Source organism: Trachemys scripta, chromosome 2, assembly GCF_013100865.1.
Source record: "Trachemys scripta elegans isolate TJP31775 chromosome 2, CAS_Tse_1.0, whole genome shotgun sequence".
Lineage (NCBI taxonomy): Eukaryota > Metazoa > Chordata > Testudines > Emydidae > Trachemys > Trachemys scripta.
In genome coordinates, this window is record NC_048299.1 from 75,652,140 (window position 1) to 75,713,277 (window position 61,138).

At 45.5% G+C, this 61,138-nt stretch overlaps 1 protein-coding gene across 1 annotated transcript; it reads left to right on the plus strand.

Annotated features, from left to right (window-relative positions):
• Positions 1-35,608: 35,608 nt before the first annotated feature.
• LOC117871711 (collagen alpha-6(VI) chain-like) lies at positions 35,609-60,677 on the plus strand. The gene is made up of 12 exons (XM_034759487.1): positions 35,609-35,701; positions 37,834-38,439; positions 39,029-39,643; positions 42,699-43,259; positions 45,859-46,416; positions 48,658-49,233; positions 52,525-53,091; positions 57,227-57,576; positions 57,680-57,758; positions 58,775-58,920; positions 59,463-59,555; positions 60,669-60,677. The coding sequence occupies exons 1-12, from the start codon at positions 35,635-35,637 to the stop codon at positions 60,675-60,677; spliced, it is 4,227 nt and encodes a 1,408-aa protein (XP_034615378.1). The 5' UTR covers positions 35,609-35,634.
• The last annotated feature ends 461 nt before the right edge of the window (positions 60,678-61,138 follow it).

The window sequence follows — 61,138 nt, forward strand, 5'->3', positions numbered from 1 at the left end:
CTTCGACACAGGGCGATTCTGTCGCGGTACTGCCTCCCTCTTCCCAAGAGGGCTTTAAAGCACATCAAGAGCTGCTTCGGAGGGTGGCAGCCAATCTCGAGCTCTGGGCCGAGGAGCCCTCCAATACCATCTTTAACGTCCTCACCTCCTCGGTACCAGGCCTTGTGGCACTCCCTTTCCATCAGGGAGTCGCCAATATCACCACTGGCCTTTGGCAGACCCTGGCCTCTCTTGTGCCTATTTCCAAGAAGGCTGAGAGGAAGTACTTCGACCCCACGAGGAGTCTTGAGTACCTTTATACCCACCCAGCTCTAAACTCCCTGGTGGTAGAGTCGGTCCACCACCGCGAGCGGAATGGCCAGCCCGCGCCCACGCCAAAGGACAAGACCGCTCATAGACTTGATACCTTTGGAAAAAAGGTGTATTCGTCAGTGAGTTTCCAGCTCAAAGTGGCCAACCATCAGGCGCTTCTGAGCCGTTACGAGTTCAATCTCTGGGGATCCCTCCCCAAGTTTGAGCCCCTCATTCCTGACAAGGATGCGAAGTAGTTCCGGGCGCTGATCGAGGAGGGTGTGACCCCTGCCAAAGCGGCTCTCCAGGCGGCTTCGGATGCGGCGGACACAGCCTGCTTGTTCAATGGCTTCCACGGTCTCCATGCAACGTGCGTCATGGCTCTCGCTTTCGGGACTGTTGTCAGAATCCCAGTCCATAATGCAGGACCTGCCGTTTGATGGCAAGGCCCTTTTCGCAGACCAGACAGACACCCATCTGCATGGGATGAAGGACTCCCACACAACCCTGCAAAGGCTAGGCCTATATGTCCCGCCTGCCCAGGACAAGCCCAGGCCTCAACCCTCTGCTTTGCAAACTAGGGGAAGATATGAACCCCCACCTAAGCGACAGAGGGATCAGAGACGTCGGTCCCAACGCCAATCCCGCTCGGCCCCACGGCTTGGGGCCTCGAAGGCCAAACGGCAGGGAAAACGGCGTTTTTGACTCATTGAGGGGGGTCACCAGGCCTGTTGCCAGTGTACCACACAGTTAATAAAGTTACCTTTTCTAAACCGTTTATCGGACTTCCGACTGCAGTGGTCCCATATCACGTCGTACCAATGGGTCCTCAGCACCATCTCCCAAGGGTACAGGCTACAGTTTGTTTCGACCCCTCCCAACTGTCCCCTGTCTGGGCAGCCAAGCAGGGCCCCGGAGCATGCCCTCCTCCTCGGCCAGGAGGTAGAGCACCTCCTCTCTCTGGGAGCGGTGGAAATGGTACCATGGGAATACCAGGGCAAGGGTTTTTACTCCAGGTATTTCCTCATCCCCAAGGCGAAGGGCGGGCTTCGGCCCATCCTCGACCTGCGGAATCTCAACCAGTTTCTGATGCGTTGCAAATTCTGCATGGTGTCCCTGGCCTCTATTATTCCATCCCTAGACCAGGGGGATTGGTTTACGGCGCTGGACCTCCAGGATGCGTACTTTCACATCCACATTTTCGAGGGTCACAGGCGCTTCCTCCGTTTCCTGGTGGGTCAGGACCACTTCCAATTTACAGTCCTCCCTTTTGGCCTTTCTACTGCCCCCCAGGGTATTTATGAAATGTATGGCGGTGGTGGCACCCACCTCAGGAGGAAAGGGTTGCAGATCTTCCCCTACCTCAATGACTGGCTGCTCAAGGGCTGGTCTCGCGCTCTGGTGCAGCAGCAGACGAGCTTCCTGCTAGACACCTGCAGGGCCCTAGGCCTACTGGTAAACGAGGAGAAAGCCGTGTTAATTCTGGTTCAGCGCATAAACCTTATAGGGGCACTGTTAGATTCCTGGGTAGCCATTGCCTCCCTCCCACGGGACAGATTCGAGACACTCAAAGCTCTCATCGCCTCGGTCACGGCCTTTCCGGTAACCATGGCACGGGTGTGCCTTCAAATCCTAGGCCACACGGCAGCCTGCACTTATGTGGTGAGACATGCCAAACTTCGGATGTGGCCCCTTCAGCTCTGGCTGGCCTCCCGGTAGTCCCAGGCCAGGGACAGCCTGGACAAGGTGGTCACGGTGCCGCCCAAGGTGGTGGCAGACCTCCAATGGTGGTCCCTCCCGAGCAACATGCTTCAGGGTATTCCCTTCCGAGAGCCCTCTCCCTCACTAGATCTAGTGTCGGACGCCTCGCACCTGGGCTGGGGAGCCCACGTGGGGGATTTCAGGACCCAGGGTAGGTGGTCTCCCAAGGAACTCACCCTGCACATCAATGTCAAGGAGCTCAGGGCCGTACACCTGGCGTGTGTGGCTTTTCGCCAGCAAATTCAAGAGAGGGTGGTAAGAGTCCTTACGGACAACACGACCGCCATGTATTAAGTCAACAAACAGGGGGGCACGCGCTCCCGGGCCTTATGCCAGGAAGCCCAGCTCCTGTGGGAGTTTTGTATAGCCCACAATATACTCCGGTGGGCTTTTTACCTGCCCGGCAAGAGCAACATGCTCGTGGACCACCTGAGCAGGGTATTCTCCCACCAACACGAGTGGTCCCTGCACAAGGAGGTGGCCAGGTGGATCTTCCTACAGTGGGGTACTCCCCAGTTAGACCTGTTCGCCACCGCCCAGAATCGACAGTGTCCTCGATTCTACTCTAGAGCGGGACAGGGCGATGGGGTGCTATCAGATGCGCTCCTGCTCCCATGGTCGGGGCCCCTGTTGTACGCCTTCCCGCCCTTCTCCTTAATAGACAAGGTCCTACAGAAGGTGAAGTCAGACGGGGAGAGGATTATCCTCATAGCCCCGGATTGGGCCCGTCAACATTGGTACGGGTCCCTGCTGCAACTCTTAGCGGACCCTCCTTGCAGGCTGCTGCTACGCCTGGACCTCCTCTCCCAGGAGGAAGGTCGTCTCCTCCATCCCAACCTAGCCACACTCCATCTGACAGCATGGCTGCTTCATGGTTAAATGAGGAGGAGGGGAGGTGTTCTGAGGATGTAAGAAGGGTTCTGCTCGAAAGTAGGAAACCCTCCACGTGGCGAACCTACCTGGCTCAGTGGTATAGGTTCTCTAGGTGGGCGAGGGATAGAGGTTCCTCTCCCTCTTCCGCGTCTATCCAGCTTGTCCTCGATTACCTCCTGTCCCTTCGGACCCAAGGCCTGGTGTCCTCCTTCATCAGGGTGCACTTGGCAGCCATTTCAGCTTCCCATCCCCCTGTGCAGGGCCTGTCTGTTTTCACATCACATGACAGCCCGGTTTCTGAAAAGGATTAGATCGGGCATTCCCTTACACCAGACCCCTGGTCCCACTCTGGGACCTAAACCTGGTACTCTCCAGCCTCACAGGGCCTCCCTTTGAGCCGTTAGCCATGTGGTCGTGGTCCCACCTGTCGTGGAAGGTGGCGTTCTTAGTGGCTATCACCTCAGCCCGCCGGGTCTCCAAGCTCAGGGCCCTGACCTCTGAACCACCGTATATGGTCTTTCATAAGGACAAGGTTCAGCTCCGCCCTCACCCTGCCTCTTTGCCGAAGGTAGTCTCGGCTTTCCACATGGATCAGGATAAGCCCCATTCCTCTAATGGAGAACACCGCCTGCACATGTTAGATGTGTGCAGAGTGCTGGCCTTTTACTTGGACAGAACCAGGCCATTTAGGAAGTCCCCCCAGCTTTTTATTGCTTTGGCCGAGCGCATGAGGGGGCAGCCGGTCTCCACCCAGCGGATCTCCCACTGGATCACTTTGTGCATTCGCACCTGCTATTACCTGGCAGGGGTTCCACCGCCTCCTATTGTGAAGGCCCATTCGACGAGAGCCCAGGCCTCGTCAGCAGCATATGTGGCTCATGTCCCTATTCAGGGCATCTGTCGGGCTGCTAAGTGGTCCTCCGTCCACACTTTTTCAATCGCACTATGCGATAGTCTCCCAAGCAAGGGATGACGCCGGGTTTGGTAGAGCGGTGCTCCACCCAGGTAACCCTTAAATCTTTACACTTAAACTCCTACCTGCCTCCATCAGGGATAGGTTGGAGTCACCTATAGTGGAATACACATGAGCAATCACTCAAAGAAGAAAGGACAGTTACCTGTTTCGTAACTGGCGTTCTTTGAGATGTGTTGCTCAGGGGTATTCCACGTCCCACCCTCCTTCCCCTCGGTCGGAGTTGTCTGGCAAGAAGGAACTGAGGGTGGGGGGAGCACGCAGCCCCCTTTATGGCGTGATATACAGGCGCCACTCCAGGGGTCACAGCGATGCTCCCCCACTACAGATACTGCTAAGGGAAAAACTTCCGGTACCGGTGCACATGGCAAGCACACACACCTGTAGTGCACCTGAGGAACACATCTCGAAGAACGCCAGTTACCGAACAGGTAACTGTCCCTTTTGTCCTTAAGGGAGTCTGCTGCCTCACACTGGAGCAGAATCCTTGAGGGGACCCGGGACAGGGGGTCCCTCTATGAAGGAAGGGAGCTGCCTGTAATATTTTCTGAATATTATGTGTTTCATCCACTAGTTTTATAGTTCCGATGGTGTTTGCTATATAATTACTTATGGGTAAATTTAGGCATGGGTTAGTTTGCATGTAGACAGGAAAGTGGGCAAACATTGCTGGTAGCTACACATTCACTGATACTTAGAGACAATACATGTGTTGATCCCTTTAAAGATTACCTCTGACTTGCTGGGTTCAACATTCCTGGCATGACACAGAGGAGGGGGAATTCCATTCAAATGCTGAAACAAAGAACTTCAGAGTGGATAAAAACCATGAGCCCCTGAAAATGAGGAGAAAGAGAGGCAGAGACTGCAGGGGTACAGACTGTCCACCCAGTCCCCGAGATTGGAGTGTTTGGATAGGTAGGCCTGCCTACACTTTAGGTAAGACAGAAGCATGCAGACTGTTCTGTTAAATCCTTTTTCTTCTTATGCTGCGTTCCTACAGATAAGATTAAACAATACTTTGTTTTGAAAAGGCTGTTTGGGTCCTGTACCTATTGGGCTTCAGGAAGTGGGCGGGCATAAGCCCGCCCACTGCTAAAGGGTACCCCCCCAGCCAGGAAAAGGGCGGGGCAGGCAAACAAACCGAAGCCGGGGAGGGGCAAAAGGCTACAGAGGGCAAATGGGGTAGGCAGCAAGGGGCAAAACTGGGAGGCCTGTTGCGAAGGGGAAGGGGTCAGTCCAGGGGGGGTAGGTGCGCCCACGAGTGCTTGCGTAAAGTCAATGTGCAGCTGCCTGCCGCTGCAGGCCCAAACGATGTCAATAGGGCACGGCAGGCCAGGAGAGCAGCAGAGTCCCAGAGGGAGGAGCGGAGGCAGATGGTAAATGGGCTGTGGGAGTGGTGGAGGGGGCAACGGTCATGGTGGGGGTTTGAGGGGGAGGGGGACACGGATGGACCAGCGGGCAGGCTCCACACCACACCCCCTGTGTCCCCACAAACACAGTCTAGACCCCCACCACTAGAGCACAGTTCAAAAAATTACTCATCCTGAATGGCCCCCTCCACAGTGGTCTCCAGAGTCCTGTGCACTCCCCCAGCAGCCGATGGTCTACGTAGTCCTCATCTTTCTCCTCCAGGCTTCAGCAGCTCCCCAGGACACACACAAGAGCAGCAGCAGCAGCTCCAGCAACCCTGGCAGCCAGGCAGGAAGGACCCCCCACAGGTGGTAGCAATGATGGTAAAGGTGGGGGGTCTTGGCTTCTCCCTCCAGAGATGGTAGGGAGGGGGAGCTGGCCGGCAAGGCCCCCATGCTCAATAGCAGTGGCAGCAGCAGTCCAGGGAGAGAACACTCTAGCCAGCAGCAGCAACCCAGGGAAGGAAGGGAGAGCTCCAGCCAGCAGGGCAGGTGGAGAGGAGAAGGAAGGAGAGGTCCAGCCAGAGGACACTGAGCACACTCTGTAGCAAAGTAGACACCCACTCCTGCCCTGCAGGGCTTGAAGTCAGCCCTGAAAGAAGCTGGGCTGATTAGGAGAAGCAGCTGCAGCTGGGCCACACTCCAATCAGGCCACAGCTGGCCTGTATAAAAAGGCTGGGAGCCAGGAGCAAACAGTCCCCCTCTGTAGATAGAGGGAGAAGGGTGTGGCTGTTGTAGGATTAGTAGGAACCTAGATTTGGTACAGAGCTGGGGAAGGGCCTGAGGAGCTGAGATCTCTGGCTTGGAAAGCTCCAGGCTGTAGGCCTGCTGACAGGTCTATGAGGTACTGGGTTGCAGGGGACAGCCCATGGACAGGCAGAGGCAGCAGGTCCAGACCCAACCTTGCCTATGATGAGTGGCTTATACTGCAGTCTGCTTCAAGGAGTGGGGCTAGATGGTGACTGGCAGTAGCTTTACACTGAGGTGAGGTGGGGTTAGTGGGTGGGGGTTCCCTGGGGAGGGGAGACCCAAAGAGAAAGAGGTTCTGCCAGGGGGCAGCACTGCAGCTAATAGGGCACCTGAGTCCAGGGAGGGACATGGGGGCCAGTAGCAGTAAGGTGGCTCACTGGCCTGCAGGTGGTGCTCTGGGCTGGATTGAGCTAATTCCCAAGGATGACCAGCAGGAGGCGCCGCAGGGGTGAGTCCAAAGCCTTACAGGTCCCTATTTCACACACTAGTCAGAATTCCCCAAGGGGAGTCTTGCAGGGCAGCAAAATACAGTTGGGCCTGCTGAACAATCAGGATTGGTACACAAGGTGCTGTACTCCGGCACCCGGTCTGAGAAGGGGAGAATCTTGGGATTCCACCCCAGAGAGGCGAAGGCAAGAGGTCTGTCACCTGGCAGGGTTGCACTCAAATACTGAGAGGGGTAGAATGTGCAGATATATCTAAACCGTGACACACTCTTCTAGCAAGAACTTTGGAAACCAATATAATCCTGAGTGATGCCACTTCGCAGCAGCAAATGCTGAATTTAGGTAACATGCAGGAAAAACTCTTTGGAGAAAGTACGTCAAAGTGTCAGTCTTCATCTCAACTGTGCAATAGTCTACAGACATCCATGTCAGGAAATATTCTGGACAATCACATTGGAAAGTCATAAATAGTCAAGTGAAGAAAACAACACGTGTGCACTAACACAGAAATGCCTGATTTTTTTTTCTATGGCCTTTGTCATCATTAAATATAAATATATATTAAATATGTTCCTGCTCTTAACATGAGAGTGATTTTCTAACCTGCTGTTAAATTTGTTCCAGGGCACCAAAGGGCACCATAGCCATGGCAGTATGTAATCATCTCATTTCTAAAACCTAAGTGCATGTTGCATGTAGTTAGTTAACAGTTTCAGTTTTTTCCATTTAAGAAGCATTGACTGTACAGAGTTTTCTAATAGCCATTGAAAGAAAGCTTCCTTCATGTACTTGTTGCAGTAGAACAATTACAGTCCTGTGTGAAATAAATAACCAAGGACTTAGAAAAAAAATTTTAAAACCAGGCAAAAGTTTTGCAAACAATTTAAACATTAAAACTCTTTTCTCAGTTATGTGATTTGGACTAGTTTACAGAACCTCAACAGGGACTTAGGGCTAGACCCTGCCCTCTTATATGGGTGTGCTAGAGTGAGGAAAGAGGGTAAAAGGGGCCTTGACCCAAACACCCACTTTTCCAGGGTAAACAGCAAAGTAACTTGGGAGGAGGGAAATGGAAATTCTCACCTCCCTTTGCATTTCCTTCCTCCCAAGTACTGGCTAGAAAATCGACCTCACACATAGTTTGTTGAAGAGCAGTTTCAGTTGACTCAACTATACAAATTGGACACTAGCAATTTTGGCCATTTACAAATCAGTGAGAAGGTGAAGTGGTGGTGATGCTCCCGCTACCATCACCAACCTCCTTATATCTTTAGCCCAGTGGAAGGCACACATTAGCAGCACTTCATGCAGTCTATGCCCAGAACTGAAGCATGTGAGGCCTCCATTCCTCATGCAGCTGCACCATTGTGGGGTTACAAGGAGGTAAATGAGAAAACCCCTCTCTTGTTCAAAATGACTCCTGTTTAACTGAGTAAAGCTGTTAGGGGGAGCAGAAAGGTGTCGGTTCAGGTTCCCAGGGACATCCAACAGACTATTCCCACCATCAGGGTATTTGTTCCAGTACACTTCTTGGTTAAGAGGTCCCCAAACTAGGATGAACAACATAACCTCCTTCTTGTAAATAGCCAGGGTAAATATCACATACACACTACTTGGTGGCAAGCCAGTGGTTTGTCATCTAGCAGTATGATCCTTGCTTTGCATGTGACAGCACTCTGGTTTACATTCTGGTTAAGTCCCTGCAGTGGTATAAAATATTCAAGGCCCAGGAAAAAAAGGCCTAAGAATGATGTGACCTGTGGCAAGAGCCATGACTCCTAACTCTGGCTACAAAGAAACTGTGTTTACACCTGCGAATGGTTAATCCTCCCAAACAGATACCCTATGCCCCTAAATTTAGATGTGTAAATTAATCTGGGTATACATTAGAGAAATTAGTAGCTGAGAATGCAGAGATGCCTCAGCCCTCACTGCTATGCTTTCTCTTATCTTTTATTTGAACCATCTTGTAAAGAGGCAGAGAGAGAGAGCTGAAGTCCTCCACTGGCCCAGAAGGCAAATGCTTGAACTTAAACAACCAAGGAACCTCCACTGCAATTGCAGAAGGGACCAGACTTTTTGTAGCAGGGAGCCCCCCTTCATTTGATTCTGAACCACCTATCATTAACAGCCTGGATATCCAAAAAAGAAGTGTTCGGCAGGAGTCCTCTGCTGGCCTAACTGAGGCATTTTGGTATCCAGGAGAACTCAACTAGGAAACTTCATTCTTTGATCCGGTCAAAAGGTTAATTTCTGGTATGAGGGGAAACAGCAAGCTCTTCTGAGCAGGCACTGCCTTTATGTTTGTATAAAGCCTAGCACAATGGGGGCTTGGCCTCTAGATGCTACCATAATGCAGAGTTCGGGCAACCTCAGCTATGCTAGATTTTCTCCTGGATGGTGGTTTGGGGTTCTACAATCAGCCTTACCATTGTTCCCTACGCGGGCACCCTGGTCTCCCCATCTGAGTATTATCAGGTGTCAATTCATCAGAAGGGCCATATTAGACATTCCTATGACTGATTTTTCTAACTACCATTATCTCTGAAAGACAGGTTTTGTAATTAGTACCGCTGTATATATATAAGAACCATACTGCTCTGCTTGGGAGGAAAAAAAGTATCCTTTTAGGTCCAGAAATCCTTAGCACTCCTTTGGATGGTTGTGGCTTAAACAGGCATTCCTAATACTCTAAAGCAGGGGTTCTCTACCTTTTTTCATTTGTGGACCCTTAAAATTTGAAATGGAGGTATGGACCCTTTTGGAAATCTTAGGTTAAGAACCACTGCTCTAAAGATGTATCTCAAGCAATGTCAATTGTACCCTGTTCATCTCATGCTATGAGAAATGCCAGGGCCTTATGGCTTTCAAGTTGCTGTAGGCAAGATATTAAAATCCTGTACCAGTTGGCATGTTAGGCATCTGGAAAATATTTATGAAGGAGGCAATACTCCTTCTGCAAGGACCCTAGTGGCATTGTGGGCAAAAGCATATTAGCCTCATCTGAGGAAGATTTTATAAAGTAAACTTTAAAATTCATGCTGGAATAAGAAGGATATTTGAAATATGAAACCTTGGTAAGTTATGTTTGGGGACATATATGTGGGTGTGTCTAAATGCAGAAGTTACACCAGTTTCAAAAAAAACCAAACCTATTTAAAAGCCACTTTAGTTAAACCAATCCCACCCCTGTGTAAATACTCTGAGGTTTAAACCCACAAAAGTTTACCTTTAGTTTAATCCATGCAAAAGTGTGTGTAGAGCAGGCTTGTGCCAATGTGGTCATGTGAACCCAAATTTCGATATTCATCTAACTATGATTAGGACCAGTGAACTTGTAAGCACCTTTCTCTGGAAGTAAGTGAACAATTACAACTCGAGCCAAAGCACTGTAACCAGTTAAATGTTCTGGATTAAAAGAAAATGGTGGAAACATAAACAAGTCACATATTCTTGGATTAAGAGCCACGTCACTAAATAACAGGGCATTAAAGTAAATTATCCCGTTAACTTTAATGAGGCCAGAATGGAGGCACTAGCACTGCATAGTGTCTATGTGTGTGTGGGGGGGGGGGGTAGAACATGTCAGGTTGACTGACCCCTGTGTGTTTTCTGGCCTTTGTTTCAGTATATGGCTCCATAACCCAAGTGTAACAAAAAAAAAAAATAATGACAAAGGAACCCTGCTCATCAAAATGTTACTCTGAGGGTGAAACTCAACCCATGCACAAGACCTAGGCGTCATTTAAGCCCTATTTTGAGTGGTGCATAGATCTCATGAGCTTCCTCTGCACTGGAGTGAATTGCCGATATATTGGGCTGGCTGAAGATGAAAAATAGCCAAGGAGAGTTCACATTTGAATAGGGGAGGTTAGGTCTTACAAGAAAAAAATATCATTACTAAATATTTTGCTATGGAGATCAAACAGATACTGTGGTCAGAAACAAGTGGACTGGCAGCAGTCATGGCTTGTCTATACTGTCTGGTGTGCACTGCTACAAACTGCAAAGTGCTGCGCTGGAACTGTGACACTGCGGGCACAAACTAAAGGGTTCCTAGTTCATGTTAGTTTAGTCCCCTTAAAACTGCAGGGCAGTGAACAGGGAGCTGGTGCCTGACATTCAGGAAACACATTTTCCTTCAACCTGATGGCTCGTGATTATTGCCCCTGTCACACATCCCTTCTCTGTCCCCTGTTGATTCTTTTCCTGCTACCACTTTGATAGCCTTAAAGGGTGTTACACTTAATCAATAAATCAGAGGAGAGCCTCAGATCAAGAAATGAACCAAAACTGGACTTCAAGACTGGCAGTGGTTGCCTGTTTTCAGGATTGAATTTAAGGTGTTAATGGTGGCCTATAAACCACTCAAGGGCTTGAGACCTGGAAGACAGCCTCTCATTATGCCACACAGTCGCAGTTGCACACAGAGGCGACACTTCAGCTGTAGCCCAAGCACTTTAAAGGAGAGACAGCTAGTGATGGAGCAATCTCCTTTCAGAGCTCTCTGCTCTGAAACAGGCTTCACCATTTGGCTTCAAATAGCCCTGAGCTGTTGGCCTTCTGGGCTTGCTGCAAGGTCAGGTGTATTTATTTAAGTGGGGTGCCGCATTCAGTGGGGTTCAATCTGTATAGGGGAGGGGAGTATCTTGGTTTAGGTTTTGAAGGAGATTCAGTTCCATTGGGCTGTCCCTCCTGCCATCGCCATGTGCTCCCAGGAGCCTCCTGCTTGCTGTGCGGGGAGGAGGGGATGAAAGAAGAGGGATGCTAATGTCAAGGTCTCCCCTTCCCCCTGCTCCTTTACTAGGGTTACCATCCGTCCAGGTTTCCCCGGACATGTCCGGCTTTTTCAGCGTTAAATGGCTGGCCGGGGGGGATTTCTAATCAAGTAGAAATGTCCGGGATTTCCCCCTTCCCCTCATGCAGAGTGCGGCTCGGCTGATTGGATGGCGGTGCCTGATTGAAAGCCGCTCGCAGCCACTGGGGCCTCTAGCAGCCAGAGTCCCTCCCCCTCTCCCTCCTCCCCTGCAGAGCAGCACAGAACAGTGTTGGAGTCCACATGGAGCCCGCAGCTCTCCCTCTGCCGGGTGAGCAGGGCAGGCGGGGGGGGTGCAGAGGCTTCAGGGCGAGGAGGAGCAGGGCAGGCAGGGGCATAGAGGCTGCAGGGGCAGGCAGGCAGGGGGCGCAGAGACTGCAGGGCGAGTGGGGAGCAGGGGGCACAGAGGCTGCAGGGGTGGGGGAGGTGCAGAGGCTGCAGGGCAAGGAGGAGCAGGGCAGGCAGGGGCATAGAGGCTGCAGGGGCAGGGGGGTGCAGGGACTGCAGGGCAAGTGGGGAGCAGGGAAGCACTTAGCAACCCCCAACCAAGATCAGAGCAGGAGGGAGGAGGGGGAATGCGGGGTGCTCAGAGGAGGGGGCAGAGTTGGGGCAGGGACTTTGGGGAAGGGGGTGGAGAAGGGGCAGGGCTGGGGGCGGGACCAGGGCCCCGTGGAGTGTCCTCTTTTTTAAATGTTTGAATATGGTAACCCTACCTTTACCCCATCTCCACAGGGCTCAGGATGGAGGGAGCTTGCTGTCTCAACTTGTTGATCTACTTAAAAAGGCAGTGTACTTAGAGTGGGGTCAGCATACTTCAAGGGGAAATGTGCGTCTCTCTCTCTCTCTCTCCCACATGGTGTGTATATCGGTCTCTCTCTGCCATGCTGTCTCCACTCCCTCTATTCGTGCTTCCTTCTAGAGTGTGAGGTCATCTAGTCCAACCCCCTGCTCAAAGCAGGACCAATCCCCAAATAAATCATCCCAACCACATCCTTCGTGTAGTGTGGGGCCTAAAACTGGACACAGTTCTCCAGATGAGGCCTCACCAATGTCACATAGAGGGGAATGATAATGTCCCTCGATCTGCTGGCAATGCTCCTACATATACACCCCAAAATGCCATTAACCTTCTTGGCAACAAGGGCACACTGTTGACACATATCCAGCTTCTCATCCACTGTAACCCCTAGGTCCTTTTCTGCAGAACTGCTGCCTAGCCCTTCGGTCCCTAGTCTGTAGCAGTGCATGGGATTCTTCCGTCCTAAGTGCAGGACTCTGCACCTGTCCTTGTTGAACCTCATCAGATTTCTTTTGGCCCAATCCAATTTGTCTAGGTCCCTCTGTATGCTATCCCTACCCTCCAGCGTATCTACCACTCCTCCCAGTTTAGTGTCTTCTGCAAACTTGCTGAGGTGCAATACACACCATCCTCCAGATCATTAATGCTCTTAAAGATGATGCAAGTTTATGTATCACTCTGATTGGCCATTCGGAGCACATCCTGCCCCCTCTTCTGCTGCCTTCCAAACCCTCTGCACCAGAACCAGTGTGATTCTAGTGTGTGTGGAGATGGGAGGGAAGATGCAGATACCCCATACATGGGATCTGGACCAACTGCATTCTCTCCAGGGGCTAGCGCAGGGGTTTGAGCATTGGCCTGCTAAACCCAGGGTTGTGAATTCAATCCTTGAGGGGGCCATTTAGGGATCTGGGGCAAAAATCTGTCTAGGGATTGATCCTGCTTTGTGCAGGGGGTTGGATTAGATGAGCTCCTGAGGTCCCTTCCAACCCTGATATTCTATGAGGTGCACACACATGCTCTCAGCATGAAGAGATTTTAGGGGTTGGAAGGGGGAAGAGGCAGGCTGGTCTCACATGAAGCAGATACACTGGACATCGCATTGACATAGTGGATAAGCATGGATGCAGCAGGTGCAGGGGCCACTGTAGCTTTCAATCTGCGGCTGGAAATGGGTTCCATACCAATCTACAATTTGGGCGGTCCAGTCCTCCTCCATCTACCCCCACTAGCCTTCCACTCCACTTACTAGACTTTGCACTATGTCCAGGATTTGGGCCTCTGTGCCAACAAGAGTATTCTCATGGAAGAGAAATTAATTGGCACCTGTGAATTACACAGAATGAATCATCTAACTGTCTGAGCACTGCAATCCATGCCTGTGAAAGTAATGTTTACATTATGTTTAAACTTCAATGATGTCCTTACAGAATGCACGCACACACACACACGCTCATAGAATAAAATCTTTGAGGAGCCAGCACCAACTGGCAAATCAGTGTTGCCAGTTTACACCAAATGAGGATTTGACCCCATTCCTCTTATGTTAAAGCGGGTATGCAGAGCAACATGCAGTCAGAAGGAATGGTGGAGGTATTAAATTCTCTTTGCCCACTGAAGAGAGCTTGATAAGTAATGAGACAGTAAATTAATGCCTGAATTCATGGCTGAAGAAGGCAATGTACCCTTTATAGATTTCCTGCATTTATTCTAAAGCATGTTCCAATGTCCTTCTTACACTTGTATATGGAATTTTTCCCTCCCCAGAACTGAAGCTTGGAACTTGGCTGCTGACGTTGTCTGTCATCATTACTGAGATCCACACTTCGGTGACTCAGAACCCAGGTAATTCAGTATCTTTTTTATACACTGTTATATTATGAAAAGAGATTTTGTTATCACCAATTTTCCCTTTAAAAATTCATCAGAAGCTTGAGAGTCTAGAGTTGGAACTCGTATGCATTCATGCCTCTATGTGCTGTAGGCTGAAGTTGAGTTTGGACAATGGCTATAGACACTAGATACTACAGTAATGGGCTCTATAGCAAACCCTAAGATGTGGGGCCAAGTTCAGAAGTGGAGATATAAGTTAGTCGTTGTCAAGGGTGCAGTTCCAAACTGGGGTTTAGTGGTGAAAAATGTAACGAAGAAGGGCCCAGCCCTTCCTCTTGTCACAATCCAATGGCCCCCCTCCCTCAGGGAGTCAGCATTGTATGTTGCTAACACTGGTGCAGGTATTGCAAAGCATTTTGGGAAGGGTCAAAGGTGTGAAGGGGGAGTGAAAGGGTTTTTTTGCGGGTTACAAGAGGCTGAAGAGAGAGAACGGGTTAACTCCACACTTCTGCCCCGAAGATAAGATGCTGGCCCCAGTCCAAGGCCATGGGCTTGACAAGGAGTCTACAGCTGTATTCACATCTTACCCAAACCCCTCCCCCGCCAGCTGTGAGAAGAGGAAAACTAAGTTGAGCAGAGCTGCAGTGAAAACAGTAAGAGCGAATGAGACGGCGAAGGCCCACAGAAGGGAAAACAAATTCTTCAGAGCCGATGTGTTTTGGGCAGCCAAGAAAGCCACAGCGAGCTGATTGGGACTGGTACAAAGAGCACCAGGCACAGAGGGCCATGGACAACAATGCCCCCAAAGGAACCCAGGGCTTAAAACCCTCCCAAGAGCCAAAGCAAGGCAGAGATCAACAGCGAACCTCGGGCGGCCTGGGCCTAAACTCCCATCCACCCTTCCCCCTCTTCTTCTTAAGTTACACCCAGACTTGGCCAACGGTGGATAGAGTGTGTGAGAGTATGAAAGTGGGTTAGGGCTTGGGGCACTAACGCTTTCTTTCTTCCTCTGAGTGACATGGGGAGCACCCAACACTCTCTACTGTTATTTTATTAATGAAGCTTTAAAATTTAGACCTTGGTGTGCTCCTTCATCTCCTCCCTTAAAGATCCTGTGGCCTCAGCTTGATCACCTGATGCCCCAGCCAGATTTCTGTTACCACAGTTTTGGTGGAGAATTGTGGAGGGGGTGGGGAGCCCTGCAGAGCACACCAACTGTTCTGTGCTTGGTAATTCATGTTTGCTCTGTCTGGCACGGTTGGTCTTTCATGTTGAGGATTTTATGATTAAAGATGAACCCCACCCTCAGTCGTAGTATGACTGAGAAATGGAGGGAGGCTTAGCGTTCCTCTCTCCACCCCTGTTGGTGGGCGAAGGGTGGAGGTGGGTCTACCCCCGGTCATAGCAGTACTGGACAACAGGAGGCAGACTTAGAGATTCTCACTCCAAGTGGACAATCCTCGGTGCATATCTCCTCAGTAGTAGTATGACTGAGTAGAAGAGGAGAGCTTTGGGTTTCTCGCTCAGGCCGAGCGGGGCATTTGGGGTGTGGACCCTCGGTGAGAGTGGACCGAGAAATATGGAGAGAGATTTAGCGTCTCTCCCTCCAGCGCAGAAAGGTTGAGCATTGTTAGCCCTGGTGCAGGCATGGGCAACTGAAATCTCAAGTGATTAAAAGACCTTAAGAGTTGTACTAATGAATTGTGACATGTTCAGGAAACAAAAGGGTACAGTTGCGGACTTGGGAGTCCCGCAGTTGTGGGCGATGGCATTACCCATGGGTTCAAGCTTGGACGTACAGGCGTTAGGGAGTGCGGACATGGTAGTCCAGCTGCCCGGTCACCTGGCATCATAGGAGGCAGGGGGACCAGATGCCTGAGCCATGGGAGAGGCAGCAAAGAGAGATGGGACCCTGCTGCCTCTTTCAAAGGGGGGGGGGGGTGAGGACCTCTCCCAGCTGGGAGAGGGCTCTCATCAAGATGGGATACAATCCCTGGGGTTCCGTAGCAGGGCTTCAGAAAAGAGGGCAGACTTGGCAGGATTTGTTAGCTCTGTATGCTGAGTATGAAAAGCTGAAGGGGAAAAAAATCTAGGGGCGGCTGTAGGATTAATTTGGACTGCAGCAGCCAGGTGGTATTAAATATTGTCAGGACAGAAAAAGTAGTTGGGGAGAAGGGAAGAGGTGTGTACCTGACAGCTGGTGGAAATTGAGCAACTGAAAGCACAGATCACTAACCAGGCAGCAACCCCAGCCTATGCCCAGGACAAGTTGCAGGCCTTGAGACAGAACTTCCAGGTGGAAAAAGCAGAAGGCACCCGCCTGGAAGCACTGGCTAAGCAAGTACCGGTCCTTCAGGGACTAATCAAAGACTTGACTATTCATGTTCAGTGTCCTCCGCAACGGCAGCATGCTTGTCATGAAAGAGAGATTGACCAGTTAAAACGTCAGTTGGCCATGCGTTCGGTCCAGGTGGCGAGCCTCACGGAGGATGATTCAGGTGACCCTCATGAGGGCTTTGATTTCTCCCTTTGCGAGGATCCACAAGGATGGGTGGAACCTTGCTGTGCCCCTATAGCTGCCCTCATTAAGACCGAGGAAAGGTCCAGCGGGTGAAGGTCGTATGTACAGCACCCCCAACTACGAGGAGAGCACCCCGTGGGGTGATTAGGAAGAGACAAGGGACCAGGAGGGTTGGTGGCTAGTTGAGGAGCCCATCCTCCTTGCTAAATTGGTAATGAAACAAAGCCTGTGCCCATGGAAAGGGACAAGTCAGCGAAAAAAGCAGGCTCGGGCCCAGCCAAGCATGCAGGCAGCAGACAAAGAAATTGGAAAACAGGTTGGAAGCCCTGAGCGCATAGTGGCAGGAGTAAGGAAAGGGAATGAGACGTTAACTGCAGAGCCTGGAGGGAAATGAAGCAGTTAAATGCTGTAACAGTGTTATAGAAAGAGAATTCTTGGTTTCTTTGCAGCCATTCTGAAGGAAAAAATGGGCCCTTTTCCAAAGGAAAGTCTGTGAATGATCCAAGCAAAGAGACTGTCCAATTGAAGTCATTTGACTATGGACAATTTAGCCAAATTTGCTAAAAGAACAGGGGATTCTATTAAAGTTTAACTGCCCCAAATGTATAAAAGGAATGTAATCTATATACAGCTATGTATAAACAGAGCAGTGTAGAAGCAATGTGCATTTTCCCCAGGACATGGGCAGTGTATATTGTAGAAGGGGTAAAAGAAATGTAAACCTACCATGCTACTTAATTAAAATCCTATGAGGGCTCCAAAGGGAGCCACAATAGGTTGAGTTTTCCTTTTCAAATCACTGTGTGTTTTGGAAGCAGGAGTTAAAAGTAATCAAAAAACTCTGGTAAAAGTTGATTGTGTCCCTTTTAAGACAGTCTGAGCTGCTGATGGCTTTGAATCCAAAAGCAAACCAGAAAGTGTCTGTGTTAATGCAAATGACCTAACTGATAAAGGTAGAAGCCATTGAAACCTGGCCTGCCTATAGATCAAACACAGAAAAATATGGGGGGTAATTCCTCTGCTTTGCCTGCAATCAGCAAGGGTATTTGTAAAAAAATTAAAATAAATCATATATATATATATATATATATATATATATATATAAGCAATTATCTGCCACCGCCAAAGGTTAAGGCACTGAACTGGGACTCAGGCAAACCTCTCTCTGGCTCTGCTACAGACTTTGTGTGCAATGTTGGGCAAGTCATTTATACTAAATTTTTCCAGTATAAGACAATGGGAGGGACAGATGCTTAGCACCTCTGCTCAACTTAGTTTTCCTCTTCTCACAGCTGGCGGGAGAGTCTCAAGTAAAGTCTCATTGAAACACACAATTCTTGCAGTACAGTTTAGTAATTGAAATAAAAGTGTAACAAAGTGCTCGTGTCACACTTCTTACCGACCAGCAAGAAGCCCAACGGAACTGAAGAATGAGACAGAACATGGTTCCTCAAGAACCTGATCCTAAGGCACTTACCACTTTGCAAGACCAGACCTTGAGTGCATCTTCAAGTTTCTGAAAACAATGGAATTCTTGTGTTTTTTCTTGTAGCCCTCTCAGTCACTTGCACACACATCTTACAATTTCTGCACTGAGTAATGCAGGGATCCAACAGTCTCATTTGACATGCAGACTTGCCTTATTCACTGTCCATCCTGTGCAGTGAATGCTGCAAGGATTCTGTAGAAAATATAGCATATGCTCATATAATCAGTACTTTCACTCAATTCAATAAATTCACTAGAAACAACATATCCAACACGATGCACAGAGGCTCACTTTGTAATATAACACCTGTAAAACAGAGCTGATTATATTACAGCGTAAAGTTTCCAAAAGCCAAAACAAAAAAGTTCACTATAATGATTATTGTTTTATCTCAGATATTTACATGGTAATGATTTGCAAACTGGTTAAAACTTCTTAAATAAAAAAAAAGTGTGTTATTTAAAAATAAATAAATTAGTACTGGACTGAATCCTGGGTTCATTGAAGTCAACCTTTGAAATCAAGTCTTTCATTGACTGCACTGGGACCAGGATGTACTGGAAGGAATAATGCTGCAAGAGAAAGGAGGTCAGGCAGCTTGACCCATGTGTTTTTTCTGGCTCTGACTATAGTATTTGGCTCTGTAACCCAAATTTACATAAAATCTCTAATGGTAAAAAAAAAAAAAAAATGTATTCAAAATGTTAGACTGAGTATCATTTCCTTTCTGCATCTCTTCTGGCTATTCAGTTTGCCAGATATATTGGCCAGCTTTAATACACACATGTAGATTTCTCTTATAAGAAAAAAAAAAAAACGACAGTTATGCAAGTCCACTTGGCTCTTAGAATCAGCTTCTTAACACATCTGTCTCCCCACATCATTCCCTACTTCCTTTCTGTTTTACTACATGAAGTTCATGCTTCTTGCCCTCACTCTTAAGGTGTCTCACAGCTCTACCTCTCCCTACCTATCCTGTTCTTTTTCTGGCACCCCACTGCCCATGCAGGTTTGGTCCTGTGGCCCTCGATCATGATAGTGGGGTCAAACCTGAGCAGTGCTGCGACCCCCCATGCATCAGGTCACAATGCCACTCATAGTTCTGGTACTGCTGTCAGAATGGAGGGGCCGCTAGGGCTAAAGCTGAGTGGGCAGTGGGGATGCCATCACTGCATCTTCTTGATGCTACCATGGTGCCAGCTCCTGCACCAAGACTCCCCCCAGGGCCCTGCCCAGCCTCACCATGCTTCCAGCAGCCCATGTGCCCTCTGCTCTGTCCTTAGGACTTGCTCAGTGACAGCCCCAAGACCTGCTACAAGTACAGGGAACTGCAGTGAGAGCCCACGTTGTGGAAGAGGGGCAGTGGGGAGCCCTGGGATGTACCATGTGTAAAACTTCTGGGGATGCCCCAGATTATACAACACTATCATTCACATTAAATTTATAAGAATGACACATAGGGTTTTGGGGCAGAAGAAGTGTCCATGCTATCAGCCACATAAAGAGGAAATTAATAAAATAAAGGAAAAAGCAGAAAGAGGACAATGGGGAGGGGGAACCAAGCAGAGTTGTCACTGAAAAGGAAGATTTGCCAAAGACTCCACAAAATCCACTAGGGATTTCACTGGTGCTATTAATATGATGTGAAGGCACCCAATACTATGGTGAGGCACACCAATAATAGAACCCTAAGGTAAAATAGATTGGAACCAGAAGGGGAGGATTGCAGGGATGGATGCAGATCTGCAATTCTAATGTGTACCCGTATGATATTTGAATGGGTTCAGATTCAAGTTCTGTTTCTGCCTAATCTCTAGTAAAAGGACATGCTTACTTGGGACCAGGCTGTCTATGGCAGCGTTTCTCAAACTTGGAGCAGAAGTGGCGAGATCTGTGAGGTCCTTAGTTCCTGTGAGAGTTCATTCCACTGGCTCAGACCAGCCACTGAGAAAGTTCTGTCTCCTGCACAGATGAGCTTTACCCACAATCCACTTTAGATAAAGTGTGATGAGAGGTAGTTTTGCAGAATGAAAGTTAAATTCTTTCCTCTGTTTTATCTGTGTAGTTCACATTGGTTTCAAATTTGGTGGTTTAGCCTAATTTGCATAAAAACTAAGAAAACATGTGAAAGTACATAAAACATGCACAAACAAGGCAGATGAACAAAATGTCATCCAAAAAACCCTCGAGTCTGTTTAGCCTTATTTATAAAGCAAACTGAGCATTTGTGTTGAGTTGTGCAATTCTTAGCATTAATATAAATGTCGAGATATTTTCTCTAGTTCTAGTAATTGTGGGTGGTCTGAGCTATTGGACCAATGGTGGTCACCATTAAACTCACGCATTCCCATTCCAATCAGTGCAGTTGCATGGGTGTAAATGAGGACAGAATTTGGCCTTGGAGAGTAAAGCTGTAAGACGTATGTAAAACCTGTTGCGAAGTGAGATTTCGGATTCTGTTGTATTAATGGCATCAGAGAGCATCAATTTTCCAAGTTACACAGCTCCACCCAGGTGCTTGATTTACTTTGGAAGCCTAAAAAGACTTATTTAAATATTTTCTTAGGTGCTGTTTGTGTGAACTTCGGAAGCGAGTACCTTTGATAGCTTCACCCCTTCATGCAGAAGGAAGGTAGGGCTGTAAGAGTGTCTCAGAGCTGCTATGTAAGAAGAACCACCTGCATTCTGAAGTGGCTCCAGTGCCCTCTACTATTTGCCTCCCAAACATAAAGAGATCATATCAGCTTTGCTAAATTGTCAAAGTTTGCCAACCCCCAAATAAAAAATGACTAGCTCCGCCTGTTTGATCCAGAAAACTTTAGTGAGGATTTTGCAAGGCTGCAGTTAGTCATCCATATTCTTCATGTCACTGCTGCCTGGTGAGGAGAAAAGGGGAGTCTAACTCCTGACTTTTTGAACTTTTGGGGTTGGCAATACTGATAACACTCACTCAAGTTAGCAACAGTGGATTTCTGCCTTCAGACCAGTGACATTTTGTCCTAATCCAAAATGGCCACCAACTCCAATTGCTATCAGTGGGACTGACTGCCCTCAGCATGGTGACTGCCATTTCCCTACAGCCTTTACACATCAAAGCGATGTTACCCCTATTAAAGATGGCCACCATCTTTGGTGGACTGAAGCCAGGGGACTAAAGCCAGGTTCCCTCAGGGAAGTCATGATGTCTCCTTAGTCACCATGAGGGGACCAGGCAGGGGACAAGAGAACATGAAGGAGCTGGAAATGAGATTGTGGTGGTGGTGGCCATGGGTGAGTGTTAGAAAACTGTACAGGAAACTATGAGGAGTCTGATGGAGCTGCCCTCCACAACCAGTCACTGCTTGAGGCAAGCCCACAGGCTGAGGAGGAGGAGCAAGGAAGCCTGAAGAAGAACTGAGTGACTGCTGCCTTTACTGTTGCTGCTGCTCCCTGGAGCATTTCCAGGTAGTTTCCTGGCTCTTTTAGGGGTCGGTGATGGAGAGCAAAAGTAAGGGAGTGGGGGAGAACAGGAGGCAACAACAGGCAGCAAGGGGAACAAAGGGGAAAATAGGGCTGGGGAGAGGAGGGGCGGCGGGGGGCAAAGGATACTGTTTGTGAGAAGGACATGGATAGAGCAAAGGGGCTCTTTGGTTGTGAATTGTGCTATAACTGATGGATTACAATGGTTCTTAAGTATAAAACCTGTTTTGGGGGGGATGTTCTTTCACTGTTTGAGTCCAAATAAGCCAGTTTTGCAATTTAATTCAGCTAATGAGAAAAGATCCCTAAAAATTAGGTTTTATGGCTAAAAGCCATTATAATCCGTCACTTGCGGCATGATGAGCAAAAAAGCCCAGGTGTGCCACACGTTAGTCATTTGTCATGTATTTTGATGGCTTGTGCCACATATTGGCGGGTTGAGAGGTTTGCCTGCAGCCCTGGCCCTCCCTTTTTTGCATGACAGGGAAAAACTCCAGGAGGAGCTCAGAGATGATAGCAGGGAACAGCCTGTGCTCTGAGGCAGCTCCCAAGAGTGGTTGGCACAGGGCTGCTCCAGGCTGTATTTCTCCCTGAGGCCTCCAAGCAGCCCTTGAGAGAGATGCACTGGATTTACCTCAAAGCAGCAAACAATACTGTTGGGAGAGAACCCTTCCCACACCAACCTCAGTGAGCAGTGAGAGAGCAGCCAGTTCTGAAGGACCAAAAGAATTTCCTGACACAAAATAGAGTTTCATCAAAAGAACATTTTTTGTGGGGAAAAATTTAATTTAAATGACTGTATGGGAAGTTTCTAAACAAAAGGACACTTTCCATGTAATTTTGAATTGAAATTTTTGTTGTATTCAAACATGTGTTGGTTATTATTTGTGTTTTCCCTCTTTGCCCCCTTTTCATTTTTGCCACTGAATGCAAATGGAATGAATAATTTCCAGCATGTGTATTCCCCACTTTTTCCACCCCTTTCTTTAATTCAGTGATTCTCAAACTTTTGTACTGGTGACCCCTTTCACATAGCAAGCCTCTGAGTGTGAACCCCCTTATGAATTAAAAACATGTTTTTATATATTTAACACCATTATAAATGGTGGAGGCTGACGGCTCGCGACCCCCCCCCCCCACATAATAACCTCACAACCCCTAGTTTGAGAACCTCTGTGTATAATTTTTCAAAATTTCTCCCAGCTTTGAAAAAGTTAAGAGTGGCAAGAGGAAAAATAAAACACTGTAAATCTTCCCCTCTGTAACATCTCCAAATGTCCTTACGTTTTAGTGGGAAAAGGAAAAAATTAATAAAGCAAACTAAACCTGTAGACAACATTCATTCGATTGCATTCAGTGGCAAAAAAGAAGAAGGGCTGGAAAAGTGTGTGTGTGGGGTAAACATTTAAAATTTTCATATGAAAAACTAAATCAAAACAAAATTTCTGAAGTGAATCAAAAAAAATTCAATTAGAATCTAAACAAAATTTGATCTGAATCACTTTGAAAATTTCTCACAAAAGATTTAAAATAAAAAGTGTGTTTGAATTCCCCCCCCCCCCGCATGGGAAGAACAGGGGTTTCTACCAGTTCTCGCTCAGTCCCCTTCCATCCAAGTGCTGGTTACCTCTTCACCAGCATCATGCCCCTGCAAAGTGACAATTTCAAGTTATGGCAGCATGATTTGTTATTAAAAAAATAAAATAATCAAAAGAAAAATATCCAGAAGGTCCTACAATCCCATGACAGACTGCCTTAGCAGTAGGCTTGGTAGAATTTGATTTTCATTTTTTTTATATAATTTTGACTGATAGTGTTTATTTTTAAGTATGTTTTTAGGTTTGTTTATTTAAATGTTCACAGTTGCACAAATACAGTAAAAGCTTTGTTATCCAGCGTGTTGGGGGAATAAGGGATGCCAGTTAGTCAAAAATTCCAGTTAACTAAGAGTTATACTTACCAATGGAATACCAATTTTCAAAGAATTAGAATACAATAAAATGAATAAAGTATAAAATAGTATACAGGTACTCACCAATCCAGTAGTAGTATACAGGTAAAGTTTTCTATACAGTAGGTTATCGTATGACACTACATACCACTATGGGCAGCGCAAGGCGTACACCCACATCACTAAAAATACACTTAACACTAAAACTCTACTGAACATAATTTAATCTTTCTTTGGTGATTCAGAAGGCACTTCAGGATCTTTCAGTGCCTCAGGATCATCAACATCAATTATCATTGTAAATGTAGAAGGTGTAGGAGATTGGATTGAATCTGTAATGACCCTATGACACACCCTGGAAGCTGCTCTTTTGAATAAATCCCTGATGTCCGCTTGCTTACTTGTCTTCTGCCACTTTTGCATAAAAGCAGAGTGCAGAATGGGCAATTGCATAACCTCCTGGGTAGTATACTAGTTACTAGATTGAAGATTTGTATTGGGGAGTATCAGAAATGCCGGTTGCTGGTTAATAGAGATTTCTGGTTGTGTGACAAAGTTCCTCCTCTACCTTGGCAGATTTGTTTGCCTCACGGATTCACCATGTGGGTCAGGAAACAGCCCAGAGACCCTCCCCTCTGGTAGAAGCCACAGTCCAGGTCAATTCCTCCTGTGTCTGATCAGGAGTTGGGAGGTTTGGGGGAGAACCCCATCCCACCCTCTACTCTGGGTTCCAGCCCAAGGTCCTGTGGACTGCAGCTGTCTAGAGTGCCTCATGGTACAGCTAAGCAACAGCTACAACTCCCTGGGCTACTTCCCCATGGCCTCCGCCCAACACATTCTTTATCCTCACCACAGGACCTTCCTCCTGGTGTTTGGTGATGCTTGTACTCCTCAGTCTTCCAGCAGTATGTCTTCTCACTCTCAGCTCCTCATGCTTCTTACTTCCAGCTCCTTGCATGCATGCTACAAACTGAAGTGAGGTCCTTTTTAAACTCAGGTGCCCTGATTAGCTAGCGTGTCCTAGTTGATTCTAGCAGTTTCTTAATTGGCTCCAGGTGTCTTAATTATCCTGCCTGTCTTAATTGGTTCTAGCAGGTTCCTGATTACTCTAGTGCAGCCCTTGCTCTGGTCACTCAGGGAACAGAAAACTACTCATCCAGTGACCAGTATATTTGCCCTCTACCAGGCTCCTGTACCCCACTGGTCTGGGTCTGTCACAGTTGATAAAGTGCCAGTTAACAGAGCTTTTCCTGTATATGGCTTTTAAGCATTTTTTTTCAATGTGTATTGATTTAAATTTTCACAAGTGCAGAAAATTAGGGGGGGAGGGTCAGACAGTGGGAGGAGTCAGACAATTATTTAATGACAGTACAGCTTGAAAAAATTAAAGCTTTTTTCAACACCATATGTCAAAATGTATAAGTAAATAACCTTAAGTCAAACTCTAAGAAGTTCTCAAGCAGCATTTTTCTCACTTTGCCTATCTGTGCATTTTGATTATTATCAGTGGAAATATTTTTTGTGGGTTTGTGTGTGTGCGTGCGATAAAATCAATGTTGAACAACTGTTACTGATTTAAAAATCTCCTCTTTCCAAGCCTACTTATCAGCTATGGGCACATTCACTTTCAAACAAATATCTAGTTTTGGCTTTTGTTATCCACTGTTGTCAACTAGTGCGTCATATTCTTCATCATAGATCTCCTCCTCCTCCTCCTCCTAAATTCCAGCTTAGGTTTGGGGCACCAGAAGTATGTTGTAACTGGGCGGTGTAGATTACACTGCTGCTGCCCCTAGTGAACCTGTTTTGTGAATAAATGACTTCAGTCTCCCAGGGCTGCCAATTCCATACCTTTTAATAGCACTAAATTTAAAAAGGCCATGTATGGGATGCAACTGTAAAGTATACTGCATTATCTATCTACCTACCCACTTTTTATATGGCCATTTCCTCACTCTATATGTGGGAAACTTTCTCTTTAAAATTATTATTACTAGAATATACAATAGATCATGACTGCCAGTTTCCAAGGAATTTCTGTGGTCCAGCAGGATGTACTGTTGTTTATATAAGTTAAAAATAAAAGTCGGAAGAAAGCAGGAAAGTGCTTTCCAGCTAATTATCCCTTTGTGAGCAGTCCAAAAAATGAGTGCGTCAGCTGGGGCAGAAAATTCACTTGGTACATCGTTAAGCCTGTTTCAGAGTAGTAGCTGTGTTAGTCTGTATCAGCAAAAACAATGCAGAGTCCTTGTGGCACCTTAGAGACTAACAAATTTATTTGGGCATAAGCTTTCATGGGTAGAGTCCACTTCATCAGATGCATGAAGTGAAAAATACAGGAGCAGATATAAATACATAAAAGGATGGGGGTTGCTTTACCAAGTGTGAGGTCAATCTAACGAGATAAATCAATTAACAGCAGGATACCAAGGGAGGAAAAATAACTTTTGAAGTGGTAAGAGAGTGGCCCATTACAGACAGTTGACAAGAAGGTGTGAGTAACAGTAGGGAGAAATTAGTAATGGGGAAATTAAGTTTAGGTTTTGTAATGACCCAACCACTCCCAGTCTTTATTCAGACCTAATCTGATGGTATCCAGTTTGCAAATTAATTCCAGTTCTGCAGCTTCATGTTGGAGTCTGTTTTTGAAGTTTTTTTTGTTGAAGAATTGCCACTTTTAGGTCTGTTATTGAGTGTTTAGGTCTGTTACTGAGTGACCAGAGACATTGAAGTGTTCTCCTACTGTTTTTTGAATGTTAGGATTCCTGATGTCAGATTTATGTCCATTTATTCTTTTGCGTAGAGACTGTCCGGTTTGGCCAATGTACATGGCAGAGGGGCATTGCTGGCACATGATGGCATATATCACATTGGTAGGTGTGTAAGCCTGTGTTTCTGCATCTTTGCAGCATTACTCCCTAAAGAGGGATGAGGATCACCTCATTATCCTGGCAATAAAAAGAACTTGTGATAAGAAGCATGGGAAGGGATTAATACAGATAAATTAAGAAAACATCAGCACCCTTTAAAAAGCTGCTGAGAAAAACAAAAACAAAAAACAAGGCTGCTATCCAGCCCTCAGCTGCAGAATTTACAGGAATGACTGATGCTCAACGTGAAAATCAGGTTAGTAAGAAACCCAGGAGAGTGATGAAGCCCTGAGCTTCACCCTCACAGCTGCTGCTGCTGGCAGTGAACTCGGCACTGAAGACCAACCTTCTTCACTGTGTGAGGAGAGGGGAGGAGATTATTTCTGGTGGTTTGGAAGCCTTTGAAATATACATATTTTAATTGTCATAATGGGAGGGCTTTTTTGGCAAACCTCTGATAGAGTTGCTTTTAAAAGGGGTTCAGTCTTTCCTGAGCCCCTTTGGAGGTCTAAAGTTTTGAGCTGATAAACATCTTCCCTTTATGTGGTAAGTATCACAAGCTGTTTTCTGCATTACCAAAGAAAGCTACAAAATTACATTTCACTCTGTGGCAGATTTTGCATTTAAATATACTGTTAGTCTGCAATTTTCACTCTGAAGTTTTGGTAATATATAGATTTTTCTCTAAAATCCCTTCTATATATATCTCTCAGTATAAACTTTTTCTCTCTGCCCCCTTATTTATATCATCATATATAACCAATGTGTGTATAGATATTTAAGTTTAACTTTTTAATTCTGAATTTCCTGAGTATGCAATGCTTGTTTTTAAGATAATTACAATGTTCTTGTAATGTTTTAGACTCTTAAATTACTGATACATTTGCACAACCCTAATGCTGATTAATGTTTTACTTTTTTTTGTCCACAACTATAGTAAAGGGGAAGGACGGTCCAGTGGCTAGGGCACTAGCTTAAGATGTAGGAGACCCTGCTTCAATTCCCTTCTCTGTCGTGGACCTTCTTTGTGACCTTGGGCAAGTCACTTAGCCCCTCTGTGTCTCACATTCCCATCTGTAAATCTGAGGTGATAACACTTCCTCATAGGGGTGTTGTGGAGATAAATACATTCAAAATGGTGACATGCTTTGAGCTTTATAGATAAGAAGTGCTATATAAGAAATAGGCATTATTATTAACACTCCATAAGGTATCCACTTCTTTCTTCATCAGATACCGATAAGTCATATGTACCCCCTAAGTCATACTCACACTCTTAACACAAAAATCAACCTCTGTAATGGTAAGGTGGAATCATGTTACATGTATACGGACTGTATGAAAGTCAGATGTGCCAGTTTCTTGATATAAAAATGTATGAGGTTGAAACTAAGATTTTGTGGCAGAGCACAAGTTCGCTAAAATTGGGGTACAAATGGCTTTTCAGTATCTGCTAGAGCTGGAAGTGAAAGAGTCATTGATGATGTTGAAGGGTATGAGAAAGTGGCAATGAATACCAGAGGCTTTTCCCTTCATATCTTATTTCAATATTCTGAAAATTTTTGGTGAGTCTGACGTGTCCTGCTGCAATCTTAACTATGATGAAAGTTTCTGCTTGTGTTAATGTATATAAATCTATACATATACACACTGTACTTTTTGTGTATTAAAAGATGCTGGTTTGCAAATGAAGGTATTCCATCCTTTGAAAATCTAATATCCCCAAGATAATTTCATTCTTATTCTGACCTGGATATTATACAAAATTTATACAAGCATTTATTATTTTTTAATATTTTACTTCTACAAATCAACTTAACATACAGATTATGAAGAATTCCCTCGGTTTGTCTTATTTATAATCACATCTTTTTTCTATTTATGCTCTCAAGTGAAGATATTGAGGCATGGTAGTAATTTATATTTGAGAAATTATTGCACTAGAACAGTGGTGGGCAACCTGCGGTTTTAATCACGGTCAGCAGCAAGTTCAGGAAAATAGAATTTAATTAAGGCTGTCAAGCGATTAAAAATTAATCATGATTAATCATGCAATTAATCACAGTTAAACAATAACAGAATACCATTTATTTAAATATTTTTGGGTGTTTTCTACATTTTCAAATATATTAATTTCAATTACAACACAGAATACAAAGTTACAACTCTCACTTTATATTTATTTTTATTACACGTATTTGCACTGTAACAAAACCCAAAAGAAATAGTATTTTTCAATTCACCTAATACAAGTACTGTAATGCAATCTCTTTATCATGAAAGTCGAACTTACAAATGTTGAATTATGTAACAAAAACTGCAATCAAAAATAAAACAATGTAAATTTTAGAGCCTGCAAGTCTACTTAGTCCTACTTCTTGTTCAGCCAATCGCTCAGACAAACAAGTTTGTTTACATTTGCAGGAGATAATGCTCCCCTGATTCTTGTTTACAATGTCACCAGAAATTTCAAACAGGTGTTCTCATAGTATTGTTGTAATATCGCAAGATATTTATGTGCCAGATGCAATAAAGATTCATATGTCCCTTCATGTTTCAACCAACATTCCAGGGGACATGCATCCATGCTGATGATGGGTTCTGCTCAATAACGATCCAAAGTAGTGTGGGCTGATGCATGTTCATTTTCATTATCTGAGTCAGATGCCACCAACAGAAGGTTGATTTTCTTTTTTGGTGGTTCGGGTTCTGTAGTTTCTGCATCGGAGTGTTGCTCTTTTAAGACTTCTGAAAGCAATCCCCACACCCCATCCCGATCAGATTTTGGAAGGCACTTCAGATTCTTAAACCTTGGGTCGAGTGCTGTAGCTATCTTTAGAAATCTCACATTGGTACTTTCTTCATGTTTTATCAAATCTGCAGCGAAAGTGTTCTTAAAACGAACAACATGCTGGGTCATCATCCGAGACTACTATAACATGAAATATATGGCAGAATGGAGGCAAAACAGAGCAAGGGACGTACAATTCTGAGTGAATTTGTAGGCTCTGAAGTTTGACATTGTTTTCTTTTTGAGGGCAGTTAAGTTACAAAAAAAATCTACATTTGTAAGTTTCACTTTCAGGACAAAGAGACTGCACTACAGTATTTGTATGAGATGAATTGAAAAATACTGTTTCTTTTGTTTATCATTTTTACAGTGCAAATATTTATAATAAAAAATAATATACACTTTGATTTCAATTACAACACAGAATACAATACATATGAAAATTTAGAAAAACATCCAAAATATTTAATAAATTTCAATTGGTATTCTATTGCTTAACAGTGCAATTAAAACTGTAATTAATCTTTTTAATCACAATAAATTTTTTTGCATTAATCGCGTGAGTTAACTGTGATTAATCGACAGCCCTAAATTTAATACAATGAAACCAGCCTTGGATTTGTAAAATGTCTCACAAATCGCAAGATTGAAAAAAGTTATATCTAGCTTGCCTCCTATCCTAAAGCCTTTTCTTCTTATAAATGCAATCAGACACCTATTTGGATGTGCTGTGAAAAATTATATTGTCTGTCAAGCAGTAGATTCTGTCTGCTTTCCAAATAATTAGTATTCCATTTGCTATATTTTTCTACAGCCAAACATAGTTTTCAAGCCACTGACAGTGTGTAATTGGACTACATTTTCTTCAGGTGTTACTTGCAACTGTTCTGATTATTTAAAGAAAGATGATAAAGTCAGAAAACAAAGTGTGGAATCTAACTATGCTGGACAGTGTAGTTTTGATTGACCTTCATAGAAATTGGCTTTGTCACACAGATTCCAGAGTTTCCAAGCCTGAATTCATCTCTAGGATACTGATGCAGAGCCCTGCAATGGGACTAAGAAGGGAGGCAATGTGATTTCTCTTCCCTGGGGGTTCAAAGAGCTGGTTAGTCCCCCAATACAATTTAGGGAAGCCCTTAGCATTGGCTTAACTTGAACCCAGCTGACCATGGTCCGTATGGGTCTTCTGGCAGCTAGGAAATAGCTGTCAATAAAACTGTCTCTGCCACACATCCACCCACCCCCAAAATGCCCTAATAAGTCCCCAGCATAGGGAGTGTACGTAATAGGGATGGGGGCATGCAGAGCTTGCTGAACCAACTCTCTGACTGTCAGAGAGGCTCCGTGAACACAGTATATTCTTTGAGGGTCGTTACAGATGTTTTGCTCAGAGGTGTGGCCACAGGAGCAACTGTTCATTCTGTCATTGCCTCAGCCTGTTGGCCATTTGGCAGGGCTCCTTCTCTTGTACTGCCCTGCTCCTCATCTTGAGGCTGCCTGCTGGGTCCCATTCTCCAATGGGCAGGAAGGACGAGGATTTGTGTTAGGGCTGTTAAGTGTGCGGCAGTTGCAGGTATAGATCACAGTGGAGTTTTTTGGGTGTGCATACTCCCATAATGCAACTTCCCTTTACAGATCAGTTTATTCTATGGACTCAGTTCTGATTTTAAAGATGCAGGTCACACATCATTGACAGTAGGGCCAGCCTTATGCGGCTTGTCCCATTCCTTCCACTACCCTCCACTGGAGTGGAGGAACTTGAAGGGTGCAGACTGACATTCGATTCCAGTACTTGTGGAAAGAAGGTGGGGGATGCAGATCGTCCAGGCAAGGAATCTGCACCAATTGCATTTCCCAGCACTCCAGGAGCTTCCTGCATCACAAGGCAGAGAGCTTTTCTGTTAGGGATGGTGGTTCCAAAACAAAGCAGATTCACTGGGTAATATTCCCTGTGAGAGTGGCTGCAACTGGTGATGATGTAGCTTTTAGTCTGCGGTAGTTGCTGCAAAGTGGTTCATAACCAATCTATGATCTGGGCAGAGGATTCTGTCTCCCATATGCTTCCTCTAGAGGGTAGTCCATTTACTCCCAACTGTGCAGTGGGTCCAGGATTTGGACATATATGCAGATTGTCATAGTAAGAGTAGCCACAGCCCTTACAAAGCAGACATTGATTAATACAGGAATAAGCTACAAACAAAACAAGTTGGCTTCCATCTGTTGTGGGACCAGAGACCGCACCCTTGCAGGGACTTTCAGTATAGCACAGAGACATCTAGTGGCCAAATAACATACCTACAAGTAAATATCATGACACAGAAGTTAGTACTTCCATAGACAAGTCACTCAGCAACAAGTTGTTATGGACTCACAGGTCTCATACTCTCTCTCGGCTCCGAATGGTCCCTGGGAGGAACCCCCTTCAGTGTGACAGTCCTTTTCAGGAGTCCACTCTCTCTCAGGGGTTAAGCTGTAGGCTCCACCGCCTCCTGGGACCGCACCTCTCTGAGCCTTCAGCACACCTGTCTCTCATCATGGGCCCCCTCAAGGAGTCCACTTGCTCTGGATCCCCAGGGCCTCCACATCCAGAGGGAATAATGCAACCCTGATCTCTAAACTGCAGAGACTCTCAGCCAGCGTAAAACAGAAGGGTTTATTGAGCATCTGTAAAAAGCATAAGAGGCTCTCGGGGCTCTCAGGTCTAACATCCCTCAGCAAAGTACATCTAGGTCTCATGTCACAATGGCATGCAGAGAGCCATTTCATTGTACAGCTACCACTCTAAATCCTTATTCTCATTTAGCTGTTTTTCATTTGTTTAAATATTATTTTTTAATAGCTATACACAAGGGGCACATAAAAACACTCATAAAACATGAACTCTTAGGAGCTTCTTTATATTAAACCTGAAATGCAGAGAAATATATAGTTGGAAGGAACAGTGGTAGCATTTTAAGCTGCCTTTCATCATTGCAGAGAGCCTGATGTGCAATAATAGTCATTATTATTTGTAGTGATCTTTAGTATTGCAGTGGTATTCCATTACATTATAAGGCAATGTCCAAATCTTGGCAGGCCAAAGGTTCTCTCTAGGGCCAAAGGGCTCTTTAGGGTTTGCTCTCTAGTAAAAGCACAGCAATTACTGATTCCATATGAGGAAAGATTAACAAGACTGGGACTTTTCAGCTTGGAAAAGAGACGGCTCAGGGGAAATATGATTGAGGTCTATAAAATCATGACTGATTTAGAGAAAGTAGATAAGGAAGTGTTGTTTACTACTTCCAATAACACATGAACTAGGGGTCACCAAATGAAGTTAATAGGCAGCAAGTTTAAAACAAATAAAAGGAAGTATTTCTTCACACAACGCACAGTCAACCTGTGGAACTCCTTGCCAGAGGATGTTGTGAAGGCCAAGACCATAACAGGGTTCAAAAAAGAACTAGATAAATTCATGGAGGATGGGTTATTAGCCAGGATGGGCAGGAATGGTGTCCCTAGGCTCTGTTTGCCAGAGGCTGGGAATGAGCGAGAGGGGATGGATCACTTGATCACCTGTTCTGTTCATACCCTCTGGGGCACCTGGCATTGGCCACTGCTGGAAGACAGGATACTGGGATAGATGGACCTTTGGTCTGATCCAGTGGGGCCGTTCTTATGTTCTTATGCTTTGTGTTGCATAGGAACCTGATTAAGCGCCTGATTGAAAGTGTACCCCTTTAAATTTAAATATATCAACACAGCCTAGCTCCAGTGTGTTTAAATGGAAATGAAAAGGAGTCTAAATGAAATACATGTGAAGTCCGTTTTTCCAAATGACTTGGGGGATGTCTGATACCTTTGGGCATTGGGATTAAGAGAAATGCTATTTTTAGCTGTAGTTTCACAGTGAAATTTCAATCAGTCACTGACCATGATGCCAGACTGTGGAGGGAGTTGAAGTTCTGTACACAGCTGAAGTAGAAATGTTTGATACTCACTCAAATAACCCAAAATCCTGATGATCTGAATCAGCAGTGTGTCCCCATGCTCATTCGGGTAATTAGGATTTTCAGTTCCCGAAGGTGGGGGGGAGAGAGACAGGGAGTAGTTGCAGGAGACAGGAACCTACTTAGTACTCCTTGAGTGAGGGGAGCTGGGAGGAAGATGGGGGCAGTAGATGCCCAGGGAAGCAGGATATGACAGCCCCCGGAGCCTGTCTTGTCCCTGCTTCCTCCTGTCTGTGCCCAGCTCCTGCTCCCAGCTGGGGCCTCTTGTGCAAGTTTGGCCCCATGACTCATCTCTGACTCTGACTCTGGGTCTACCCTGTGCTCCTGGGAGCTCCGACCCCCATGCTCCCCTGCTTGGCCCTGGCTGCCGTGTGCCTATGCTGAGCCATCTCTGAGCGCCCCCGGTCTCCTCCACCAGGGCCTGGCACTTGCCGGCTCAGAGGATGCTCTGGAGCTGGGGAGGGAAAGGGGCCAAAGCCATGAACGAGCGTCTTTTGTTTGGCCCACTGGGCACCAGCTGTTCCTTCCTGCTCCCCACTGGTGGCTCTGCAAAGGCAGCTCCACAAACTGGCTCAAGCGCTCCCCAGGCTTCCAGCAGCTCTGACCCTTGCATTCCCCTGACAGGCGGCCCCTTTCCCTCCCAGGCTGCAGAGTGTCCTCCAAACCAGAGGGTGCTGGGCCCGGGCAGGGCACTCATAGGCAGATCAGCATGGGGACGCTGCAGCTGGACTGGGCAGTGGCTGGAGCTGCTGGGAGCCCGCTGCCCAGGGCAGAGCTGGAACCAGGTAGTTGGAGCGTCCTTACAGTAGAGCTCCCAACAGGGAGCAGGATGGAACAGCTGATGCCCAGTGGGTCAGCGGGAAGGCCCTCATAGGCCAGATCTGGGCCCCAGGCAGGCCACCGATTGAAGAACACAGCAGTATTTCCTAATGACCCTCATCAAGGGTTAGGGCCCCATTGTACTAGGCACTGTCCCTACCCCAGAGAGGTTGTAATCTAGCAGTTAGAAAGTACAGGACAGGTGAATAAATTGGCAAATGGGAGGAGCAGTGAGAGAAGGAAAAACTAACAATAGAGCCAGGGAGAATGGGAGCTGCAGAGTCGGCGCTTGAGGCGGGGGCAGCCCAGCGGCCGCCGGGACATGCCGGCCACTTCCAGGAGCTGCACGGAGCTAGGGCAGGCAGGGAGCCTGCCTTAGTCCTGCTGCGCCACCAACCGGACTATTACGCTGACCTGAGCTGCCAGGGTCCCCTTTCGACCATGTGTTCCAGTCGAAAACCAGATGCCTGGCAACCCTAAGCCAGGCACATTTGCATAACTCAGCGTGGTCTCAGTAACAGCTGGTTGCCAGCCTAATCAGTCCCAGATGGCAATGGTTTGTATCTTTTAAAAGTAGGTTTCAAGGAGGAATCTCAATGAGAATAAGGTGATGGCTTGTGAATGTTGTCAGAACATTCTTGCCCAGCACATGGTGTGGCATGGGAAGGTGCTTCTGTGACAAGCAGATAAATGGATGCTCAAGTGTATCACTGGCAGAGTGAAGGAGAGGGTCAGGGCCATAATAAGAAACTAGACTTGAAAGGTAAGGGGCCACTGATTCAGTGGAGAAGGGGAAGCCAGTGGAGGGGTACAAAGGGGAAATGATGTCATCAAAATTACCTTGGAAACATTTTAAATAGCTATGAAGCAGGAAGGTTGTAGGCATCAGTGCCACACAGGAGAGATTACAATAATTAATGTCTGATTTTATGGTGTAGTGGGGTGGTCACCCTGCTCTGGTTCAGAAAGGGTTAAATGCTAGCCCCTGGAGAGGGCTGGGAGCCAATCAGGAAAAGGCTGGTAGGAAGCCAATCAGGGCCAGCCTGAGCCCTATAAAAGGGCTACAGCCTTGGGGAGAGATGGATTTGGTGGCTGGATAGCGAAAAGGGTACCTTGGACAGCACAGTGCTGGGGAAAGGCAGGAGGAGGCACTGGGGGAGCTCCAGCCTGGCAAACTCCCAGGCAGAGGCCTTGCTGTCAGGGCCGGAGGAGATATTAGGGCTGTGGGAAGGCAGCCAGGGAAGGAAGAGGCAGCAGGTCCAACACCCTGGCTGATGATGAGTGGCCACTTCAGACTACAGTTTGCCCCTGAGGGAAGGGCTAGATGAAGACTGGCAGTGGGTCATTGAGGCGAGGTGGGCTTAGGGGATTGGGGTTCCCCGGGGAGGGAGGACCCCATGTTTGTGGGCACTGCTGAGGGGCAGTACCCAGGAGAAGGGGCACTACGGGCTGGGAGGGACGCAGCGCCTGAATTACAGTGGTGGAGATTGATAATGATAAGATAAAGCAACAGCAGGAGATGCTCCGGTGCTGGGATGAGCTAATTCCCGAGGTAACCAGCAGGAGGCGCCACGGCAGTGAGTGTATTCCATATTACACATGGATAAAGAAGAAGACCATGTATCCTTTACGTTTTCCTGTTTCTTTATCTATCGTGCTTTCCCAACTTTATAAGTTTCCTTATACTAGTGCATTATGTAGTCATGTTCCAGGGTCCTTGTGATACTTGATATATGGGATTTTTATTTTATTTTTCCAGAACTAAAGCTTGGAACGTTCATTCATAATATGAAGATGCTGCTGACTTTGTTCCTCTTCCTTATTGGGAGTCAAACTTCAGTAACTCAGACGCCTGGTATTTCAGTATCCTTTGTACTCTGTTGTATTACATGATTTGATTTTTTTTTAATACAATATTTAGTCCCCAATTTCCCCCCCCCCAAAAAAATTGAGGTGACGTGTGAGACTCTTGAGTTAGGATCTCTATACCTTATGAGACTTTGTATAATAGACTGAAACTGTGTTTGGATAATGGAGATGGACATTAGATTTACATATTTGGTTTATTAGTGCTATCGTAAACCGTGACAGACTTAGGGTACATCTACACTACAGCGGGGAGTCGATTTAAGATACGCAAATTCAGCTACGTGAATAGCGTAGCTGAATTCGACGTATTACAGCCGACTTACCCCGTTGTGAGGACGGCGGCAAAATCGACTTCTGCCGCTTTTTGTCGGCGGCGCTTACTACCACCTCCGCTGGTGGAGTTAGAGCGCCGATTCGGGGATCGATTGTCGCGTCCCGACGGAACGCGATAAATCGATCCCCGAGAGGTCGATTTCTACCCGCCGATTCAGGCGGGTAGTATAGACCAGGCCTTACATAGATTAGGGCCAAATTCAGAGGTGAAAATGCAGATAGCGTATAAATGAAGCGCACACATGGAATTTAGTTATTTTCAAGTGGGTACCTGGGATTGAATTACTCAGCATGTGCAAAAGGAGGATCCAGTCCTGCTCCCTACTCACATGGGTTCTGTTGGGGTCACTGGGATTCTACATGTAAATTCTGCAGAACTGGGTCCTTGGTATAAATCCCAGGCACAGCGAGAGCTAAATTGTGGCATTGTAAGTTAGGGCAGAATTTGGCCGTGGAGGGGGCCAGATCAATGTGACTGATAGGGTAGACGTGTTGCACAATTTAGAAAAGTTGTCAATAGGAAAGTTGCTCAGGAGGAAAGTGAGGCCCAACGCTGCACATTCTTCTGAGAAAAACTGAGGGCTTTCAACTCCTATTGACTTCAGTGGAGGTTAAGGATGATTAGCAACTTGCTGGAGGCAACCAGCACTTGTGACAGGCCGGTAACTAAGCACAGAGGAATCAAGGCAGAAAGAAAAAGCAACTTTTGCCACTTTGTGGCATACAACATAATGAGACTCTGAAGAGGGTTGCACACTTAGTCCACAGTTGCCATAGGATTCCATATGGGAGAGAATATTCATTCTCAGGAATGTGACAGATGTCCTCTACTGTGGTGTAGGTGTAAATTAAAGTAGGAGGAAGTGTGCTTTATTTTAACCCTTCTGTTAATCACTTAAGGCTGTCTGGATCACTGACATACCCTTGACATCTACTGTGTTAAGGTAAAATATGACCGTGCCAGTGAAAAGTACAGGGATGACAGGAGAAGGTGAAATTTCCCCCCATCCAAACTGGAGTAAGCATGTAAAACTGCAGCTCCGCTTCTTTCACCCCAGTACCTTGACTCCTCCATAAGAGGTAGTCATAAGTAGTTGTCTCAGCTCTTCTTAGCTACTAGCACTGGGAGTTGGGGCCAAAGGATAAGGATCTGCCTAAATGTGGATTTTGGGCTCCATCCCAGCCCTCTGCAGTAGAGTCAGTATGGAGATCCTTTTTGCAGTGCACAATTCCTTGTAATTCCTGAGCCTAAGTGGTTCAGGGGACTTTGCATGGTTCCTCCATACTAAGGGTGAACTACACTCTGCCATGTGCTGAACTGAATGTTAGCAAAAATAAACCAGCGTGCATTGTTTGTGACTATGGGGCGGTGACTGCAGGCACATGTGAAAGAAGTTAGCACTTAGAGATATTTCTCTAACTGGAAACACTAGATAATGTGTGTCCTATTCAGTAGAAATAAAAAAAAATAATTTAAACCTCAAAAAGGAAGCAAGCATCCAATCCTGAGAAGTGCTGAATAGCTACATCTCCTGGGAAGTCCTGGGTACCAAACAGATGCTGAGCACCTGTAACTTCCTATCTTTGTAATCTTTCATGATAATAAAATAAGCTTAAAATATGAGAGAATTCTTGGGCTTAGAAGGATATTTTTCAGCTTTTGGACATTTTGTTTATGGATAAATTCTTCTGTGAAGCATTGCTTTTATCATCTGAGTATTGTAGAGCTAAAGGTAAGAAATATGTAATAACATTTAATTTTCTGATTTTTTTTTTTTTGTTCAGCCCCTACATCTGCAGATATTGTCCTTTTGGTTGACAGCTCTAATAGCCTGGGAAACAAGGCGTTCCCCTCTATGAAGTCTTTTATTAGCAAACTGATCAGTCATCTAACGGCAACTCCTAACCAATATCGTATCGCGCTTGCCCAGTACAGTGATGATTTGCACGTTGAATTTCTGCTAGACGCCTATACAGCAAAGAACCCAATGCTGAATTATGTCAGAAAGAAATTTGTATTCAAGGGTGGTTCAGTAAAAACTGGCAATGCCCTTCGAGAAGTTCATGGGACCTATTTCAAAGGACCAACTAGTGGAAGAGACAAAGAACGAATTCTGGTAGTCTTGACTTCAGGGGCATCAGAGGATGCTGTAGTAGAGCCTGCCAAGACCTTGAAAAGTGACGGGGTAAAAATCATAGCCGTGGGGATTCAGGATGTTTCTCCTCAAGAATTGCAGTCAATGGCTACACCTCAATTTTCTTATAAGTTTCGCACAGTGAGGGATCTCAATATGTCTTCTCAAATGACCAAGATCATTGAGGACGTTATTCAAACAGATATTAATGGCATAATACCAACAGATATAATTGCAAGTGCTCCTGAGAGAGAAGGTAAGGAATGCAAGGCTATGAAAAAATTGTGATCATATTGGTTGGAAGAAATAATTCAGTGTTAGAAAGAAAGACACCCTGAACATTTTGGGCTAAATTTTCAAAATATTAAATGACATGCATATTTTAAAATAAAGAAGAGAGCAAACATGTACATGACCTGGTACCTGTGTATACAGAGAGGCATGTAATCTTGACATTTTGAAAACCAGTGCCTATCTGTTCATGACTTTATGCATGACTAACTCCGGACTCCACAAAAGTGAATGGAGAGTGGGTGGAGTGAAGCTTTAACTATTCTTGCAGAGTTGGTAATTTTCAAGAGAATAGAGCTCGTGTTGTTGGTTTATGCCCTGAAACAACTAATTAATGGGCATTTTCCTTTGGGCTTCCTCTGACGTGGCTGGTATTGACCACTGCTGGAGACAAGATATTGGAGTTAGGTGGCGGCTAATTTGATTCAGTATGGCAATTCCTGTGTTTCTAGATAAATCTGAATGAGGGAAACTATTTTAGAAGACTGTTCCATGGATTGGCCAAGAAATAGACAATTAATATTGTGTTCTTTTCCTCTCTCTTCCCCTTGCAGTTTGTAAGAATGATTCCGTTGCTGATGTTGTGTTCATAGTAGATGAGGGTGTTTCAAAACCAAAATCTGAACATATTAAAAAGTTCCTGCAAGATACAGTCTCCTTTCTTGATGTGAGGAAGAATTGTATAAAGATTGGCCTAGTGACATATAGCAGTGAGCCACATGTGTTATCTTTATTGAGCGAAGAAACAAACAAAACTGCTATTCTGCAGAAAATACAGGGCTTTTCTCCAAGGGAAGGGAAGGCCAACACCGGTGCTGCCATTAATGCTACAAGGAAAAACATCTTTCGTGTAAAATTTGGAAGCAGAAAGGCCCAAGGGATAGAGCAAATAGCCATTCTGATCACCCACAGACCCTCTGAAGATAACGTAAGAAAGGCAGCTCGTGGTCTTCGGAGAGCTGGTGTGACTGTATTCACCATAGGCATTGAAAATGCTGATAACACCCAGTTAACCCAGATAGCATCATATCCTCCACAGCAATATGTTACTAAGCTGACCGCATTTTCTGACCTGCCAGAACAAGCTGGAACTTTACAAAAGAAACTCTTGAATCAAATTCAGGACAAGCTGTATGTCCAGTCTAAAAGAAGAGAACTACTTAAAGCAGGTAAACCTTCCCAGTAATTATATTTCTATCTTTTCTCTAGGTGGAAGATTTTTAAGTAGAGATGGTCCTGAATCGAAACCCCCTGAACTTTTGATCTAGTTCCAAACTTTAGCCTTTGAGGTAGTGCAGGTCCGAAGCTGAATCTGGATCCAAACTGTAGCTCGGACCCATCGTTTTAACATATTGACTGGTTCATGTTATTTTATTGAATTCATGCAAAGATCCTGCATCACGGTCTCCTAGCAGAGCAATTTATGTCTTTATGGAGTCCTCTTGGTGTTAGTGGGACTCTGCATAGGTGTAAAGGAGGGTCCTTCATAACAGAGCCCAATATAGGATTGGTGCCTAAATTATTTTAGGCAGTGGACAGTTTTTATAGTCCAAGCAAACACAGCCTGGACAAGCAAGTCTGATGTCCCCACAGAGCTTTGTCGTTATACTGCTTGAAAAACAGAGGCTGTGTGCTGGGGGGGTTCCCTTCAGCCCCTCCCCACCCTAGAAGAAGATAATTACAGATGCCTCTGAATGGGGTTAGGGAGTTCACTTGGATAAACATGTGGCTTAAGGCTCTTGGACCCAGGAAGAATCCAAGCTAAACATCAATCTCCTGCTACTGTGGGCAGTGCATGAAGCCTGAAAAAGATTCCTGCCGCTCCTCTGTACCCTGCATGTTCAAGTCACATCTAACATGGCTACAGTACACTATATCAAAAACAGGAATAGGGAGGTCCACCCTCCTTTGCAGAGTTGGCCTCTGCAGTTGTTGGCCAGAAGAGTAGGTGAACTTGGGGCCCTTAAGGTGGACCCTCCTGCACAGTCTTCCATAAGGATAAGGTTTCTTTGAGGTTACAGCCCATATTCATTTCAAATGTTCCCTCTGAATACCATTTAAATCAGGTCATATAACTAGCTATCTTCCACCCAAAATATTATACCACCAAAAAAGACAGGGAGCACCATTCTCTGGATGTTTATTGAGCCTGAGCATTCTACCTGCAGATGACAGAACCCTTCAGGGAATCTCCTAATCTAGTTGTCTCCTTTGTCAAATGTATGAAAGGGGAAGCAATCTCCTCAGAGATTTTCTAAATGGATTTCAAGTTGCATCAAGCTGTGAGTTGATGGTGACCCCTCCCACACAAGGTGTACAGGTTACATCAGTGGCTTTGCTTCATGGAGTTCCCCTTCTGGAGATCTGTAGAGTGGCAACATGGAGCTCTATGCAGTTTTACTAGGCATTATGCCTTAGAATGAGTCTCTTCAGCAGATGTATCCTTTCAGATTGCAGGATCACGCTGCCAAACACCTCAGGGTTCCCTGCACCCTCCTCATTGAGTACTGCTTGTGAGCTACCTTGAATTGAATACACATAGGGACCGTCATTTGAAGAAATTCTGGTTACTTACCTTACAGTAACTGGTGTTCTTCAAGATGTGTGGTCCCAATCTGTATTCCACTTCCCAGCCTCCTTCCACTCTCCTTCTGATCCCTTCCTTGGGTTATTCATGAAAAGGAACAGAAGAGGTGGTCAGTCCATGTGGTCCCTCATGCCCTTGACTTGGAGCACAAGGAGGTGATGGGCAGAGATGCGGACCAAGAGATACTGCTGTTGAAAAATCTTCTGGTCTTAGGCACATGGAGTGCATGCGCACCTCGAGTAGCATACAGATAGAGATCACATAACCTGAACTCCAGTTATCATAAGTTAAATAACCAGCATTTCTCAGACATTGTTACTTTACATTGAGGTTACAGCCAATTTGCACCATGATAACCTCACTCTCTGGCAGATTTTTCTGCCGCTGTGGAACTCCAAATGGAAGGAGGAGGATCCGGGGAACTACAGGCCAGTCAGCCTCACCTCAGTCCCTGGAAAAATCATGGAGCAGGTCCTCAAGGAATCAATTATGAAACACTTAGAAGAGAGGAAAGTGATCAGGAACAGTCAGCATGGATTCACCAAGGGGGAGGCCGGTTTTGTTTAATATCTTTATTAATGATCTGGAGGATGGTGTGGACTGCACTCTCAGCAAGTTTGCAGATGACACTAAACTGGGAGGCGTGGTAGATACGCTGGAGGGTAGGGATCAGATACAGAGGGACGTAGACAAATTGGAGGATTGGGCCAAAAGAAACCTGATGAGGTTCAACAAGGACAAGTGCAGAGTCCTGCACTTAGGACAGAAGAATCTGTTACAGACTAGGGACCGAAGGGCTAGGCAGCAGTTCTGCAGAAAAGGACCTAGGGGTCACAGTGGACGAGAAGCTGGATATGAGTCAACAGTGTGCTCTTGTTGCCAAGAAGGCTAATGGCATTTTGGGCTGTATAAGTAGGGGCATTGCCAGCAGATCGAGGGACGTGATCGTTCCCCTTTATGTGACATTGGTGAGGCCTCATCTGGAGTACTGTGTCCAGTTTTGGGCCCCACACTACAAGAAGGATGTGGAAATATTGGAAAGAGTCCAGCGGAGGGCAACAAAAATTATTAGGGGTCTGGAGCACATGACTTATGAGGAGAGGCTGAGGGAACTGGGATTGTTTAGTCTGCAGAAGAGAAGAATGAGGGGGGATTTGATAGCTGCTTTCAACTACCTGAGGGGGAGTTCCAAAGAGGATGGAGCTCGGCTGTTCTCAGTGGTGGCAGATGACAGAACAAGGAGCAATGGTCTCAAGTTGCAGTGGGGGAGGTCTAGATTGGATATTAGGATACACTATTTCACTAGGAGGGTGGTGAAGCACTGGAATGCTTTACCTAGGGAGGTGGTGGAATCTCCTTCCTTGGAGGTTTTTAAGGCCTGGCTTGACAAAGCCCTGGCTGGGATGATTTAGTTGGGAATTGGTCCTGCTTTGAGCAGGGGTTGGACTAGATGACCTCCTGAGGTCCCTTCCAACCCTGATATTCTATGATTCCACCTGGGTTTGTGTCATTGTACAAATACTGGTTGACTCTGGGCCCTAATTACAAGTCTGTATGCTTTGGTGCTTCTTTCAGTGTTTCTCTCTTTACATTTTGTTCTTGCACTAATGCTGTATAAAATTTTTTTTTCCATGTAGGATGTGTGGACACAGAGGAAGCTGATATTTATGTGCTCATTGATGGTTCAACAAGCATTCTTCATGATGATTTCGGAGACATCAAAACATTTTTGAAGGAAGTGATTAAGATGTTTAACATAGGGCCGAATAAAGTTCGCTTTGGAGCTGTGCAGTTCTCACATTTCAACAAAACGGAGTTTGAACTTAATGAATACAACAACACAAATGATTTAGAAAGGGCCATCGACAACATTAGGCAAATATCTGGGAATACCCATATTGGAGAAGCTTTGACTTTCATGCAGCCACTGTTTAAAAAGGCAAGGGAGCAGAGAGCTGGCAGGGTGCCTTGTTACCTCATTGTCCTAACAGATGGGGAGTCACAGGACAGTGTGAAGGAGCCTGCTGAGAGACTGAGGAATGAGAAGGTTAATATTTATGCCATTGGTGTAAAAGATGCAACTGAAGCACAGCTCCATGAGATTGCAGGGTCAAAGAGCAGGACTTTCTTTGTGCAAGAGTTTGACTCTTTGAAAAATATAAAAAATGAAATTGTTCAAAAGATCTGTTCTAAAGAAGGTAAGGGAAAATTTTGATTTTTGCCCTTTGAACTCAGAGCGCTAATTGAACGCGGCACCTCCTCTTATATAACAAACAATTTCAAGTTCAAAACATTACTCCAGCCTGAATAACTGAAATGTATAAATATACTTTGGGCACATTTTGAACTAAGATGGCTGTCTGCAAGCCAATTATAAATAATGCAGTTTTCTTTCTTAAATCTATGTGTATGTTCAACATATGCTTTAAAAAAGCAAGGGTATTTTTATTTGGTTTCATTCAGAGCATCAAAGCACTCCTTTTACTTCCTCCTTTTTTTCCCCTCAACTCTGTGTAAGCGGGGAAATGGTCCCGCTATTGTGGGGAACTTTCCTGGCTTCTGCACTACCCGGGTGAAGTGGGCTAGCGAAAGGATCTGAGTCCTCGCTCCCACTTCCTTTACCCAGAGGCCTCCCTGCCCTTGAGGACTCCCCTTCCACTCTCCTGTCTGGCAGAGTCCTCGTAAACCCCGACAAGGCTGGGCCCAGGATTCCTGGGGGCTCGACCCCCAACCCTGCTGTGGTCACCCAGGACAGGGGCTAGGGTGTCCCCACTCCGGGGTACTCTCTCTGCACTGGGCACCTCCCTGACCCACTGATCATTTCATACAATTCAAAGCAAATACAAGTTGTTTAATTAACAATTAATTTTAAAAAAAGAATAAGGAAAAATGGGAAAGGTTAAAGGAAAACACATCACCCCGCTCTGTGGCAGGGAACATCACAAACAGTGTCTCTGGAACGTCAGGGCAGTTCACAGTCTGTTCCTTGTAGGTCCCAGGCTCCTTCTCAGGCCCTGGCTGTGCTGCTGTGGGTTGGACACTTGCTCTGGCGGTGGCCACACGCCCTCAGGCTCTAGGTGGCAGGACTCTTCTTCCCAGCGTTGTCCCCGCCCTGACAGGGTTACCATCCCCCTCCAAGTCTGGCCTGCAGAGCCTCTTGGCTGAGGTGTCTCCCTGCGCTGGGCCCACTGCCCAGGGTCCCCCTTCTCTCCCCAGCTGCTCGCCGCACCCAGCTCCGGCTCCAGCTCCACTCTGCCTCAGCACGGCTGCTGCTGCTGCTGCTGCTCTGCCTCCAGCTCCCTGGGCTGCTTCTCTGGCTCTGGTTGCTGCAGCTCTGCCCCTAGGACAGGTTGGCTCTGCAGGCTGCTTCTGTGACTCTGCTCCCAGCTCTGACCTGCTTCCTGGCTGCTTGTCTGACCCCTCTGGCTCTGGTCGCTGCAGCTCTCTTCTCAGGGCAGGTCTGCTCTCTCTGGGCTGTGCTCCGGCTTTGGGACTGCAGCTCTGCTCCCTGCAACTTAGCTCAGGCCCCTGCTCTCTCCTTAGCTTGGCTCCACACTGTCTGACCCAGGCAATTCCAGTTCACACAGAGGACGGGACCCCCCTGGCCTCCTGACTCTCTGATTAGCCTGCCCACCCTGTCAATCAGGCTGATCTGGAGCATTGGCCTCTCCCCATTGTTCCTGGGGACTGTCAGTCTCAGGCTCCTGATTTGCCATGGACCCTTCCCCTTTTAGTGCTGGGAGCTAGCCAACCAAAACACCCCCACTGAGTGTTAGTAAGGGGGCAAGAGTCCCCTTACATCTGTAACAAACAAGATGGCTTTTCAACTAAAGAGGATAGTCCTACATCAAGTAGTGTGTTTTCCAGCTTGTCATGTTGTGTTGCTATTGTCCCAGTGTAAATACCTGTGTCATGAATTGTTTGGGTGCCCACAGAGCACTAACCCTACCGTCAGGCTGCAGTCAGGCAGGGTGGCATTTAAGATCATTGTCTTTGTAAGACTGATGCTCAGCAGCCTCCCCCCCCCACCCTACCCTCCCCCACCCCACACACACAGTAAGAGGAAAACAAATGCAAACTAAATTCTCTAGCAGTAGCTATGTCAAGTTGGTGTTTGCAATTAACAGGTACATCACTAGAATGCTACTTTCATATGCTTATACACAGCTGTAAACCCCTGAATCTTTTGTGCCTGTATTGATTTGTGAACCACCAAATCTTTTTCTGTTCAGAAATGGAAGTGGCTCAGACAACCAAGCACAAGCTATATCTCTCCTGTGTGTGTAAATGCATGTGCCTAGCAAACCTCTCCTTAGCAACCCTACTAAACTTATAGCAGTGCTGTCCAGTGTTATGCAACTCGTGTGGCACTCACACAAGCAGCAGCCCTGTCATACCTGCGCTCAGCCCATTCGGATCCTCATGCACCCGGTTAGGCTGCAGGGACAGCTCTGCAGTTGATTCTCCTGGAAGCTGCTGTGACACTCGGGTGACCTCTCTGCCTCACTTCTAGCTGCTCCCTAGTAGATTCTAATGCATAGCAGCAACTGGAGGAGGAGGCAGTAACAGCATGTGAGAGAGGGCCCAATACTGGCCCCAGGCTCCCTGACCCAGGTATTCTCCAGACAGCACCCACGAACCCATCCACCTACCTCACTATTCCCACACTTACCCAGCACAGCCAGAAATCTTAGCACCCACCATCTATCCCAGACCATCCTGCCCCAGTTAAATCTATTAACTTATTTTTAATGTACAGCCTGGGCTATACTAATATAAATCTGTTTTCTTCTATAGCCTGCAAAGAAATGACAGCTGACATCATGTTTCTAGTGGACAGTTCTGGAAGCATAGGACCAGAGAACTTTTTGAAAATGAAAAACTTTATGAGAGAACTGGTGAACAAATCTGACATCAGCGCAGACCGAGTGCAGGTTGGAGTCATCCAGTTCAGTGGCACACAACACGAAGAGTTCCAGCTTGACCGATACTCTTCAAAAAGTGACATTTTCAGTGCTATTGATAAGATGTCTCTTATAGGGGAAAATACACTAACAGGAAGCGCATTGACATTTGTGTCTGATTATTTCAAGCCTCCCAAAGGTGCACGTCCGGCTGTCAAAAAGTTTCTTATCCTGATTACAGATGGGGAAGCACAGGATGAAGTAAAAAGTCCAGCAACAGCCTTACGTGATCAAGGTGTTATTATCTACTCTGTTGGGGTGTTTAATGCAAATAAACCTCAGCTGGAAGAGATTAGTGGGAAGCCTGAGCTGGTTTTTTACGTCGAGGAGTTTGATATTCTGAAGCACATAGAAGATGAGATCATCTTTGGAATATGCAGGCCTCATGAGGGTAAGTAAGTACTGCAGTTTTCAATAACTCATGTCAATCTGTGACTGTGTAGGAATTTTGCTCTGTCCAGATAGTTGAGTATTGTAATAAAGTAAATAAACAGGCGTGCTTTCTCCTTGCAATGCCATCTTCTCCAGGAGATGCCTACAAGGATGAAAAGTGTGTTAGAAAATGAAGGTAGAATTTGGCTCATGGTACCAGGAGGCCTGTCCTACTAGCTTTCAAAGATGCTATATTCTCTCAAACAAATAATATAAATTTCATAATATTTTAAAAGTACAATATGTATGCTAATGTGTGTAAGAAAAGACTAAGAATCTGATTCTCACTTATACTAAGGCTCCTTTGTGGTGTTCTGGCAATGTAAAACATCCTTGGGGACTGATTCTTGTTTACACTAATGGCCTCGTTTTGTCCTCATTTACAAGGGTGCAACTTCTATTGAAGCCATAGAAATTGTACACATGTAAATGAGGGCAAAAATGGGCTCTATAGGTTGTATATGCCTGATAGACTTAAGTAGTACTCATTTACACAGGAACCCTGAATGGCCTAGAAGATAGATAGGTACAGCAATACAGCACCGGAAATTAGTTTTGTTGGAACCGTATTTACAAGTTTCAGTTTGGGTTCCAGATGTGGTTCAAACCCAATGTAGACAAGACTTTAATGAAAATGTGTTGACAGACACATTTATATAGGTGCAAAAGAGGCATAAAACTGTGAAAATGGTAGTGAGTACCATATGCTACTCATTTGGGGGGGGGCTCAGTCCAGGACTATGTGAAATGAACTCTCATAGGAACTAAGGACCATCACAAACCTCTCTATCTACCACTCCAAGTGTAAGGTGTTTTCCATTGACCTTGCCTTCTCTAACATAAATATATGGGGAGTGGGGGTGACACTCAAAATAACTCACTAAACACAGTTTTGCCCCTGGGGAGCAGATGAGAGGAAAAAACACACACTGCTTAATACATGGCTGGAAGGCCCACAGGTCTATGAAGGTGATGATTGCAGTATAAGAACCTATATAGAATAAAATACCGGTAGAATGATAACCATCTGTGCAAACACTTCCCTGCAGAGGCTGCTATCCAAACATTGCACTTGCTGTTGCATAAGAACCTGAAAAATGGAATAGCCCAGGGCCAGGTCATGCCTGGCCCCATACATGGTTGCTTAATGGGGCTGGGGAGAGCACACAGAGTCTCTCTCCTCTTTGCACATTGCATGTTCCATTTCAGGGGCTTACAGGACTGAGATCTGTGTCTCACTTGCACTCACTTATCCAATTGCAGAAAACACATTTTTGCTGTTGCAAAGTGAGAACAGATCAAACCTGCCACTGTGTTATGCCCTGAAATGTAAATATTTTGTTCCAGGTTTAGGAGCTACAATGTCCTCCTTAGTAAACTGTTAATCAGGTATTGACTTCCCATCTCCTCGTCATAAACGTTGATCTTTAGTTTAGGAGTAGTTTTAATGGGTTTCACAAAAGTCCCGTTCAGCCCTTGTTGGTCACTGCAACAGAGGGCCTTGGGGGCAGTGCAGGGATGGCAAGGCTTCAGTCTCCAAATTGAACATCTTTCTTTCACAAAGAAGAAAATATTGCAATAGATCCAAAGCACAACATAAATTATGCTGTCATTGATGCCTGGTGGGTCTCCATGCATTTCAGTGTGGTTGCATAGATGCAAATGGCAGCAGAATTTGGCTCATTTCCATTATTAGACAGTACATAAAACTGTGTATGATGACTCTGTAAAACAAGGATCACAGAAATTTGACTTAACTCCAAAAATGAAAATCTTAAAATATGGTTTTTTTGGGGGGGAACAAAAGCTTTTAATTAGTGTTTGTATTCTATTAGAATACAGATTCATAGATTTTTTTAAAATTTTTTTATTTTTTAGGCCAGAAGAGGCCATTATGATCATGTAGCCTGATCCCATTCTGTGTTACTATTCATTTCTTTCTCCTCGTCCCTCTGGATTTTAGATTAAGTTGAAACTCTCAGTTATTTTAGGATTAGTGGTTAGGCCCTTCTGTTGTGGACTGATGGATTTTCCCAAAACATGCCTAACATAGGATGTTCAGTTGTGTTACTGCCTCCAAAAAGTGATCCATATTCACAAGCTTTGCTTAAATACAAGGGGACTAGTAAGAAAGATTCAGTAAGAGTCTGTACTTACTTACGTGTTTGGGTTTTTTGTTTTGTCATTTGTTCTTTTACAGAATGCAAGAGGATAGAAAGATTAGATGTTGTGTTTGTGATAGATGGATCTGGGAGCATAAGTTCCGAACAATACCAGACCATGAAAGACTTCATGATTGATTTGGTGAAAAAATCTGATGTCGCTCCAGATAGAGTTCAGTTTGGAGCTGTAAAATATTCTGATGAACCGGAAATGTTTTTCTACCTTAATATGTACAGAACAAAATCCGAGATTGTTGAGGCTATCCAGAATGACGTATCTAAAGGAGGTTCAACGTATACAGCCAAGGCAGTTGGCTATTCGGAAGCTCTGTTTGCTAAGGAGCAAGGTGGCCGCAAAAGTAAGGGAGTTCCACAGATTCTTATAGTGATAACAGACGGTGAGTCCCATGATGCAGCACAGCTCGGTGACACAGCCAAGAGATTAAGAGACAATGGAATTATTATCTATGCTGTTGGGATAGAAGGAGCAAAACCTGATGAGCTTTTGGCCATGGCTGGATCAAAAGACAAATATTACTATGTGAATACATTTGAAGGACTCAAAAACACATCTGTAGCAATATCAGAAAAAATATGTGGTGATTCAAAACCAGGTAAGTGTTTGTTTTACTAGTCTATACTGTTTAAACTTTCCTCATCATTTTATTTAAGAATTGACAAAGATGGGAAGACACATCTCTAAAGCAATGTGTATGGCTTCATTTGTATATCTAGCTTCCTGTGGTATTCTTTTCTCTTTAGCAAGCCCAGCGATAGGCAAACAGGGAAGTTTCTTAAACTTTATCCTTACTTGATCCTACAGTTGAGGATTTTCATTGCTTAAGTGGTTGATATTATTGTTAGTCTGTGTGGGTTCAAAACTTTCATAAAGGTAAAATTAGGGCACTAACCTTTCACTTTAAAAGGCCCGAGTTCACGTTTCACTTTGATTAGACTAGTTGTTGTGGGGATAGGCATTTATCTACATCACATGATTTGGCCTGGTTGATGAGCTCTGCTGAGGGAAATAAGCAAGAACAGGCAGATGGGGACTATTGCAAGTGGCAATCAAAATGCAGTGGCAATTATGAGGAAACTTACACCATGCAAACTGCACAGTGGCATTCTCTAGTCCAGTGGTGGGCAACCTGCAGCCTCTCACGGTAATCCACTGGCGGGCCATGAGAGTGTGTGTTTACATTGACCGTCCGCAGGCACGGCCACCCACAGCTCCCAGTGGCCACGGTTCGCCGTTCCCGGCCAACGGGAGCCTCAGGAAGCAGCGGCCAGCACGTCCCTGCAGCCCGCAGCTTCCCGCAGCTCCCATTGGTCGGGAACAGCGAACCACAGCCACTGGGAGCTGCGGACGGTCAATATAAACAAACTATCTTGTGGCCCACCAGCAGATTACCCTGATGGGCCGCAGGTTGTCCACCACTGCTCTAGTTCCATACAGTTACACATAGGTCTACACTTCCAAACCCCTGTGCTGTATAAAAACACACATTTGAATGACCAACTAGTCAGATTCATCCTCATTTGCCTGTCCATGCTCCTGTCTATTTGCCCACAGGCCATAGGAGGGATCACAGAGATCTTTGCACCCCATAGGAGTCACTTGCATCTTTGCAAAGAGACTGTAAAATGCTACTCCTACTAGTGAGGAAATCCAGTTTGGTAGGGTTTTATGCACACTTTATGCTTGTGTACCGGAGCGTGTAATGTGGAAGACAGTGGAGAATCAGGCCCCACAATTTCTATTTTTCCTAATGCCCTTCTCTGTCCCTTGTTAAAAATTAGTACTTTAGGTGCACTTTCTAGGTTGCTGGTCTGTGCAGCTAGTTGAATGATTTGTTGCAAATAAATTGTCAAATTTGGTCCTTTTTAGTGTTTGAAACTGTTTTCAAATCCAGATTTCTGGCGCATACTCCTAAATGTTCACTGAATAGCCTCTGTCATTGGAACAGGGTGGTTGGCCCCATGTGCTGGATAGCCTGGGGCTAAGCGAGCCCTGATTGCAGGATGAACCACACCTGGGTTGAATCAGGAGCTGGCAAGATAAAAAGAGCAGGAAGCCCCAGAGAGGCAGGAGAGAAAGTTGTAATTAGGTTTACCGACTGCAGGGAGGGAGCAGGAAGGCTCCTGTAAAGGCCCTGAGTCAGTAGGGAAAAAGCTGAAGTTGGAGGAAGGTCTGTAGGCAGTAAGATCTGGGAGAGACCCTGAACAAGCAGGAGAGAGACTGGAAAGGCCAGGTGGGATGAAGACTGTGTGAGTTTGTGTTGTGTGTTAATCTGGAGAGGGACCTTGAACTGCCTGGGGCCTACAGGGCCAGTATGTGTCAGAGGACTCAATAAATGGGATGTTTTGGGGGGATTCTTGGAACCAGTTCTGAACTATGAGTTCTAAAGGGCCCTGAAAAGGGGATAACAGAGCCAGGGTGCGGCAGAATGATCTCTGGCTGCAAGCGGGTTGCCCAGGGGGCAGTAAGCAGCCCCTGTGCTACAGTGACCCTATGGGCTTTTTGCTAACTGGTCACTTATTTTCTATTCATTATTTGCACCGTTAGCTGGCCAACATAAGTCACATGTTTCTGCTCCCTGATTGGATGAGTGTCTTTATTCATGTGTGTTGGGGAATGGTATAAATTTTCAGATGAGTGTTCAAATTAAAATTCATGGCACTCCTGTGACTCCTACAGTTTTCTCACTTGTCTGGAAGTTGTCAGAATACTTTCAAACCTTGAATAACACGATTCCATGGATACCCCTCAGTGTGAATGTGTTTATTAACAAGAATAGTTACAAATTGCTGTTTGAATTATTTGACCAGTGCCCTGGGTCAGAGTGGACTGTAATCAACCTCCCCTCCTGGGGCTACTGGAGTGCTATTGTCCACCAAACTTCTTTAGATAGTCAGTAGTGTGACAGCTATGCTGCACCTCAGAGGCAAACACTATAAGGGCTAGGTCCTGTATGGCTCCCAGGAAGCACTTGGAGACATGACTGTGTGAACGAATAGTTGACTACGGCTGGGAGAAAGGTCATGCATACTCTTATTACGCCTTAGGCTAGATCTACAGTGACAGTGGGGTGCAGAGTACATACACCGCATGCCCCTCTACCATAGGTATTAAGAGCTTGAGACAGAGAGGCTCTGCTTAGGTAAATAAAGACATGCCAGAACCTTAGGGCATGTATCCTAGACTCACTTCATGCCCAAGTCGTGCCTCCCCTGTCTACACTATTTTTAGCAGTATAGTGTCCTGCTTGCGAGAAAAGACTCTAGCAAGCATCAGGCAGTGAGGAAAGGCTCTGGCAGCTCCCTATTGCCCAAGCCTTTCCCCTCCGTGAGAGCCTTTCACTGATGTGTTGCTAACCAGTACAGTGTTCGTGCAGCCTGCTTTTCACCATGGTGTGTAGATACACAAATCCTACACACCGCCCCCAGTGTAGACAAGGCTTTTGTCAGTTACAACAATGACAATTATTAACTTGGCCATAAGGGGAAAGTCCAGTAAAGGGTTAGGGCTCTTGAAGCCTAGTAGTTGAGGTTCTTCTAGTCCATTCTGTTATCTGAGGACAATAGCAGAACTCCTGCTGGAAATGTATAAGGTCTGCAGTTCACTGGCTTATTGGGGGGGGGGGGGGGGGCCTTCCATGCTAGCATCCAGTTGTTGCACAGACTGCTTTCCCTGTTGTGAGAATTAGGCTGTCCCACATGCCCTGTTTTTATGTATGCTGAATACAGGGGAGCTTGGAGGTGGTTCCAGAAGCAGAAACCATCCAAAGTATTTGCCTGTACGCCTGTCCCTTTACAATGTCCTTTGCCTGAATCTCTGCTCCTCCCCAAGCACGTTGTGAGCACTATATAAATAATAAGCTAATTTTCCTTTGATTCCATTTCAGAGTGTGAAATTCAAGCAGACCTTGTTTTCTTGATTGACGGTTCCAATAGTATAAAGCCAGATGACTTCACCAGGATGAAGGATTTCTTGAAAGTTATACTAGATCAGATTGATTATGATCAGAATGTTCAAATTGGCATTGCCCAGTACAGTGGCAGGTATAAAAAAGAATTCAGCCTGGGTGCTTTTCAGAACAAATCAGAACTGAACATTCAAATTCAGAACATTAAGCAGATGACAGGAACTAGAACTTTAATTGGAGCTGCACTTAGGAAGGTGAGGGAATTCTTTGCACCAGCACGCAGCAGAAGAGTAACAAGAAACGTTCAACCAGTTTTGCTGGTAGTCACTGATGGGGAGTCGCATGATGATGTTGCTGAACCAGCAGAAGATCTGAGAAGGGAAGGTGTTCATATATATGCTATAGGAGTTGGGAAAATTGATCACTCGCAGCTCATGCAAATAGCTGGCGTCCCGGAAAGGAAGTACACTGTTAATGATTTCAATGAGCTGAAGATTATTAAAAAAAGACTCGTTGATGATCTATGCAAACCTGATGTTCCTACAAGTAAGTATAAATGAATTGGGGGTGGGGGGAGATTCAGATTTCAATCCTGACTTCTTGCCTCTGTCCCACCTCTAGAGGTATCTTTCTTCAAACTTGTATTATTTCTGACCATCACTGAAGACTAATAAAAGCCAGGTTTGAATTTTCTAGCGACAGCGTTTATAAATTACTCTGGTCAAAATTACTGATTGGAACATGCAGGGAAAATGCTTTGTTTACATACTCCTGCAACACACAAATGGCTGCACCTGTTTTGCTCCTACTTACAAAATAAACTAGGGGGTCGCACACTTTGTTGCTTCCATAGGTCAAGCTCGCTGCACGCACTGGGGGCTCCTTGCATTCATCTGTTCCTTCCCACAAACTCTGTTTGCTCCTCTCCCATCCCCCTCTATTTCAGGGATTCACTGCAACCCGATCCTCATGGCAGGGGCTCTGTGTCCGCCCCCTCCCCCCAGCTTCCTCTTCTCCCCTCACGTTCTTTTCTTTCAGTCTGAGAGAGAAGTAATTAGAGACTTGGTTGAAGCTGCCTTCTTAGCAGATGCCAGTTCAAAAGTTATTGTATTTCATCCAAACAGACCGAGGACTGCCATCAGGTTGACTGTAGGCTCCTTGCTATGCCCAGCCAATAGAAATTCACCTTTGGGCTGAGTCAAAGCATGCTGGGATAGCTCCATGCTGAGAAGCCTTAACAAGCTCCCTGATGGCCACTCCTCCTTTCTTGTACTGAGCAGATCTTGGCAGAAGGCAGAATCTGGCCAACTAACCTCCACTGCCTTGAAAACAGCTTCTGATCTTTTACAATCACTTTCCTTTGGCTTGTATGCCTTTATGTCAAGGTTCCCCGCCACCCACCCCTGTGCTTCTTCCCTTTGCTTCCAGGGTATCTAGATCCCCTTGTTACGGCTGTTCTGATTTGTAGCCTGCAAGTCATTGACTCAGAGGAGCCTCCTTTTTACTTTCCCATTGAAGAAAGGAGTTGATTTTCCTTTGCCTCGCCTGATATTTTACTCTTCACCTCCTCTTTGGGCTGGCACTTTCTCTGCCCTCACAGCCATTGCAAGAGCACTGAGCTGCTCTCTCCTTTCTTTCACTAGAGCAGGGATAGGCAACCTTTCAGAAGTGGTGTGCCGAGTCTTCATTTATTCACTTTAATTTAAGGTTTCGCGTGCCGGTAATACATGTTAACGTTTTTTAGAAGGTCTCTCTCTATAAGTCTATATTATATAACTAAACTATTGTTGTATGTAAAGTAAACAATGTTTTCAAAATGTTTAAGAAGCTTCCTTTAAAATTAAATTAAAATGCTGATCTTACGCCGCCAGCCTGCTCAGCCCACTTCCAGCCTGGGGTTCTGTTCATCTAGGCCTGCAGCGGGCTGAGCGGGGCGACTCGAGGTCAAGGCAGAGGGCTGGGGTGTGTGGGAGGAGCAGGGCAGAAGGCTGGGTGTTGCGGGGAGGTCCGGGCAGAGGGCTGGGCTGGGTGTGTGGAGGTGCAGGGCAGAGAGCTGGGGTGTGTGTGGAGGTGCAGGGCAGAAGGCTGGAGGGCATGGGGGGGTGCAGGGCAGAAGGCTGGGTGTTGGGGGAGGGGGTCAGGGCAGAGGGCTGGGAGGGATATGCCGTGTTCCACCCCCTTCCCCAAGGCCCGTCCCTACCTCTCTCTGCCTGCTCTACGGAGCAGCAAGCACACTGCCGCTCGGCTCGGCTCTGCTCTGCTCCGTCGCCAGCAGGGAGAGGGGGGAGGAGGAGGGGCTGGAATGCACCACGTTGTGGGAAGAAACGGGGAGGGAGCATGGCTGCCGCAGGACCAAGCTTCTGCCTCTTGCCCCCACAGGGGAGAGCGGTGGGCGGGGGGGCTGAGTGGGGCGGGGGGCCGGGCCCCCCCCCCCTGAGGACAAAGCCCCTGCAGTGGCAGGAAGCAGAAGCTTGGTCCTGCGGCAGCCAAGCTTCCCTCCTCCCCCTTCTTCCCCCAGCGTGGCACTTTCTGGCCCCTCCGCCCCTCATCCTCCGCCTCCTCTCAGTGGGCAGGCAGCGTGCCACTCAAAATCGGCTCGCGTGCCGTGTTTGTCACGCGTGCCGTAGGTTGCCAACCCCTGCACTAGAGCCTGCTCCTAGAGCTTGAGAGTAATGAAAACAAATCTTCTCCGGCTTGGGGCAGAGTGTCACTTGCTTCCTTTTCCCTGTCTGCCTTTGTCCTCTTTCTCTGGTGGGGGGTGCAGCTGCTCTAACACTGTCATGTAGTAGCACTGCCAGGAGCAAGAACTTAGGAAGATGTATTTGGTGGCAAAAGAAATAAGTGATTTGTTCACAAGGCAAAGACCTACCATAATTTATTCTCTTTTTAAATGTAACCCAACAGAGAACCTATGGATCCCACAGCAGCCAAAGTGACCATTTAGGGCTGCTGTGGGCTCATGCTAGGCGGAGTGTGTGTGCCTATGCAAACAAGATCAGCCCCTGGAGTTCTTTTCCACACTCGCCATAATTCACCACCAGATGTCAGGGTAGAGCTCATCCTGACTCTGCTTACATTAAAAAGAATCTAAATTTGAATATTTCAATTTAAAAGGTTAAAATTAATCATTTTATTTACACTTTGCAAATTCTTTACTTTATTCCTACTTCATAGCTTTAAATTGCTAAAGTCGATGTTTAATACTTATTTCTCCAATTAGTTTCCTAACTGTTGGAATTTGAGCTTTTACAGATTTTTTTTCAATTGAGAGATTTCACTCTTGCAATACTCATTTATGCAGAAAATGATCATTCCAGTTTCCCATTAATCCTTACTGTGAGAATGACACAAACTAGACACAAAGTAGATGAGCTATATTTACAACCAACATAATCTTGGATATATTGAACTTCCATGAGTCAAGAAACTGAAATGCTTTGATCAGGCCGTATTCCTCCATCAGTGGTTGCAGTTGGGAGCCATTGGAACTTGTGTTCTTTATGTGGTCTCGAAAATCTCTTTGATCTTTAAGCTCATATTTAGGTAATTAGCCTTATGATTTTTTTTAAATGGCCCATTTGTATAAATAAAAGTTCATAACTGTGTTAATGTACTGAAAGTCTAAATGACTTCTCGGTGTTAACACAGAAGCTGTTTTGCTCTGAAGTGATAAAGACTGTCACTAAGATGTGTTCATGCATATATTTAAAAGAGTAGCTTCATTGTCTATTCATATGAGTAAAGTTAGATACCTGCTTAGATGCCTGCACAATCAGGGCTTTAATTTTCAATACTTTTCTTTTGCCTATAGCAGTTTTGTAAAACTCAAATAAGATACCCCACCAGTACTGGCATTTAAAAAAGCAGCACTTATTATCAAGTGTATTATAAATTTTATTCTAAAGTTGCAATAGCACAAAATTTCAAATTAATTTTATAAAGGCTTAACCTAACTTCCATCTTTTTTTTTTTTTGAAGTTGTCTTTTAACATCATGATTTAAATCATCTTGATTTAAGGTGTTCCACCCCATTTGTTAGTATTGACCTACACGTGAAACAGAATTGTCGGTATGACTTCTAGGTCTATTGAATAGACTATTAGTACAGCATCATTAACTCTTGAAGCATCTTCCAACACAGTGCACTATAAAGAAAGTTAAGTTTCAGTCTGTTTAACTATTGTTGGGGATGGGGAATAATATGAAATTGAGCCCAGTTCTGCTTCCATTGAAGTAAAGCACAAAACTCACATTAATATCAATGTTCAGATATGTTCAGAATGTAATATCAAATCAAGAATTTGTTAAATGGTTCAGATGAAAAAATAATTGTTACTTCAAAATACTTTCAGTTAATTACAATTACTATGTTTGAAAGTATTTCCCTTTTCTTTTCAGCAGAAGTACATCTATTGAGGCAAGTTCATCCCTGGAATAACCCTGCTGGTGTAAAAGATGAATTCAGGGTGAATTTAGCCCCAATATGGATAAAAGACATTAAGGACCTCTCTTACATATTCTATCCACCAACTGTTGTCTTGTTTTCCTGTCCATATCTGACTGATTTCTACAATTACCATGATTCTTTAGCTTACTCTGTCCCCCTCTTTCTCTCTGTTCCTCCATCTAAATTTGTGCTTATAATTTGTGATACTTTGTTTTTTATTCTTCCCGACTATAGCTTGTTTTGTGGATATTGTTATGGGATTTGACATCTCTTCACAAAAGAGAGGTGACCGTTTATTCCATGGACAGTACCAGCTGGAAGCATATCTTCCTGACATTCTAAAAGCCCTCACATCCCTAAGCAGTCTGAGTTGCAATGTGGGGACAAAGACACAGAGCAGCGTGGCAGTTTACTTGAAGAACACCGTTACACCCGTGTCTTCAAAGTTCCAGTTTGACAGTGAGAAAATATGGAACAGCCTGAGAGAGATCCTGATCGACAAACCATCTCGTCTCAATGGCAACCTCCTGGAGTCACTCTGGAAAACGTTTCCAAGCAAAGCTGATGATCAAAATCGAAGGAAGGTAACCTAATCTCTTACACCGAGATGTTGGACCAAAAATAAGTTCTTTTGTTTTAAATCTGCTGTTGACTTCCTGTGATTTCAAACTCTCTATCTTTCTTTAGGTTTTACTTGTATTTTCAGATGGTTTGGATGAAGATGTAGAAGAACTTGAACAAAAGTCAGAAGACCTCAGGAAAAAAGGTATCTTAAAGTGGACAAATATTTAAATTAAATTACTTTGAGAGGGTGTGTAAAAGTGTTACTCAACCCCAAGCTCTTTAGCCGAAGAAAGGCAGGTGAAAAAGGGACAGAAGAAAAACGAATGCCTTCCCTTTTAGCAGCCAGGATATGGAGATAGAGAGAGCCACTAATTCAGAATGTTATGTCCTAACATTGCTTTTTGTTTGCCTTGTCATGAAGCTTCCATGCATGATGATGTGGTGTGATAACCCACAATCATCACCAAGTGGTACAAGGTCATGAAATAGTAATAGGAAAAGCACCAGATTTGCTCAGCACCTGTCACTGGGAACAGACTTTCAAAAGGGCTGAGCAGGCAATGCCTCGGATTGTGGTGCTTATGGTTTGATTCTCAGAAGTGTTCACATGGACCCAATGTGCTGAACTTTTGTGAAAATCTGGCCACTTATTTTCGTGTATATACAGGAGCTGAGTTTTTTTTTTTTTTAAATATCTAGTCCTAAATGTGAGTGCTGAGCTCTTTTGAAAATTCTGGCCATAATACTGGGATATTTGTTTTCAGTCTATTGTATTCCATTTTTGGATTTACCTCAGCTGATGATCTAGCCCAGTGTGTTTCTTCTCTTCAGCTTTAAACTCAATTTCAGTACAAGGCAGTGTTATTTTGAAAATTAAAAACTTGCTTGCAGGTGAAAGGATAAAATATTCTGGAAAAAATTGTGCTGACAGCCACAGCGGTCACATGTTCTTTGATGCTCAAGCTTCCCTCAGAGAATTCATTCCACGGTTGCTTCTGATTCCACTGGCCCATTTATTTTCTATTAATTATGGACTCTTAAAAATAAAATGTGAAGATAAATCATGATTTTCATTCTCTAATCTATAATCTTTATTTTTACCCTTATAATAATCTGAATTCCTACACACAAGGATCCCATCAACTAAATAATTGTCTAAGATTTTCATTTGGATAAATGTTTTATGTTTTGCTCATTTATGGTCAATGTTTTAAATAGGATTGGATGCACTGATAACCGTTGTTCTGGAAGGAGCCTCCAAATTTAATGAGCTTCAGTACATTGAGTTTGGAAAAGGATTTGAATACATGACTCAATTAACTATTGGCATGAGAAATATCGCCAAAGCACTGTCCAAGTATGTGGTAAGTCATTCAGAGAAGCTCCAGTGTGTCTAGTTAGAGTTTTGATGAAGGCCCTAGTCATTTTCTTAAAGAACTGAATAAGACTCACAACTGAACTGAGAGGAGTACAATAGTCACGGAGGGCAACATTCTCTGGTATACTCGTTGGCACAAAACAGGCCTAGAGTCAGCTGGCTGAGCAAGTTGACATTTCCCACTGTGTAAGAGAATCTTCTCATGGTACTGGAGCAGCCCACTTAGCTTGGCAGCTGTTGGTGCAAGGAGTGTGGCTGGGGAGGGGGGCGGGAGGAAGGAGTGAGGCTGCTCGAATTTAGCCTGGGACCAGCCCTGGTTGCCAGATAGCCCCAGGATCAGGGTGCTGCAAAGGCCTGCTGCACTGGGTGCTGCTCGGCCACAGCTGAGGATCTAGCCTGTAGAATGCAAGGCACAATCCTGCTCCTCCTGAATTCAATGCAAAACTCTCAATGTCTTAAATGTGCTCAGGATCAGGGAAGTATGAATGAAAAATGAAGTTTCACAGGTTGTTTGTTCCTCTTTTCAAGACTAACGTTGCTGAAAGGACGTGCTGTGCTGTTTTTTGCAAGTGCATTGGGGAGGAAGGTGGAATTGGACGCCAAGGGAAAGGAGGAGATAAAGTAAGAATGTTTTTGTGACACTTCATCTGGATTGTAATTATACGGGGGCCGGCCAAGTCCAGGAAAATGAAAATGTTGGAGCTTTATAGGAAGACTTTTTTATTGCCTGTGTTGTATCTATTCTCAGGCCTTGTCTACACTTAAAATCCTGCAGCTGTGCTGCTGTGGTGCTCCAGTATAGATACTCCCTACTCTGACAGGAGGGATTGTGCCGTCGGTGTAGGTAATCCACCTCCCCGAGAGGCAGTAGCTAGGTAAACCAAACAACATGAGATCTATTAATAAATAAATAAAAATAAATTCCAAAGTTGAATTGGGTCCTAAGGCATTTAAAAAAAAATATGAGCTGAACAAACACAAAATACTCACAGCATAAATAGACCCTGTGTATACCACTGACTGGCACAACCATGCTGAAAAAATATACTCTAGTACAGGGGTGGGCAAACTGTGGACTGAGCTGTTTTAAGCTGGCCCGCGAGCCGCACCATGCAGCTGTGCCCTGCTCCAGTGGGGTGCTGGGTCGGGGGCCGCACCACATGGCTCCCGGAAGCCGCAGCATGGCCCCACTCCAGTTCCTATGCGCTCCAATGGGAGCTGCAGGGGCGGTGCCTGCAGATGGGGCAGCGTGCAGAGCTTCCTGGCCACACCTCTGCATTGGAGCTAGAGAAGGGACATGCCACTGCTTCCGGGAGCCACTTGAGGTAAGCCCTGCTCAGAGCCTGCATCCCCGAGCCTCTCCCCACACCCCAACCGCCTGCCCCAGCTGTGATTCCCCTCCACTCTCCAAACCCCTCGATCCCAGCCCAGAGCACCCTCCTTTACCCCAAATCTCTCATCCCGAGAGCCCACACCCCCTCCTGTACCACAACCCCAATTTTGTGAGCATTCATGGCCCGCCATATAATTTCTATTCCCCGATGTGGCCCTCGGGCCAAAATGTTTGCCCACCCCGCTCTAGTAAGTCTAGCTGTATAAAATCAAACCAGTTGGAAAGCCTAAAGAAGATAGTGATTTTTCTCCTGTTGCTTTATTTGAATTTTTAAAAATTTGTCATTTGAAAAAAACCTGTCCATATATCACAATTTATGTTAATGTTTAACACTCTTTTAGGTGACTTAGATGATTCTTTTATAATTCCTAAAACAAGAGTTCTCAAACTTTTTTCTTTTCATGGACCACTTGAAAATTGCTGAGGGTCTCAGCAGACCACTTAATGATCTTTCCAAATGTTGTTTGTACCGTTAGCTAACTATTGTAAAGCGCTTTGGATAAAAGCTCTATTAAAAAAATCTTAATGATCGTTTTTTGTTCTACAAATAAAAGCACACAACTCATATTTTAATATCAGTAGTCTTACCTTTCTAATGCAATGGATGTGCCCTCTTTCCTTCGCCGTGGCAGCCCCCAAGTTGGGGAAAGTTGCCTCTTTTTCAGGCCACCGCAGCCCTGCATGTCCCAAATTCCCCCCACCCCCTCTTCTCACCCCACTGCCTCCTCCCACCTGCCCCCTATTCCCTCCCCAAGGCCACCACCTCCCCTTACATGTGTGTCTTCTCCAGGGCCACACACCTAATTAGTGG

What these genes read in the sequence shown, in the direction of transcription:
- LOC117871711 (XM_034759487.1), top strand. Translation starts at nt 35,635, where the DNA reads ATGAAGATGCTGCTGACTTTGTTCCTCTTCCTTATTGGGAGTCAAACT. An exon ending in TTCAGTAACTCAGACGCCTG is followed by an intron (nt 35,702 to 37,833) that starts GTATTTCAGTAT and finishes TTTTTTGTTCAG; the next exon opens with CCCCTACATCTGCAGATATT. An exon ending in CAAACCTGATGTTCCTACAA is followed by an intron (nt 53,092 to 57,226) that starts GTAAGTATAAAT and finishes TCCCGACTATAG; the next exon opens with CTTGTTTTGTGGATATTGTT.